A 62,568-nucleotide genomic window follows, 5' to 3' on the forward strand; every position below is an offset into this window, starting at 1 on the left:
CAAACAACAAGGGGAGAGAGGCTGCAGCATCTTCCCTGGGTGACCCCCATAGGGACTCAAAGTCGGGGTCACCCCAAACCACCAAGGGCTAAGGAAGGCGAGTCAGTAGTCACCCTCATAAAGTCAGCCTGAAGGATACCTGGTTCCCACCTGGTTCATCTCAGCTACGCCCGGGTTACTCACCCTGCCACCTGAAGTGAGTAAAAACCCTGAAAGACATCCTGCCTGTGTGGTCATTCTGCGACTTGTGGTACTACAAACCTACACAGGGCCCTGGGGCTTGCCTCACTCTCAGGAGGCTACTACATCTAACTGCACACACCATCAGCCCCAGGCGACCCTCAACCTGCAGTGGCGGTCCCTACTGGCCGCAATACTGAGAGTGGCGTCACGATCAAAACAGAAGATTTCCTACCAGTGACGGAGATCCAGCAACGTGGAGTCCCTGAAGGTAACGCACCGACACCGACACAACACTTGTGGGGCTTCACAGCCGCACTCCAGCCTCCGACAAGATCCAAGCCCCCTGGAAGGATGCAGCTCGCTGACAACCCGGAGGACGTCCCTGGATGCAGCGGAGAAGGACCAATGACTCACGGTATGGACCTCCGATTTGTTACAGGTGCAGCAAGCCCGGCCACTACTCCCGATGGTGTCCGTTAAACGAGCAACCCCTGGGGCCAAGGGCCAATCCTCAGGAGTAGAACCCAGTGGCCCCCAGACTGGCAGGACCGGTACATCGGAGCCCAGCCCATCATCCCGCTGGCAGTGGACAGCATCCCGCTGATGGCACTCCTGGACACTAGATCCCAGGTAACCACGATACCGTACACGCTGAATTAGCGCTATTGGGGGAATGATGAACTCGCCCCTCCAGACGATAGCATGACACTGGTCACAGCTAATGGACTCCCCCTAACCCAAGTGGGGTACAAACAAGTGGCCGTGACCGTAGGACGGGCTGAACTGCAACACCAGGGAATGATTGTGGTAATGAATGAACCCAGCGACCATAACCCGAAGGTAGTGCTAGGGACTAATGTGATGGAGCATTGCATGAGTGAGGTGCTGACCCTATTGCAGCAGTTGGCCGCCACCGCAGCAGGAGGCCGACAGAGGGCTGTACAGCGTGAGATCCGGGCCTTGATGTACCGGCAGCAAGTGAACTCAACAGGAGGGGAGATTGGGGGAGTGAGAGTGATGGATGCGGCCCCTTTGATTGTGCCTCCCAGGAGTGAAATGATGATTTGGTGCAGGGCAGCGGTAGGACCCCAGGGGCGTGATTACCCAGCCATGGTAGAGCCCATGCCCTCCGAGCACTGGCCCACAGTGATGGCCGCCCGAGGGGTGGTAGATGTCAAGAAAGGGAGAGTACCCGTGCGGGTGTTAAATTGCGGGGAGGAAGAGGTCAGGCTTCCCCGGTACGCTACCCTTGCCAAGCTGCTTACCCTAGATCCCCACACCATCCAGGAGGCCGTTCCCCCGGCCTCACCGCCTTCTGCCAGTCACCACACACCCCCTGAGCGGTTAGAAGAGTGGTGCCAAGAGTTACATGTAGTTTAAATCAGCAGGAGAAAAGCAGGATTAGAATACCGCGCCAAACCACAAGAGTCCAGGTGAAGTTAGTAAAACTCTTTTCTTTATTTTCACAGGTCTACGCGTTTCAAGGACATATCCGTCCTCTTCCTCAGGACAAATGTGCAGAGAATACTATTCTCTGCACATTTGTCCTGAGGAAGAGGACGGATATGTCCTTGAAAGATAGTATTCTCTGCACATTTGTCCTGAGGAAGAGGACGGATATGTCCTTGAAACGTTAGTATTCTCTGCACATTTGTCCTGAGGAAGAGGACGGATATGTCCTTGAAACGCGTAGACCTGTGAAAATAAAGAAGAGTTTTACTATCTTCACCTGGACTCTTGTGGTTTGGCGCGGTATTCTAATCCTGCTTTTCTCCTGCTGATTTAAACTACTCCTTGCTACGGGACCGCTGCCGTCCACGTTATCTACATGCTTTCAAAGGAGTTGTGACTGTCACAACCCCACCAGGTGAGTGTTTCTTTTGACATTCACCACCCTTTGTCATACCGGGTAAGACCCTATTGCGCCTTATCTCTCCACAGCTTTGCCGTGCCTTCAAGAGTTACATGTAGGCACTGATGTTACCCCCACACATCACAAAGAAGGGGTATGGTGGTACAGGAGTACGAGCAGGTTTTCAGCAAACATTCACTAGATTTTGGGAGGATTAAAGGGGTCCAACACCACATCCCCACCGGCGAGCATCCCCCCATTAAAGAGAGATACAGGCCTATCCCACCCGCACACTACCAATGCGCCAAAGACATGTTGAGGAACATGAAAGAGGCGGGGGTTATTCGGGATAGCTGCAGTCCCTGGGCCGCCCCACTGGTGCTGGTAAAGAAAAAGGATGGCACCATGAGAATGTGTGTGGATTACCGGAAGATTAACCAGATAACGCATAAAGATGCCTATCCTCTGCCCCGTATTGAAGAGTCACTAGCCACGCTGAGAACCGCTAACTACTTCTCTACCCTTGACCTCACCGTGGGTACTGGCAGGTGGCCGTGGCACCCGAAGACTGCGAGAAGACTGCCTTCGCTACACCCATGGGACTCTGTGAGTTCAACAGCATGCCGTTCGGGCTGTGCAACACCCCTGGAACTTTCCAACGGCTGATGGAATGCTGTCTGGGACATCTGAATTTTGAAACCGCCTTGCTGTACCTGGACAATGTAATTGTATACTCACAGACGTATGAGGCCCACCTGGAGCACCTGGCTGAGGTGTTTGCGTCCCTTGCCAAGTATGGGATGAAATTGAAGCCCTCCAAGTGCCATCTATTGAAGCCCAGGGTGCAATACCTTGGACATGTGGTGGGCGCAGAGGGCGTCGCCCCTGATCCCGAAAAGATCACCGCCATTCAGGACTGGCCCAAGCCAACCACGGTGAGAGAGGTGAGACAGTTCCTGGGTCTGGTGGGCTACTACCGCCGCTTCATTAAAGGGTACACGAAGATGGCTGCCCCTATGCAAGACCTCCTCGTGGGACAGACCAAAAGCGGCAGAGCTCCAGGACCCCCGTTGGTGTGGGAAGAGAAACACGAAGAGACCTTCCGCCAATTGAAGATGGCCCTGACCGGGGAAGAAATCCTGGCGGACCCGGACTACAGCCTTCCGTTCATCCTCTAAACTGATGCCAGTAATGTGGGCTTGGGAGCCGTGTTGTCCCAGGTCTAGGACGGAAGGGAGAAGGTGATCGCCTATACCAGCAGGAAACTCCGACCCACTGAAAGGAACCCTAAGAACTACAGCTCTTTCAAGCTTGAGCTCTTAGGCCTGGTGTGGGCCATCACCGAGTGATTCCGCCATTACCTAGCGGCAGCAAAGTTCACCACTTATACAGACAATAACCCGTTAACCCATCTGGATACAGCTAAGCTGGGTACGTAGAAGCAGCGGTGGGTGGCCAGGTTGGCTAACTATGACTTTACCATCAAGTACCGAGCCAGCCGCAAAAATGCTAACGCAGACGCACTCTCCCGGATGCCCCACCTGTTGGAAGGGGGGGTCGGAAGATGATGACCTCGAAGAAATCGAGTTGCCTGCGTTCCACCGGCCGCCAGCCGAGAAGTTGCATGTCCAGCAGCAACAGGTGAACTTGGACCCGCTGCCCACCCAGGGGTGACAAGAAGCCCAAGACCAGGCGCCTGCCATCCACTTGGTCAAGACCATGATGGAACAGGGTTCTGCTGGAATAGGAATGAGCACGGCTGTACCTGCACCAGGGGAAGCTGTATCGGGAATTGATCAACCCGAAGACCCATGAGAAGGTTCGCCAGCTGGTGGTTACCCAGGCTAACGTGCCCACTGTTCTGCAAGCATACCATGACGGTGCCGGGCACTTTGGGTGGAAGTAGCTGGAGATGCTGTTGAGAGAACGGTTCTATTGGAGTGGGATGCGAGAGTCGGTAGAAGCCTGGTGTCGGGAGTGTGGTCCCTGCACGCTGAGAAGAAGGGACGAAGCCAGCCAGAAGGCCCCTCTACGCCCAATAGTTACCCATCAGCCACTGGAGCTGGTCGCCCTGGACCACCTTAAGCTCACCCCTATCCGAAGTGGGTACACTTATGCCTTGACCATCGTGGACCACTATTCAAGATTCATGGTGGTTGTCCCAGTTAAAGATCTGACCGGGCGTACTGCAGCCAGGGCCTTCCAGGCCTACTTTTGCCGACCACATGGGTACCCGGAGAGAGTGCTGACCGACCAGGGTCCCGCTTTTGAAGCAGTGGTGTTTCAGGAATTCTGCCAGTTGTACGGCTGTGAAAAGATTCGGACCACACCGTACCACGCCCAGACTAATGGCATGTGTGAAAAGATGAACCATCTGGTCTTGGACCTCCTTAAGACCCTGTCGTCGGAAGAGCGGAACCTATGGCCGGAAAAGCTGCCAGATCTGGTAGACATGTACAATAACATTCCTAGCAGCTCTACCAAGTGCACGCCAGCGTGCCTAATGAGCGTCCGACCAGGCCGGTTGCCGGTGGACCTGGAAATGTATTTGGAGGCTCCAGAGGCCCTCCCTTCCACTGCTGACTGGGACGCCCGGCGGAGGGCGCAGTACCGACAGGTCCAAGAGTACGTAGAAAAGAACCTGTGTTGGAGTCGGGGACAGCAAGAACAGTGCTTCAACAGGAAGGCTCTTGCGGGTCCCTTTAAGCCTGGAGATGTAGTGCTGAAGCGGAAGAGAAGAACCCATAAGCTGGATGACCAATGGGAGAAGACCCCGTATGTTATACAACCCACTGAATGGGAGAATGAGAAGGCCTACCAGATTAGTCGTGACCAGGGGAAGACTTCGGCCACGGTTTCCAGGGACCACCTGAAGAGGTGCACACCCCCGTTGAGGGTGGCAGCTGAAGTTCCGGCTCCCAGACCAGCCGGGGAGAAAGAAAAGGAGGTAATCCACACAGTGATGGGCGATTTCCCAGCAGACTGGCCTATGCAGAACGGCACAGTGATTCTTCCAGTGATAATGTTCCCACAACCCGTGGAGGAAAAAGAGATGGAAGTAGCCGCCGGTGAACCAGTGCCCAGGGATGAAGTGTACCCAGTCCCCCTATGTCTCCGCCTGCCCCACACGATCCTCTGCCCCACTGCCTGTCACCACTGATATTGGGCCCTGGAGGTCCACACGCTCCAACCTAGGTAGACCTCCGCTTAGGTATAGGGAAACTGACATTTAGGGGAGTAGCCTGTTGATTGTGTAAATAAGTGAATGAAAGACTGAAAGTAAATCAAACCGTACAAATTACCTGATTGTCCGAAGAAGAGAGCCGTCCCAGTTGGGACTGGAGTTGTTGTCCCCCGTTATACCGTTAACCCCGTACCGCATGAGGAACTGCTCATAGACAAGCCCGAGAACTTGCAGGGCACCCACAAACTTGTGGGCTTGTACATAATTGAGGGGTTGTTACCGTTGCTGCCTCCGGAGAGGCAGATTTGGAGGATGGGCCTGGAGGAAAGGGATGGCCCAGGCCCGCCACTACCGTAACCGGTGGTGATCCTCCGGGGGTTAGGGGGCCCCCTGAAGTGACAGCCGGGTGCGAGATACCGTACCCGTTCCCGCTCGGGCAGCCTGGATCTGGACTGGGGTAAAGGGGTGCTGCCCATTTCTTAGAGGCAGCATCAGGGCTTGGTTGCTTGGGTGGGAGAGCGGAAGCCGTCCGTCCGGTGTTAATAAAAATGTTTTTATATATGTTTGCAACGTTCAAGATGACCTGAAGTATGCTTAATGTTTACCGTTAATGTTATTTAATCTTTTTCAGTTTAAAAAAAGAAAATAAAACCGGTGATGGACGGCCAGCCCGCGGACGGTCTGCATTTAACCAAGGGGGAATGTGGCGCCCTGGACTAGCCAGGTCGTCACAAGTACTGCAACACACACACCCCCACCCCGAGGCAGGCAAAATAGCCAAACACAAAACCCTTGTTGCCTCCCTCCAGGGTCTGATGTCCACACCAGGTGGGGCGGAGCCAGGCGGTTGGCCCCGCCCACCGAGGAGTTCACAGGCCTGGAGGCGGGAAAGGCAGTGAGTTAGAGTTTGGAGGTGAAAGTGGAGAGAACTGCGAGTGTCTGGGTGCGTGGCCCAGGCACTGACAGCAAGGTTGGCAGACAGTGGTGGCAGTCTGCAGGAGAGGCGAATCAACGTGGAACCGTAGGACCGGGGTCGGGCGGTGGCCCGCCGGTACCGAATCGGGGAGCGAAGTGAAGCCAGCACACACAGGCAGGGCCTGCGGACCCCGACCAGGCTTGGAGCCGCCGAAAAAGGTCAAATCCGTTAGTGACCGGAACCCCAGGGGTTTCCTAGCAGCCAAGACCCGATAGAAGGCAACCGTCCGACCAGTAAAAGGAAATACAGCTACCGCCAAGCTAGGATTCCAAGGGCCTGAGTCTGCGGGCAAAAGGGCTCCTCCGGCACATATACGCTGGGGAGCGGGTTACCAGTGGGAAGCCACCGGAGCCGAACATACATTAAGGTGCAGGGAAAGGCAGCCACCGCCAACCGTCCGGGAGAAGCCACAGCAGCCGGCTGCGGGACCCGTCCATCCAGCCGTTTGGTTTACCAGAGACTTTGCGTATATTTGTGGCTGAGTGAGTACAACCGTGCCATCCGGCACCGCGCTGCGCAGTCCCTGCACCTCGCCAACCCTGCCTCCCCGTCACCTCACCGGGCCCCGGGACCACCAACCCCTACCCACGGAGGGGGAAAACAACATCCCAGCTGCTCCCTACCATCGCTCCCGGGATCCCCGTCACCAGCAGCGGTGGTGCCCACCTTCACCACAACCCGTGGGTGGCGTCACGGACTAAATCCCCAAACCAAACCACCCCTTTCACTCACGGGCGAGGAGCGCTGCTCGAGTCCCCGGATCCGGCCTACCGCTCGAGCCACCGAGCAGCAGAAGCAGCAGCGCCGGACCCGAGCGTTAGCGAACGCAGCGCCCCGCCTCCCGTGACAATAGCATTTCCATCCATGTTGTTCTCCATTTAATGTATCCTTAGGTGTGGACATATGCATTTTTTCCATAGTGGGAATTATGCATTTTCATCCTATGGCTAATGTTTCATATGTTTTTGTCTAAATGGATTTCTTGCCTTTATCCGTGTAAAGCTCACGGCCAGTGTTGGGGCAGCGAGACGGGTTAGTGGACCCATTGGACCACAGGGGGAACCTGGGCTTACCCTTTAGTAGGAGGGGTTTAACTAAGTGCCTACCGCGAGGTGGACGCCAGGTACCACTCCCAGTGTAATGACCGGGACTGTGGCAGCTGACCCCCAGGGCAGGTACAGATACTGGTACAGACAAAGGTATAGGCAGGCAGACAGGCAGGTATGGATAGGTATGGTGGGCACGGCAGGGAGAGAGGGGTATGGGAAGACAGGTACAGGTGACGGACACAGGGATAACAGGACAGGAGCATGGAACCTGACAACTAACTAGCTAGCAGACTAAATACTGACTAACTGAAAGCATTGCGCAGGCACCTCCCTAATGGGAGGGTGCCATACATAGTGCCTCTCAGCTGCAGGCCGAGAGACCTTTCCTGGAGATAGCGCGCCAGCCCTTTAAGAGTGTGGCGCCCTGGACAAGCCAGGGGCCACAGGTAACAACACACACACACACCCACCCTCAGCAGTTCGCAGCAGACATCCCCAGTGAGACCTGATTCCTTCCCTCGGGTTCAAACAGACACACTAGGTGGGCGGAGTCAAGCAGATAGGCACGCCCACCGAAGAGTCTGGCTGGCCTGAGGCAGGAAGCAGGTCCAGACAAGTCCAGGCAGAGGAGGAGAGAAGAGGTCTGCAGGGAGACAGAAGCAGACAGGGGCCTAGGTTGGAGCCTAGGACCCTTGGGTAGAGAGTGAGGCAGATGGTAGTGGCCGTCTGTGGGAGCCGGGAAGACAGTTGGTGGAACCGTAGGTAGCCGGGGCTGGGCGGTGGCCCACCGGTACCGAACCGGGGAGCCAGCTGGAAACCGGAGCGCAGGAGGAGCGTGCGAAAGAAAGGACTTACATTACCAACCTGGGGTCAGGGGAAAAACACAGCAGCCGTCTGTGGGACCCGTCCATCCAGCCGTTTGTTTCATCAGAGACTCTGTGTGCATCATTGGGCTGAGTGAGTACCACCGTGCCGTGCGGCACAGTGCTGCCCCCGCGACCCTGCACCTTGCCAGGCACCGTAACCCGCCTGCCAACCATCCCTACCCCATCACCGAGCCCCGGGACAACCAACCCCCTACCCATGGAGGGGAGAACTAACATCCAGGCTGCTCCCTGTCATCGCTCCCAGGATCCCCGTCCAGAGCAGCGGTGGTGTCACCAATCTCACCACAACCGTGGGTGGCGTCACGGACAATAAATCCCCAAAAACCATTCCCCCTTTCACTCACGGGCGAGGAACACTGCTCGCGTCCCCGGGATCCGGCCCACCGCTCGAGCCACCACCGAGCAGCAGCAGCAGCCGGACCCGAGCAGTGGGAGAGCGCAGCGTCCCCTCCTCCGCCCGCGACAAGAGTAGGGCCGATGCATGTGTGTACATGCTAAGCACATTCCTGGGGAGCCTGTGCAGTGTGCACAGGCGTCGTGGGAGATTGAGGCAGACAAGCACATGGGCAGACATGGAGCTGCAGGCAGAAAGCAACCCGGCGGCGGCGGTAAGTCGGCATCCCTGCAGGGACACCGGCTCTACAATCTGTTAATGGAAATATAGGGATATTCCACATTACTGGTAGTAGAAATGCTTTGGAAAATGAAATCTTATCACCCACATGTTTGTCAGTCCTACGTTTACAAGAAAAAATGGACTTACCAGGCTAAATATATTTGGCCTGGTAACTCAATTTTTTCTTGTTGCAAACGTAGCCCTTTTTGGAGTGGTCTACAATGTTTTGTGATATCCCGTTGTAGGAACTGTGGAAATGTTTGCATTAATGTTTGTCAGTCCTGTAGCGAGGAGATTCTACTTTATTTTGTGCAAGTTTGCAGACGCAAGAGCTGAACACAATGTACGGGTACTACAATGTATTGGGCATTACAATTCATGGGCAATATAATGTACGGGCACTACAAGATACTGGGCACTACATTGGAATATCTGCAATTTTCTATCTGCACATTCCCTACTCATTTCTGGAAAAGATTCATGGAATCAAATTCATCACTACACCTGTAGACGAATTCCCAGAGGGGATTAATTTCCAAACTGGGGTCACTTGAGGGGGAATTCTCTTGTTCTGGCACTTAGAGGCTCAGTAAATGGTCCTCAAACTATTCTAGAAAAATCTGCACTGCAAAAGTCAACTCTGAGCTCCTTCCCTCCGAGCCCTGTGGTGCGGCCAAAGAGAACTGTACAGTCACAGTTGGGGTATTTTCACGTTCAGCAGAACTTCTGTAACAAACTATAAAGTCAATTTTAGCTTATTACTCATGTAAAAATAAAAAATCTGGGGCTAAAATAACTTATTTGTGGTGAAATGTAATTATTTTTCATTACGGCCCAATGTTATAAAATTCTGTGAACACCTGTGCTGTCAATATGCTTACTGCACTTCTGGCACCCCAGTGGTCCGGTTGCCACAGTAACATTGCCCTCCTCACAGGGTTAGATGCTATGCATGGAAGCAAGGGGGGAGGGGTCTTCCATGCTAAATAAACTAGCACTCAACACTTCCTACTCCGGACCAGAAGGGGGAGCTCAAGAATCCGGTTTGAGTGGAGCTTCCCTATGCATTCTGGCCTGGAGGAGGAGTTAGGAACAGACAACTAAGACAGAAATGGAAACTAATCAGAACAAGTCAGGAGTGGAGAGAAGACGGTCGCTGAGAAAAGAGCTGCGCCATAACTTCCTCAGGACCAAGCACATGGAACCGGACATTGGAGTCCGAGGCTGCGTGTGTACTGAAGTCCCTGTAGCAGAATCCGAAGGGCAGGAGACTACAGGTCTTCTGGCCCACAGAGTGCCCAGAGCACAGCAGCATACTAGAGCCAGGAACTGTGATAGAAGCGGCACCAGTAAAGGACTCGTGCTGTCTGCCATACGGGTGAGAACCAGAACCAACATAAGGAAGAGGGTGTCAAGCCGCAGGGATGCACACATTACAACGCAAGCAGGAAGGCCTACAACCCACCTGGCTAGGTGGATCCCCTCAATTGCTTCCAGGCTGACCGGACCTCTGCTACCTGCTGGACCAGTCTCCTGGGCCATCAACTACCAAGTAAAAGGTAAAGGAAACTACGGCCCTTGTGTTGTCCAGTTATTACCGGCGTCCTCAGTCCTGCACCCCAATGTTAAGTCCCTCCATCAATCACCTACTACTACCCCCATCCGCCTTGGAGCCCAGCTCTACCTGTGGGGAGCTATAGCAACCAAGCTGCATCACCATCTGCCCCAGAGGTCCCCATCCAGCAGCAGTGGCACCTAACTTGCCGCATACCACAGGTGGCATCATGAACTACCATCTCCATCATCATCCCTACTTGTACTGACACCACCGGGGTCACGGAGCCGGGCCTTGCCACTGCAGCGTCCCAGAAATGGAACCACACCCCAGTAACGAGTAACCCCCAGGCCCCGGCGCGGGTGTGTCACACCCCTACATGGATTAATTGAGGAGTGTAGTGTATTGCCCTTACTGGCATCCCCACACTGTCCTGCCCCCCCTCCTCAGCAGGAACGCCGGCACACTTACCCTTCCAGCCACACAGGCTCTGTTTCCAGTCCCTGTTGCTGGCTCCCATGGCTTGCGTAATCTGCACAGGTCTCCTATCAGCATACTTAGAGTGCGTGAGCACCTATTCTTAAACAGACAGTGTGCCCTAACTTGGAAGTGCCTATGGCTGAGAGGCACTAGGTATTTAGGGCACCCTCCCATTATGGGAGGTGTCTGGGCAACATGGCCTATCATTTAGCGACGCGTTGCGAGTTGTTAGGTTCCTTGTGCCACTGCTGCTGTATCACTAACACCCATCTGTGTTCTAGTATCTGACTTATCCGTTGCTGCACCTATCTGTACCAGCTGTATCTGCCATATCCGCTACAACACCAATCTGTGTCAGTTGTATCTGCCGTACCTGCTGCTGCACGTATCCTTACCAACTATATCTGCCATATCAGCTACTTCATCGATCTATACCAGCCGTGTCTGCCACATCAGCCGTCCTGACTGAACCAGCCTTATCAGAGACTGTCAGTATTTATACCCTGGGGCCAGTTGTCACAGCACCAAGTCTCCCTGAATGGCACCCTATTGCTTCCTGCAGCCCAGTCCATACTCATTATGACAGGCTCTGGTCAAAACCCGGTGTGTGCCTAAGTAACTCTCCTCAGGTGTACAGTGTGCTGCGGCCCAATGGGTCCAATCCTGCTTGCACCCGCAAGCATTATATGTAGTTTCTACCATGAAGTAATCTGTGGTGGGTTTCTGCTGTTTTTTTGCACCCTCGGGACTCTTCAAATGCATCATGGGTCGACAACCTATTTTAACCAAACTTACGCTCCTCTTCTTAGGGGTACTTTGCACGCTGCAACATTGCAAGCCGATGCTGCGATGTTGAGCGCGATAGTCCCCGCCCTGTCGCAGCTGCGATATCATTGTGATAGCTGCCGTAGCGAATATTATCGCTACGGCAGCTTCACATGCACTCACCTGTTGTGCGACGTCGCTCTGGCCGGCGAACCGCCTCCTTATTAAGGGGGCGGGTCGTGCGGCGTCACTGCGACGTCACACGGCAGGCGGCCAATAGGAGTGGAGGGGCGGATATGAGCGGGATGTAAACATCCCGCCCACCTCCTTCCTTCCGCATAGCCGACGGGAGCCGCGGTGACGCAGGTAGGAGATGTTCCTCGCTCCTGCGACTTCACACACAGCGATGTGTGCTGCCGCAGGAGCGAGGAACAACATCGTACCGTTGCGTCAGCATAATTATGGAATTTGCCGACGCTACACCGATGATACGATTACGACGTTTTTGCGCTCGTTAATCGTATCATCTAGGCTTTACACAGTACGATGTCGAGAGCGCCTGCGATGTCATAGTGTGCAAAGCCCGCCTTATCCCTGTCATGTGTCCAAACGGTAGTTTCTTACCACATTTGGGGTATTGGCATACTCAGGAGAAACTGCACAACAAATTGTGAATTCCAGAAAAAAATTGGAGGTTTTTTTAGTATTTTTTTTTTATTTTTCAATTTTTTCCCACATTGTTAATTTTTGTGACACACATGAGGGGTTTACAAACTTCCTTACAGTTGTTTTCAACACCTTGCGGAACACACTTTTTAAAGTGGGGTCTTGTGTGGGTGTCTTCAAATGTCTAAACCCCTCAAAGTTGCTTCAAAAGTGATGTGGTCCCTAAAAACAGTTACCACCAATATAAAGTACAATGTGTCATGAAAAAAAAACATTTTCTGAATCAGTGGGATATGTAAAAGTATTCTAGAGTTAATACCACATAAAATGACTCATGTCAGATTTGAAAAACCACAATACTGATCATTCACAAACACTACAGTACTTATAGTAATATAACCACCAGTGACATTATACATAGTGTAAGCATGCAGTTAATACAATGATTATCAGTGACATTATTATACACAGTACCTCTGCAGAAAGTGTAAGTGTACAGGTAGTGCAGTGACCAGTAGTGACATTATACACAGGAGCTCTGTATGTAGTATAAAGTGTAAGCATACAGTTAATACAGTGATCACCAGTGACATTATACACAGGAGCTCTGTATGTAGTATACTGTATAGTGTAAGCATGCAGTTAATACAATGATTGTCAGTGGCATTATTATACACATGACCTTTGCATTAAGTGTAAGTGTACAGGTAATGGAGGGACCAGTGGTGACATTATAGACAGGAGCTCTGTATGTAGTGTATAGTGTAAGCATACAGTTAATACAGTGATCACCAGTGACATTATTATACACAGGAACTCTTCATAAAGTGTAAATGTGCAGGTAATACAGTGATCACTGATGACATTATACAGAGAAACTCTGTACACAGTGTGTAGGCAACAGGTGATACAGTGATCTCAGATGAGATTATACACATGAGCTCTGTATATAGTGTACAGTATATAGTGTAAGTGTACAAGAAATACAGTGATCACCAGTGACATTATACACAGCAGCTTTGTACATAATATATAGCATACAATGTAAGCATACAGATAATACCGTAATCACCCTGGTGCCCTGCACAGAAATATTATCTGAAAAAATGAAATATGATATAGTAGTGATGTCTTGTATTAATGTGACCCTCTCAAAGTAGGTGTCACCCTGGGGACAAGAAGACTCCCGGCAAGCAACGCAGCACAAAAAGGGAAAACCTGGGAAGCAATACAATGAAAAATCCTGGCGCTAGTGAAAGGAGAGTGGGATATCCTCCTAACACTCACCTCAGGCTGATCCCTTCACTCCCTAACGTCCCTAGATGGGTCCTTCCCCCTGTGCGCCGTCATGTCCCTAGCTAGCCCTGAACTCACCCTGCCTAGTGTGAAGGCCAGTGAGACGCTACTCTCACTACTGCAATAAGACAACACAAAGGAGGTAAGACAAACATGTGGGGAAAGACACAACAAATAGCACTCAATGGCTTCTTCAGCAGGAAACTTCTCAGCTGCAACAGAAACAAACACCTAAGCTTCTCCATAGACAGGCTCCTACAAAGTGGATAGTATAGAATGAACTATAGCTGACATAGGGAAGAGTGAGGAGTGGATATTTATAGCAGAAGGGAGTGGCTGCAGCTGAGGTTGAGCTTACAACTACCTGTTAGAGAACAGTAGGATAGAAAGGAACCTTAACCCTTTTAGCACCAGAGGGTATTAAATAAACTCAGGGTAAAAAACAAGCGGGCACTAAAGAAAATCTGTGATTTACTATATGCTGTGACCTTCAGATCCCAGATTCCCCTGAGGTCACTTCAGGCCATGACACACTCTTGACAGTACTCCCCCCTTTTATGAGGGGCCTCCAGACCCTCAGGGCCAGGTTTGTCTGGTGAGACACATGGAAGGAATGCACAAACCTATTGGCATTAACTTCTGATGCTGGTGCCCACATCCTTCCGGACCATAACACTTCCAGTTTACCAAATATTTCTTGAGCAATGGCCTGTTAAAAACATTATGGATTTTAAGTGCTTGACATAGCTCAAGAGGAAAGGCCACAGGGCACCTTATATGGGCCAATTAACATAGGACCTAGTTTTCAAGAAGGAATCTTCAAATTAATATTTGTGGTGGACAGCCGTACATAATCATTCACACACAAGTCTGGACTTGATGAACGTCTTTTATCAGCCATGCATTTGTATTGCCCCACATAACCTTTAGGTTATTCCGTACCCCTTTCCATACAGAAGAGAGCAACAACGCAAATCGTTCCTCCCCAGGAACTCCCAAACACGCATCTCTACTGAAAGCACAGAACTGAGGGTGAAAGCTGCATGCAGAAAAAAAAGTTAACCTACCTGTAGACTCATTGCGATGAGTGTTTAACGCAAACTCAGTCAAGGGTAAGTAAGATGCCCAATCTTCCTGATTATCAGACACAAAATACCTAAGGCACGTCTCTAGGTTTTGATTCAGACGTTCCATCTGACCATTAGATTGAGGCTGGAAAACCATAGAAAAGGCAAGGTGTTCCCCTATACGAGAACAAAATGCTTTCCAAAATTTAGAAAGAAACACTGGGTCCCCTGATGTGACACCAGACCGGCAGGAACCCCGCAAAGCTTCACGATCTCAGTGACAAATACTTGAGCTAAAGTTTGAGCGTTAGGAAGAGCGGGTAAGACAATGAAGTGCGGAAGTTTACTAAACCTATCACTACTAAAATTTCAGTTTTTCCATTGGATGAAGGAAGGGAGTAATAAAATCCATGGATAAATGTGTCCATGGTCTGTCAGGTAAAGCCAATGGTAGGAAAGACCTGGACGGACAAGTATGCAGGGTGTTAGAATGCGCACAAACATTACAGGAAGACACAAAATCAACCACATCTCGATGCAACCTTGACCACCAAAATTGTTGAGAAAGGAGGTCCATGGTCGCTTTACTACCTGGGTGACTCACAAGAACCAAGTTATGGTGCTCCCCTAAAATTTTGAGGCATAAATGTAATGGAACAAATAATTTCCCTGAAGGACAAGCAGCAGGGATAGACCCCCTGAGCATTCAACACCTCACCCTCAAGATCAGAGCACACGGTGGAGATGGTAGAAAAATGAGTGTTCAGACAGTTTTCGTTACACAAATCACTCCATCTAATAATCTCCATGGACTGCCAGTCAACCACCAGATTGTGCCTAACCAGCCAGGGGAGACCGAGTACTATAGGGGTAGGATGGCCTTCAAGAACATGACACGAAATAAGTTCATTGTGAGGGACCCCTATGCGATGGTTCAAGTTCTTCACAACTTTGGTCAAACACCCATGTTCTAGAGGCGCAGAGTCGCTATCAAATATTGAGATAGGTTTCGCCAGAATACAAGAGAGACCAAGAGAGACAAGAGAGACCATGCATCTGGGCAAACCGAGCATCCACCATGTTGGCCTTTGTCCTACTAGCCAAAAGAACAGAAATAATTTCAGCTTTCGTACTTCTAACAATCCCTGCAGGTAGGACAAACTGAGATGCACATATGGAGGAAATATATACCCCCAGGTTGTAATCCTCCACACAGCCTGGGGTCACAAGTTTGTCAGACAGATTTGTTCAAGTACCGAAGGACAGGTATCCATAAAATTACCCTTTTGACCACAAAAGAATCAAATCTCTACCTAGTGGTGAACCGCAGGAGGCCAAGAGCGAAGAGAGGCTCCCCCTAACTGCATTGGTTCATCTGGAACCATGAGAGAGCTTTCACCCCCAGGGAGATCTATAGAAGAAGGGGTCAACACAGATCTATCCCATAGGAGTATATTAATCCAGATAGCTAAAATGATGTCTAAAGACTCAGGCGCTTCATACATAGCCAGGGCAGACAGACCCTGATAAAAATGACTTTTAAGGACAGGGTCATTCCACCCAGTGTCTATCAATCCAGATGGCTAAAGCGGTGTCAAAAGACTCAGGCGCTTCATACATAGCCAGGGCAGACCCTGATAAAAATGACTTTTAAGGACAGGGTCATTCCACCTGGTGTAAGTGGCCCATCTGCGGAATTCTGAACAAAACTCCTCTACTAACAAACGTCCCTGTTGAAGCCTACACAGCTTGGACTCAGCAAGGGAGACTCTGTCCGGGTCATCATAAGTAAGGCGCAGGGCCACAAAAAGCATGTGTACCGACCAAAAGGACTAAGACTCAGTTGGAAGGGAGAAGGCCCAGGACTGGGGAGCCTCTTGCAGGAGTGAGACAATCCCCACCTGCTGTTCCTCACTCCCTGAGGAGCGAGGGCAAAGCTTGAAATAAAGTTTACAAGCTTCTCTGAAAACCATAAATTTATCCCTGCAACCAAAAACCTTTCTGGGAGGGGTACCTTGGGTTCTGGTTGAGAATGGCTGTGAGCCGAGACCAGCAGATCCTCAATATACTGCAGATGCTGTGCAAGGGCCGCGACTGGATTTGTGATGCCCTGGCCTATCAGGTCGTCACAGGGTATTGTGCAATCTGCCCTTCTATACAATATCCATCTCCTCCTTGGTTACGGGTCCCTGACCTTTGGTGTAGCTAAGAACAAACTAATCAAAATCCTAGGAACACTGTGCACCACACCCACCAGACACACCAGTGGCTAGCCTGAAGGGAATAGGGTTGGTTAAGGGGAGGACAGGAGTGTCAGGAGACAGAGAGTTGTGGAGTGACTCTCATGAGGAGAGGTCAGGAGCTGGGCTCCTCGTATACTAGGTGGCAGACGTTGGTCTGGGCCTGGTAGAAGCTGGACCCCGGTCACAGGGGATCGTGACAAGGGGCACAGACTGTCGAGGAGGACAGCCGGCGGCCTTGTGCCATCACCGGGCAGGGGCCAGGGCACGAGGACCCTAGGCCAGGAAGGAGCTTCAGGCGTCCTGGCAATTTACTCGACGAGGACGGAGCCTTCAATATCCGTTCTCCACCCGCTCCAAAATCGGGGTACTAGCGCAACGAGGGGGATAGGACTTTCCCAATACATAGTCCAGAAAATCCCAAGCGTGAACCCTGAGAGCAATCTCGCCCAGTTAGCCATACTGGTGAGCAGGACCCGACTAATTTTAGGCTAAAGGGACCAACCAAAAAACACAAGGTGCCACGGAAAAGGCCACAGGCTAACAAGCAACACCAAGAGGGCATGGGATCCAGGCGTGCTCCCTCCCTGCTGCAGCGATATCAAGAACTTTGGTTTACCATGGGTGTCAGTGTCAGCGTTATTAGACTGAGTACTTAAGTGATCCCTGACCGTCCCAACGGCACCTCCCCGTCACCTACACCGAGTCCCGGGGCATTCCCCCTACCCGTGGAGGGGCTAAACATCTGGCTGTCCACACCATCGCCACCGGGTACTCCCCATTGCAGTGGTGGTACGCCATCTTACCACGCACCACGGGTGGCGTCACGAACTGTCCATACAATCCCCTGTAAATAACTCCCTTTATTCCGGAGACCTCTCGAGCCACCGCGGATCCGGATCCGAGCAGCAGCGGCAGGCTGCTGACGCGGGAGCGGTACAGATTCATATTAGAATCCTGGCAACAATTGGGTCTACTATATGGTCATGCCTGGGGCGAGAGGACTTCTAGCAAGCGATGCAACTCAAAAAGGGAAAACTGGGGAAGCAATTCAACGGAAGGCCCTGGATCTAGGGAGAGGGGAGCAGGGTCACCTCCTAACACTCACCTGAGGTTGTTACCTGTACTCCCAAACATCCCTAGATGGGTCCTTCACCCCATGCGCCGTCACGTGTCCATCCCTCACCCTATCTCGTGTGAAGGCCAGCAAGACGCTACTCTCGTCACTGCAATAAGACAACACGGGAAAGGTAAGAGAAACGGAAAGTCACAATTCGCACTCCACAGCGTCTCCAGCAGGAAACTTCTCCACACACTCCTGACAGTAGAAATGCATTTTTCCCCTTTGTGACCTCAATACAATAGTAAAATTAGTTTGTGCCCCATACAGTAATAATGTCCTTCTTTATGCTCAAATACAACAGTAATGCCACGCTCCCCAGTGACATCCAAACAGTAATAGCATTCACCTCTTACACCTTCATACAGCTGGAGCATCGGAAAGTGTGGAACTGTTAATTGATTAAGTATGAGGCCACAAGAGGGCACTGTTAATGTACTGCGCATGCTAGAGAAGGATACAGGTCTGATAAATGAGGTGAGGGCGGGGTACTGTGCATGCAGTAGTATATTTATATTACATATGATGGGAAGGGTACTGTGAATGCTGCAGTAGTATACAGGCATTTTATATGATAGCAGGGGTACTGTGTATGCTGTGGGAGGATACATGTACTATAAATGATAGGAGGGGGTACTGTGCATGTAGTAGTATACATGTATCATATATGATGGGAAGGGTACTGTGCATGTAGTAGTATACATGTGTTATATATGATGGGAGGGGTACTGTGCATGTAGTAGTATACATGTATCATATATGATGGGAAGGGTACTGTGCATGTAATAGTATACATATGTTATATATTATGGGAGGGGTACTGTGCATGTAGTAGTATACATGTATTATATATGATGGGAGGGGTACTGTGCATGTAATAGTATACATGTATTATATATGATTGGAGGGGTACTGTGCATGTAGTAGTATACATGTATTATATATGATGGGAGGGGTACTGCGCATGTAGTAGTATACATGTATTATATATGATGGGAGGGGTACTGTGCATGTAGCGGTATACATGTATTATATATGAGAGGAGGGGTACTGTGCATGTAGTAGTATACATGTATTATATATGATGGGAGGGGTACTGTGCATGTAGTAGTATACATGTATCATATATGATGGGAGGGGTACTGTGCATGTAGTAGTATACATGTATTATATATGATGGGAGGGGTACTGTGCATGTAGTAGTATACATGTATCATATATGATGGGAGGGGTACTGTGCATGTAGTAGTATACATGTATTATATATGATGGGAGGGGTACTGTGCATGTAGTAGTATACATGTATTATATATGATGGGAGGGGTACTGTGCATGTAATAGTATACATGTATTATATATGATGGGAGGGGTACTGTGCATGTAGTACTATACATGTATCATATATGATGGGAGGGGTACTGTGCATGTAGTAGTATACATGTATTATATATGATGGGAGGGGTACTGTGCATGTAATAGTATACATGTATTATATATGATGGGAGGGGTACTGTGCATGTAGTACTATACATGTATCATATATGATGGGAGGGGTACTGTGCATGTAGTAGTATACATGTATTATATATGATGGGAGGGGTACTGTGCATGTAATAGTATACATGTATCATATATGATGGGAGGGGTACTGTGCATGTAGTAGTATACATGTATCATATATGATGGGAGGGGTACTGTGCATGGGGAGGAGGATACGTGCATTATATATGAGGAGGGGTACTGTGCATGGGGAGGAGGATACGTGCATTATATATGAGGAGGGGTACTGTGCATGGGGAGAAGGATACGTGCATTATATATGAGGAGGGGTACTGTGCATGGGGAGGAGGATACGTGCATTATATATGAGAGGAGGGGGGTACTGTGCATGGGGAGGAGGATACGTGCATTATATATGAGGATGGGTACTGTACATGGGGAGGAGGATACGTGCATTATATATGAGGAGGGGTACTGTGCATGGGGAGGAGGATACGTGCATTATATATGAGAGGAGGGGGGTACTGTGCATGGGGAGGAGGATACGTGCATTATATATGAGGATGGGTACTGTACATGGGGAGGAGGATACGTGCATTATATATGAGGAGGGGTACTGTGCATGGGGAGGAGGATACGTGCATTATATATGAGAGGAGGGGGGTACTGTGCATGGGGAGGAGGATACGTGCATTATATATGAGGATGGGTACTGTGCATGGGGAGGAGGATACGTGCATTATATATGATGGGAGGGGTACTGTGCATGGGGAGGAGGATACGTGCATTATATATGAGGAGGGGTACTGTGCATGGGGAGGAGGATACGTGCATTATATATGAGGAGGGGTACTGTGCATGGGGAGGAGGATACGTGCATTATATATGAGGATGGGTACTGTGCATGGGGAGGAGGATACGTGCATTATATATGAGGATGGGTACTGTGCATGGGGAGGAGGATACGTGCATTATATATGAGAGGAGGGGGGTACTGTGCATGGGGAGGAGGATACGTGCATTATATATGAGGATGGGTACTGTGCATGGGGAGGAGGATACGTGCATTATATATGAGAGGAGGGGGGTACTGTGCATGGGGAGGAGGATACGTGCATTATATATGAGGATGGGTACTGTGCATGGGGAGGAGGATACGTGCATTATATATGAGGATGGGTACTGTGCATGGGGAGGAGGATACGTGCATTATATATGAGAGGAGGGGGGTACTGTGCATGGGGAGGAGGATACGTGCATTATATATGAGGATGGGTACTGTGCATGGGGAGGAGGATACGTGCATTATATATGAGAGGAGGGGGGTACTGTGCATGGGGAGGAGGATACGTGCATTATATATGAGGATGGGTACTGTGCATGGGGAGGAGGATACGTGCATTATATATGAGGAGGGGTACTGTGCATGGGGAGGAGGATACGTGCATTATATATGAGGATGGGTACTGTGCATGGGGAGGAGGATACGTGCATTATATATGAGGAGGGGTACTGTGCATGGGGAGGAGGATACGTGCATTATATATGAGGATGGGTACTGTGCATGGGGAGGAGGATACGTGCATTATATATGAGGATGGGTACTGTGCATGGGGAGGAGGATACGTGCATTATATATGAGGATGGGTACTGTGCATGGGGAGGAGGATACGTGCATTATATATGAGGAGGGGTACTGTGCATGGGGAGGAGGATACGTGCATTATATATGAGGAGGGGTACTGTGCATGGGGAGGAGGATACGTGCATAATCAGATGAGGGGTATTATGCACGGGGAGGATACTAGATATATATATGAGGATATGAGGGGAGGGGTATGTGTATGAGGAGGTACATGCATTATATATGAGGGGAGGCACTGTGCACGGGGAGGAGGATAGTTGTGGGTCAGGGGGAGGGTTTTGCAGGCTGATAAACAGAGCCTGGGCTGCTCCATGCAGTGATAGTGCTGGAGTGCTGAGCACTGAGCAGGACAAAGACTCTGCAGCCACAGGAGAGGCAGCCAGGAACAGAGGAGGAAGGTACAGCTGTGTGTGTGTGGCTCTATGTGTGCTGCCTGCCTGTGTGTGTGTGCTGTCTGCCTGTGTGTGTGTGTGTGTCTGTGTGTGCTGTCTGCCTGTGTGTATCTCCTGGACTAGCTGCATTCATGTAGTGGAGCCCTGATCCTGCAGTCCTCTCCCCTCCCCCTCATTGTGCTGTTACAGCCTGATACATTGTATCCATGTTCCGTACTGCTGTGTGTTCTGCCACCCTGTGCCCCTACTGTGCTGCCCCCAGGGTACCAGTGCCACCCCCCCCCCTCCTCCCCTCCTGATCCTGTACTTGCCCTGCTCTGTCTGTGAGCCCATCCCCCATATTTATAGCCACACTCTGGGGTGTGCATGTCCCCCTGGTTGTAAAGTGCTGTGGAATATTTTGACCCTATATAAATATTATGGCATACAATATTGGGGGTCGCTTCACGGTCGCTGGTGTCGCTGCGCCTGTAGTAAACAGTAATGAGAGCCGATCGGGTGGGGGGGGAGATCAGGTCCATTACTGAAGGACAAGGGGCTGGTGTAAAAATGGGGTCTATTGTCGCCTCCCTTCTTCCGACTGAAGGATTTCATTCTTTCCGAATCCTGGTGACCTCATTTTCTGAATGTGCAGTTGTGTGTACCCCCCCCCCCCCCGTCTTTTGTCAGTGATGTCTCCAGCCATCTAGATGGATCTTTTTGATATTTATTTATTTATTTTTCATATAATAAATATATAGATTTATTTACCCCCCCCCCCCCCTTTTTGATAATTTTGCACGTATCATGATTATCTTCTAGTCTATGGTTTCTTCTTCTTCTTCTCCCTGAAGCTCACCATCTACCGGGTGAAAGAACCTAGCACATGGGTCTCATGGCTGCCATTAAATCTCTAGAAATCCGGCGTGGTAGTATCACGTAGCGTGAGGGCTACCGGCTGACAATGCCAAGGCTTAACGTCTGATCGCTACAGTTTGCACACAATGGATGGAGCCCAGACGCTTATTTGACAATTGTGTATCTTCTCTTCACCAAAATTTTATAGTCTACGCATATTTTATTATTTTTCTATGCAGTTGTAAAGTGACACATTTCTCCCAATTTTTTTTTTTTTTTTTTTTTTTTTCCCCTCTGTATTGTCATCCATTTTTATACGTCGGCGGTGAATAACAACATTTTCTAGACCCAAATAAGTTTCTGGCAGCAATGTGTCTAACTTGCAGATGCTATGTGGTTGATCATATAGGATCCAATATTTTTCACGTAGACATGGAATCTGTGTAAAGACAAAGTCCTCTGAGTAGCCCTACTGGGTAATAGTGGTCCAAATGCTGGCAGTTATTTCCACGAACAGCAATTTAGTCCATAACCTAGCCTAAAATAGTAGGCATGGGGTGCTAGGATATAGTATGTAATATGGTGGGAAATATATCTGCAGCATAACTTGACAAGCATGGTGGGTTTCAGATCTGCAGCCTGTGAATTCCACTCTTTTGAAGTGAAAGGGTCAAGTGTTTGACTTCCCTGTTAATTCTTCGGTTGTGCGTGTTGGGGGATATTAAAAACAACCAACTGGGGCGTAGTAAGATTGCCTGATAGTTTGAGGAACTGTTGGGCAAGAGTTGAGCTTCACAGTTGAGGAACTCTACGATGCTGGCCACTGTCGGGCAGGAGTTGATCCTCACGGTTGAGGAACTCTAAGATGCTGGCCACTGTGTGGCAGGAGTTGAGCCTCACGTATGAGGAAATCTACGATGATGGCCACCATCGGGCAGGAGTTGAGCCTCACGTATGAGGAACTCTACGATGATGGCCACCATCGGGCAAGAGTTGAGCCTCACGTATGAGGAACTCTACGATGATGGCCACCATCGGGCAGGAGTTGAGCCTCACGTATGAGGAACTCTACGATGATGGCCACCATCGGGCAGGAGTTGAGCCTCACGTATGAGGAACTCTACGATGATGGCCACCATCGGGTAGGAGTTGAGCCTCACGTATGAGGAACTCTACGATGATGGCCACTGTGTGGCAAGAGTTGAACCACACGTATGAGGAAATCTACGATGATGGCCACTGGGTTGCAAGAGTTGAACCACACGTATGAGGACATTCTACCATGATGGCCACTGTCGGGAAGGAGTTGAGGCTCATGGTTGAGAAACTCTATGATGATTGCCACTGTTGGGCAAGAATTGAGCCACATGTTGCACCATAATGTTTTCCAAAATAAAGCATTGGTCTTTCCTGGCATTTTTGAATCGGTGTCCTCTCAATCAGTGCCTGTTTTTTATTCTGCTTTAACGAAGATCTGCAAGAAAAGTTACGACTTGTGTTTTATTACTAAGGTGGCTCTGGTATCTGTGCTGGAGGCAGTGGACCCTGCAATTTAATTCTTAAGGCGTATGTGGTTTTTGGGTTTGGCTATTTCATATAACCAATGAAACGTCTAATTTTGAAGTCTTTCGGTCATGACCTACTCACTATAACAGCAGGTGGAACCTGAAAGATGACTAGGGCAGTTCCTAGCATGTGTCGGTCAGCGTGAAATCCTGTTTAGTGGCTCGGCCACCTGCCCAGTGCCAGCCCCAGTAATGTATTGGGAGTTTCTTGTTCCATCTGATGAACCTGGTTTATAGAAGTCTTGGTGCCACTTTTGGGATTTCTCAGACTAGCCGGGTGCAACTGGCTTAGACTGGAGGTTGTATTTTGTTGTCATGCCATGCTCCTCCTTGCTCCTCCTCGCTCTTCCTTAAAAGCTTTTTATATAAGCCCTACTTGAGTTACTCTAAATGTATCTGACAGTAGTTGTAACAAAGGTTGGGATGCGTGACGACACCAGTGCAGAGTCAGGCGTACTAGCCCTATATTTTCTACTTCCCCAGTGAGAAAGTGCAGTACGTGGCGTTTTGTCCTTGTATGACTCTACTTCTGTAGACCAAAGGCCGGAAGAGGTGGGGGTTTACTGGAAGATTACATGTGGCAAGTTATGTCATAATGTTCAATATGGACAAGTAGCAGAACGGTCATTAAGCAATGTACAGGAACTTTCCTAATCTCCATACATGAGAAGCTATCTTTATTCCACCAAATGCTATTTTTTTTTTTTTTAGGAACTTCCTCTAGATCTTGTATTCAAAGTTTCTCCTTGGATTTAATCCAATAATTGGTGGCATTCCATTAGAGTTGAGGTGGCTCCTTGTTAGGTTTTTTTCCCCAATTTTTCACCAAGGACGCCTGCTGGACACACTTTCTAAGGCCGGCTTCACACTTGCGATTAACTCGCACGAGTGCAATGCGAGAATCTCGCATTGCACTCGGACCAATGTTAATCAATGAGGCAGCTCCGAACTGGTATCTTTTTTTCAGTCCAAATTGGACTGAGAAAAAAAAATCGCAGCCTGCTGCATTTTGGTGACTTTCACGTGCGAGTCCATCCAATGCAAGTCTATGGGAGCGTGAAAAAAAAAAAAAAAACGGATGTCACACGGACAGCACACACCATCCTAGTGACGTGCGTTTTTCTGAATACATTTATCGCATCTTGCAGAAAACACTGGGAATGAGTGAGGTCCCTCTCTTCGGTCCCTCTCTTCGGTCCCTCTCTTCGGTCCCTCTCTTCGGTCCCTCTCTTCGGTCCCTCTCTTCGGTCCCTCTCTTCGGTCCCTCTCTTCGGTCCCTCTCACCGATGCGGCGCTGTACAGCTGTCACAAAGCTCTGGCGGCTTTTCCTCTTTTGAAAAAGCCGGCCGCTCATTATTCAATCTGGTATTCCCTGCTTTCCCCGCCCACCGGCGCCTATGATTGGTTGCAGTCAGACACGCCCCCCCACGCTGAGTGACAGCTGTCTCACTGAAAGCAATCACAGCTGCCGGGGGGCAGGTCTATATCGTGCAGTAAATTAAATAAAACATTTTAAAAAAAGGCGTGCTGTCCGCCCACCCCCCCCCCCCCCCCAATTTTCATACCAGCCAGGGTAAAGCCATAGAGCAGGAGGCTTTTATTGTCAGGATGGGGAGCCCCCACCCTAACAATATCAGCCAGCAGCCGCCCGGAATTGCCGCATCCATTAGATGCGACAGTCCCGGAACTGTACCCGGCTCATCCCGAATTGCCCTGGTGCGGTGGCAATCGGGGTAATAAGGAGTTAATGGCAGCAGCCCATAGCTGCCACCAAGTCCTAGGTTAATCATGGCAGGCGTCTCCCCGAGATACTTTCCATGATTAACCTGTAAGTTAAAGAAAATAAAGACATACACCCGAAAATCCTGTATTTGAAATAAATGACAAAAAACACCCTCTTTCACCACTTTATTCAAGTCCCCAAATACCCCTCCAGGTCCAACGTAATCCACAGAGGTCCCACGACGCTCTTAGCTCTGCTACATCAGAAGCTGACAGAGAGCCGCCCCAGACCACGACCGCTCTCTGTGAGCTCCCTGCAGCGACTGAAGTAAGTCGCGCTATCAGCAATGATGTCACTCAGGTTACCCGCGGCCACAGATCTCAGCGGGAGGACTTCTGCTGTGGCTCTGGGTAACCTGAGTAACTGCACTGCTGATAGCGCAGATCACTGTCACTCAGGGGTTTTGCATTCACCGGTGAGTCCTTCACCGGTGACCGAAAATCAGGCCATGACACACAGACAGAGCCGCGGGATAACCATGAAGTCTGGTGAAGCTCATCCGATTTTCGTTCTATTGACTACTGTCTTTAGGTGTCTCAGATTTAGATGTTGGCCACCACTTGTACCTATTGGGCACTTCTTGGATGGACTTTATTTGGTCCTTTTCAATTTTATGGATCCCTTTTTGATGCTTTTGACCCATGAAAGAGGAAAATTAGGCTTATCTAGTAAGATTAAAAAAAATAAGGCTTCGTCATCCAGAACTCACGCGTTGGCCACTTAGAACTTTCTAGTTCTCCTTTTTCAGAACCACGCAGCATTTTGTCATGGTTGTTCCCGCTAGGTGACTCCTGTTTAGTTTGAATAGACAGGTATCCGAAAGTTATCACCTCCAGTACCTCCTGTGTTCTGGTATTATGGGTGTTCTTCACAGCTAGAATATAATCCCACCGGGACTGAACGAAGCCTACAGTCTACCACCAAATATTCCGTTTGAGGGCACAAAGATTCTTTTATTGGTGTACACCAGTTTTTTTTTTTTTTTTGAGAATATTCTGGTGTTTGTCAGGCTATGTTCGCACGTTGCGTTTTTTACCGCGTTTCTGCAGCGTTTTTGGCAGCAGCGTTTTTGGGCAAAAATGCATGCATTTTTGATTTCCAGCAAAGTCTATGGGAAAAGCAGAAATCCTGTCTGCACTTTGCTTTTTGTTCAGCAGCGTTTAATTTGCATATTTGTGGTCAAAAACCATGCTGAAAAAGAAGCAGCATGTCAGTTGTTTTTGCCATTTCTGCAGCGTTTCCTTAACATTGGAGTCAATGAGAAATGTCAAAAAGCAACCAAAATCACAATTCCTGCGTTTTTCATGCTTTTCACCTGCTTTTCAACTGCGTTTTTGGCTCCAAAAACGCATGCTTTTCTGGCATAAAATTAATGGGTTCTAATGTTCCTTTACACACACACAATAACCGAAAATTTAAATGCTAAAAAATAATAAACTTTAGCTCTTTTTCTGTTAAAATTTGCATAACCACTATTATTACATTTAAATTGATAATTTCCCATTTAATTTTATTAAAAGTTAATTTTATAATTTTTTTTCTCTTTTTTCAATCTTTTTGACTATTTCAACTTTATTTCTCAGTGTCTTGATCTCAAAAACGCATCTGCAGAAACGCAGGTGAAAACGCAGGTAAAACGCACTAAAAACGCGGTAAAAACGCATGCGTTTTTAGCGCTAAAAAATTGTCAAAAGCCATTTGGTCAAAAACCAAGGGAAGGAAAACGTGCAGAATAAACTGCAGGTACTCCGACGCAACGTGCGCACATAGCCTAACAGAGGTTTGGTAATAACATACAGTTGTCCTCAGATATTGTTTGTCTGGTGGCTCCTAATTTTCTGTCCTGTTCGTGGCAGTTCTATACGCGTTGGATTCTATAAAGACGTTGACTCCTCTTGGTGTTGCGTCATGTACCTGCATCACATCCTCTGTACAGTCATCCTTCATAAAGCCTTACATAATGCTCTTGTAAAAGTCTTGGGAGTGGCTGTCCTCTTTTTGGGTAGGTCTACTGTACAGCTGCAAGCTCTCGTGAAACTACTTATGGTGTCATTAATGGTTGGCAAATGACCAGCAACATACTGTATCTGTTCATTCCCAACCCCCCCCACACTCCCAGGGTGTCATTGGGCCAAACCAATAGTAGCTTGCGAGATGCGCAAAACTTGATTTTGGGCAGATTTGATTAAATTGGCTAGCAGATTCAATTTGGTCTAAATCTAAAGTGATCTGATTGCTCCTTTTTATTCTAGGAGGCCTCTCCAGATCCCGGAGGGTAATTCCGGGTTTCACACAGTGTCCCAATTATAACTTTTTTGTTTTTGAAGGCTTTTGTTGTTTACAGGGAACTGGTCACCAGATTTGGAGACCATAAGCTGTGGCCACCACCAGTGAGCTCTTATATACACTATTCTGGAATGCTGAATAGAAGAGCCTAGGCTGCTCTGTATAACGTAAAAAAAAACACTTAAGGTCTAGACCGATGGGTGTTGCTGCTCTCCTATGCGGCGATCACCACACTCCTTCTTCTGAGGTGTGTGTGTCGCGGGCGGGGAGGAGGGTGTCAGCACTGCGCTCACCCCTCTGCTCGGGTCCGGCTTCTGCTGCTCAGTGGTGGCTCGAGCGGTGGGCCGGATCCCGGGGGTTCTCGAGCGGCACTCCTCGCCCGTGAGTGAAAGGGGATTTTGGGTTTTGGGATATAGTCTATTGTCCGTGACGCCACCCACGGTTGTGGTGATTTGTTAGCACCACCGCTGCTCGGTGTGGGGATCCCGGGAGTGATGGTGTGAAGCAGCAAGTCGTTGTGTTGCCCCTCCGTGGGTAGGGGTTGGTGATCCCGGGGCCCAGTGATGAGGTGGGAGATGCAGGGCTTAGTGGGTGCAGGGACGCGGGGGCAGCGCTGTGCCTTGCGGCACTGTGGTACTCACTCAGCCTAAGACGTTGACACAGTTCTTGGCAAAACACACGGCTGGAAAGACTGTTCCCACGGACGGCTGCACTTGCTTTCCCCAGTAGGTGACGGTGATGTCCCTTTTCCTGCACCTAATGTTGTTGATGGTCTCGATGGGTTCCCACCGGTAACCCGCTCCCCGGCTTCAAGCTGGACCGGAGGAGCGCTCTTTGCCTGCAGGCGCTGGCCCTTAGAAACTGGTGCCGTGGCGGTGTCTCTACTTTAATGGTTGGACTGTTGCCTTCAATCGGGACTTGGTTGTTGGGAGACAGACGTCCCCTTCACTGACGGATTTGGCAAATTATGGCGACTCCTAGCCTTGCCGGGGTCCGAGAGGTCCCTGCCCTGGTGCTGACTGTTCTTTGCACGCTGCTCCAGACCGCCGGGTCACCACCCGTCCGCGGTCCTTCCAGGAACTCCCGAGCAGTCACCCCTGCGGACAATCACCGCCGTCTGCTGACCTTGCTGTCTCAGTCCGGGGCACACAGCCGGACCAGCTTCAGGCTTTTACTGTCACTTTTACTCCTTTACTCCAGTTTTCTCCTTTGCTCCTCTACCACTTCACTTCCTTCTACTTTCACTTCCTTAACTGTTCTGCTTGTTTTCTCCTCACTCAAGCCCTGCCTGGGCTAAACTGCCTGGTTCCTCCCGCCTCCAGGGCTGTGAACTCCTCGGTGGGCGGAGCCAACCGCCTGGCCCACCCCCTGGTGTGAACACCAGCTCCTGGAGGAAGGCAACAAGGATTTTGGGTTAGCTTTGGTGTTCCTAACTGGGGTGCAGGGTGTGATGACCTGTGACCCCTGGCTTGCCCAGGGCGTCACATCTGCATGATGTGTCTTGCGTCACGCACATTGGCCGGCATTGAGGTCCTGCACAGGCGGACTTTGATCTGCCCTGCTCAGGGCAGATCAAAGTATTGTAGTGCGCATGCGTGGGCAGTCTTTCACTTTTCCTCTCACCTGCGCATTACAGTACTTTGATGTGCCATGCTGAGGGCAGATTAAAGTGCGCCTGCGCAGGAACCGCAATGTCGACCTGTGATGCCGTAGAGGCGTGATCCACACTGGGCTGGGAAGAAGGACTGAGATTGCAGGAGAGTAGGCCCAGATTGGAGAGCAGCAACACATTCATACAACATTCTAGAATACTGTATATAGGAATAGGAGCTCAGTGGTGGTGGGCGCAGCTTAGACACCAAATTTGATGACCGGTTCCCCCTAAACAACAAAAAGCTTCAAAACCAAAAGTTATAATTGAGGCAGGGTCTGAAACCAGAAACCTTCCCAAATCTTTTTCCTATGCAGGTAATTGGAGCACAACTGCATTCTAGTGGAAGTGGCTTTATTTTTTTTTTTTTTTTTTTCAAGCGCCGTTTCGTGCTGGTTCCCAGTGATCACTCGTGAACTGACACGTTATGGCTGCAGTCCAGGATAGACCGGTTTTAGTAATAGGAAATCTGCCGCATGGGTTTGTGAAAAGGAGTTTGCTTACTTTTTAAATCGCTATCTGCACTTATGGATGAAAAATGTGCCACATTTTCTGTCCTGTATGAACCTTTTTAAAGGGCATCCTTCCTCTCACTTTTTGTTCTGTATGGAGGACTACCATCTCTCCGACACTCTGGTTGTCTTGGAGAAACCCTCTCAACGCTCAAGATAAAAGGGAATATAGTCCTAGGTTTTACTTAGCTTACTGTCACTAAAAAATTTGGAATTTTTTTTTTTTTCATATCACGAGCCTCAAAACCCAGAATCTTAGTTGTTTTCCTGTCCTTCGTTCTCTACGTTCCCATAAGCCATGTGTTTCTCTGGAATTTGTGTGCTCCTCTTGAACCTCCTGGTTCACATGCAGAAAGGCCTGAAATACCCTGCAGACATGAGGAGAAGCCGGTTAGTGTGGATTGAAGCTCCTGATGTGGTGGCTCTTTTTGCTCTTTGGCCTCCTTCGTGACGCTCATCCCTGGATGTGATTCAGAGAGTGCGTCATCCCAGATTGTTTGCTTTGGAGGTAATCGCTCCACATTGTGATGTGGCAATATTTCCTGGTTCAGGTTTGTGCTGTTAACTGCTAGTGTTCTGGTTTCTAGGCCTTGGCTTTAAAGAAGCTGTTCGGAAGTGATGTCAATAATAAAATATATAGCTAGTGTTTGCCAACTTTTGAATGCCAGGTGGAAGAGGGCAGCCATCTGAGGTTTCTCAGGCTTTTGGCTTGCTGGGTCTATATTAAGAGGCAGAACCTGGTAAACTTGGAGAAATTCCAGGGCCCTCTGTCCAATGGGGTCCACCTGACACTCATAGCTCCCAACAGTCCCGGATTCAGCAGGACTGTCCTGATTTGTGGGCTCAGTTGCGGTTGCTCTGACTTCGTGACTCCTTCTCGTCTCTACTCGGTAGTCCTTCTTCCTTAGGGGTGAGAGCGGTATCTTATTGAATGACCATAAATGAACAATTCTCCTCTCCCCTGGCCTTCCCAAGACTCGAACCCCTTCCCCCTTCCCCGGTTCATAGACTGCGGCTCTACCAATAAGCCACAGCCCAATTTGAGAGACCTAGAACTTGGTAATCTTATGCTAGGCTACAAGCAGTGAACCAGAAGCAGATTATTCAGGTACATAGAAACACTGCTCTGTACAGATGTATTTCTATGTCCCTGTATCCTAGAGGTGAAGTCACAGATATATTAATCTTTTTTATTATATAAAATTAATTATTATAATTTGTATTCTTTTTTTTTTTTCTCCCTATATAACTTGCCCGTGGATTGCATTGTTATTAAAGGACTGGCCCGGCAACTCTCCTTGCCCGAGTGTTTCTAATTTCTATGCAGCTGACTTGCTCGGATCAGGAGATTTGCCAGGCCAGTCCAAGAATTACACTGCAATCCATGGATGTGTCATGCAGCCGTGTGACTGCACCCTAAAACTACTATAAAATAAAGTACCACCATTACAAAAATGCAGATTGATTGGCACATGGTGATGCAGTGTATTTCTATGTCCCTGTATTCTAGAGGGAGAATAAAAGTTGTTTTTTTGTTTTTGGTTTTTTTGCCCTCCTATAAAATTAAGAAATATATATAAAAAAAAAAAAAAAAAATCAAATGTCCCTTTTTTTTAAAAAAAAACAAAATGAAAAAAACGCCGTCAAATTTGCAAGTTACACTTATTTGGTCTCATTGTATATGTAACTATCCAAACCGATAACGTAATTATTATTGGTAAATGGTGTGATTGATTTATCTGTAATAAATCCAAAGAGTAGTTAAAAAAAAAAAAAAACGTTTGCGGCTGTGTTCAGATGTAGTGTTAATGCTGTGTTTTGTGTGTTTTTTTTTTTTTTTTTTTTTAATTCCCCCTCTGCCCCCATTTTTTGGTGCAGATGTGAATATGGGTTTTTAATGTGTTAAAAAAAAAAAAAAATCTACAAAAAAATTGTGTGAATATGCAGTGAAAAATGTAACTGTGCTTTTTATGGAAATCTATATTTACTCCAGAAGACTACATTAAAAAATGCAGCTACACAGACATGGAAGAAAATAAATGAGCAATAATCAGCAGATTGTGTAGTTTGGTGCAGACACCTGTAGAAAACAAAAAACGTATTTATGTAACGTGAACACGGGCTAAGGCTATGTATGCTCACAGCATTTTTTTTTTTTTTTTTTTTTTTTTTTATTTTACGCTGCGTTTTTGTGCGGTTTTTGGTCGCAAAAAACGCACCGGTAAAAATAAAAGCATGCGTTTTTACCACGTTTCGGTGCATTTCTTGCTGCGTTTTTCCATTGCATTGCATGGTGAAAAACGCAGAAAAGAATTGACATGTCCTGTTTTTTTTTTTTTTTTTTGTTTTGCTCAAACGTAGCTAAATAAAAATGTGTGCGGTCAGCAAAAATAAAATAAAATCCTAGACTTTTCTGGGGAAGCAAAGTCATGCAGTTTTGAGCCCAAACAAACGACAGGAAAAACGCTCAGTGCGCACATGGTCTTACAGACGCACAAAAAAGCAACTTGTAGTATAATGAATCTACATAAGGCCGGAGGCACACTTGCACGTATCTCGCATTGCATCTCCTGGCGCGGCCGCACACTCTTCCGACAGGAGCGGGTCGGCTGCATGTATTTTTATGCGGCTGCACGCTCATGTCCAGACTCCGGAGAGTGTACGGCCGCGCCGGGAGATGCAATGCGAGATTTGTGCAAGTGTGCCTCCGGCCTAAAGAAGAGAAGGTTCTGGAGGTCAGAAAGTGGTATGGTAACAAGGATGGGGCTACATGGTGACTTTGGTCACGACACGGATCACATGGCCAAAATTTATGGATGTTTCTGCTGCAGACCACTATGGAAAGCAAGTTGGAACATATCGGACCCGGTTGAACTATTGACAACTTGCTTTTATGGTATGGAGTCACAATGCGCCTTCATTTACTTGTACTGTGCGGCAATGAAGCAGCGACATCTTTCCATCTTTATCCACGTGACCTGTCATGGCGATGGTCTGTGTATAGCGCCTGCCTAAAAATACTGCTTGTACCGCAATACAATGCCATCCGCCACAAAAATAAAATCTAATCAAATATGTAGTGGGGCTCACTGTCGGCCACGTGGACCTGGAGCCGGCCTTGAGACCACTGTATGGTGCACTGGCGCCCCCTTTCCAAAGGGAGGCCATTTACAGGGGGCAGTTTGTCAGCGTCATGGCAACTGAAACATTGGGTATGGAGAGCAGCTTTGCTGAAGGCCTTTACAGCAGCATGGAGAGCTGGGTGCCTCCGGGAGAGTTGGCATCTGCCCATCATTGTCCATGTTCCGGGCCTGGTGTGTCAGTACTTCCTGTTCCCCGGTAGCTCACTGTTGCCATAGCAACAAATGGCCTCCTGATGGATTTCAATTGTTTTCTTGGCCCCCTGATAACGCTGTGCACGTGCCGCTGGTCATTTGGGCTCTGGATTTAATATTGTTTCTTAAGAATTCTCCCTTAAATGTTTTCCACACGGAGAAAAAGCTGTGGAAAAACAAGCGCATAGGGTCTTACCCCAATATGTGAGGGGTGGGGGTGGGGGAGTGAAACTACTCACCAGATGTAGTTGTGAGAAGCCACAACTACTGTAATCGCATGTATCACACAATCCAAGGCTGCAGCCACCAAAACGGTAGATAACAGAGAGCACAAGAGAGTGGTGTTTTAATGCCGCGCCAATAGATCACTTCAGATGATGTTCAGACCAGTGTTACTTTATTGTTTTCCAGGTCAACGCGTTTCTGGGGCATCTGCCCCCTTCATCAGGACCACCAAAGAAACAGATAACATCCAATTGGATTGGAGATTGGATGTTATCTGTTTCTTTGGTGGTCCTGATGAAGGGGGCAGATGCCCCAGAAACGCGTTGACCTGGAAAACAATAAAGTAACACTGGTCTGAACATCATCTGAAGTGATCTATTGGCGCGGCATTAAAACACCACTCTCTTGTGCTCTCTGTTAAATGTTTTCCAAGCGTCTACGTTACCCGACAATGAAATACTGTAAACGCAGAGTTACGAGACAAGAAAATAAGCCATTTTATTCCTGTCGGGGTAATTGATAGCAATTTAGTAAAACCTCTCCTGGCGCCACTTTACGGTGGCACAAACTGTTCTCGGACGCGGTAAAAGCTTTTTTTCTTTCTTGACTTGTCGTTCTGCTCTCATGCCCCAATAATTCCTTTTGAGGAGCCGGTATCTAAGGTTTCCAGCAGAGTCTCCAGTTTGCTCCCTCCTCGGGGGCTCAGTGCCAGGATTGTGTATAGTCAGCGGCGGTCTCTAAGCACGATTATTTGGGGACGGAAGAATTCAAGCCTGGGCTTCTCTTCTCCGCCTCAAAGAACAGGCCGGATGGATCCTTCACAACAAAATTAATTTGTTTCCTTTCTCTGAAACACTTGGTGCGTGCTGTTTTCTTCCTCCTTGTCAGGGAGGCAGATGTTCCTTGGCAAGCAGGGTTCATTTATTGTAGTCACTCTTCTTTGTTTTGTGGTGTTACTTAACCATTTTTTGCAACAAATTCTTAAAATACATTTTTTTTTTTTTTTTTTTTTTTGCTCAAGGTGGTGAGTGTGGGGAGGGGGGGGGGGGTGTGAACTAGTGCGCCATACTTACTGAGCCACCGTCACAGCTCTAACTGCTCCCGCAGATGCTCATTACCTTCATTGCATATGCACTCCTTTCCCTGCGCACCGGTGTCTGTGACGGGTTGCAGCCTCCCCAATTTTGATGCCTGACAGCTGGGGGCTGGCATTCTCAGGCAGGGGAGACCCAGGTTTATTGGACCACCTGATGCGCCCACAGGGTTTCGAGGGGGTTATTAATCACCAGGCCGGTGTCAATTCGGGTTGTCACAGCGGCCTGGCCTGGTTCCGTGACCCCAGCGGTGTCAAAGATGGGGATGATGGGAGTAGTTATTCGTGACGCCACCTATGGTATGCGGCCAGTTATTAGTCGCCGCTGCGGGTGCTTTCTCTTCTGGAGCAGATGGTGACACAGCTCGGATGTTGCAGCTCTCCACAGGTAGAGCTAGGCTCCAGGGAGGATAGTGGTGGTAGTAGTTGCCTATGGTGCAGGGGCGCTCTGATGGGAGCGTTGACAATGATGGGACGACACAGAGGGTGCAGTTCAAGTTCTTTACTCCACTGACGTCACACCGCCTTTAGAGTGCAGAGTCCCGCTGTGATGGGCCTCAGGGGATCCCGGATAGTTCGGAGGTCAACGCCGTTTTTTTTTTCCCTTTTGTATGTCCTTTCCGTTGGTCTCCCTCCACCCCAGCTCTTAGGCCGTGGAATGGGTCGTGGGTGCCTGCTGCACTCCCTGCAAGCCGTGGGATCCCCCTTCTTCCTAAGAACCCGGGTCGATCCTCTAGCTCTAGACCACGGGCCCCTTTCTGTCTTTGTCACTTCTCACTGACGTCTGTCTTCTGAGTCCCACCTGGCGCGGACCGCTGCCTGGTGCTAACTGGGGGAGATGGCTCCTATCTTCCCCTGCAGGTGCCCTGCCTCCCGGGTTGCTGAACTAGTGGGCAAGAGGTCCCATACCTCGAGATGGCCATCCCCTGGCACCTACCCTGGCCCAGTCCCAGTGACAGAGCTTCCGTGTTGTGTTTGGATGTGTTTACCGGTGATGACCTCCTCCTTATCCAAGATGAATACTGCACCTCGGGTGAGATGGCAGTACCCTGTGGAGCCTGAAGCTGCAGGAGCGCCACACCACCCCCGGCCTCAAAATAGCAGCCTTCATTAGATAAGACAATCCCCAGCATTTTACCCAGCACTTCCCGATTTTAACCTGGTATGGGGGTAATAAGGGGGTTAATCACAGCTCACAGATGCCACTAAACCATAAATTAGTAATGGAGGGGGTCTGAGAACCTCATGCCCTGCCCCCCCCCCCCCCCACCCATTACTAATTTACTAATCCGTGAAAGTAAATAAGCACCAAAAAAAAAATCCTTTATGTGAAATCAGACAAAGCGCCCTCTTTCACCACTTTATGACCAGACTACATCACATCTACATCTAGCATTTACAGGCTTTTTGTTTTGCTGCAAAATTTGTACTATAAATATATGGAGTAATTAATTATTTTTTTTTTTTTTTCTTGTTCCTCTGCTAGGTCAACTAAAAGGAGAGCTTGGACGGCATGCAAAGTTGTGACATATCTTCAGACAGCACTGATGATCCTCTTAGTAGTGGCCCACGGAGAAACCGACCGCCGCGAATAGTGATTATTGGGGCGGGTCTTGCGGGCCTCTCAGCTGCAAAATTTCTCCTTGAGAAAGGATTCTCGAATGTTACGATCCTTGAGGCATCTGATCGCATTGGAGGCAGAGTTCAAAGTTTTAAACTTGGTAAGTGTTCATTACATTAGATTGTCCCTTGGATAGTTCTATATGATGACTGACTGTCGAGTCCCTCGTACCTTCTCACTGTGTGGCTACCGTGAGGAACCAGCTAAGGCCTATATTTAGCCATCTCCAGAAGTTCTGATCTGCGGAGGTCTGTGGAGAGGCCACCACTAGATACTATTGTGGCGGAAACACTGGGAGGGGGGGGGGGTCTTGGCTCCTGAATTGGCAGTAATCGGTAGATGTCCAACGCACTCCTACCCCAAAACCCTCCTTATCTCTTGAGTTGGGATCACTGTATATAATCCCATAGATTAAAAAGATGTAGATGGAACATCTTACCTTTTTAGAGTTAGATTCCCAGCTGCACTGCTCAGTACTTCTGGACAATGTCCTCCATGCTTCTGCTGATCCTGGACATGCGCGATAGACAGGAGAGCAGGAATCTCTCATCAGTGTATGGTAGACAGCGGGTAGTCTCCATCCACTAGCTCAGAGACAAGTGAGGGGGAGCTCATAAAGGGTTGCAATGCAAGATACAATCATATAATGGCTTTATTCCTAGAGATATTCTTCGCATCTTCTGATCTTCCACCACTTGTGCTCACCTTATTGGGGCTACCCTGCCCATTTCAGCATGAGCGGAGAGGATCAGAAGATGCAGAGGGGCTGGAGAGGCATATTAAATATAAGGATGACTATTTTATTTATGTTCTTGGTTCCTTTTTATTGTTTAGAACACGCTACTTTTGAACTGGGAGCTACCTGGATCCATGGCTCAAACGGCAACCCCATATATCATCTAGCAGAAGACAATGGCCTACTGGAGGAAACCACAGATGGAGAGAGAAGTGTTGGTCGCATCAGTCTTTACTCCAAGAATGGAGTGGCTCACTACCTCACCAGCAACGGACAGCGGATCCCGAAAGATGTGGTTGAAGAATTCAGTGATGTTTATAACGAGGTGAGGCTCTCACATCTCCTGGCTCACAATCTGTCGAAATTTTGACAACTGGTCGCGATCTTTCCATGTTCTTTGGATGGATAGTCCAGCCGACTGGAGTCAAGGGCTCTGATTTCTTCAGACTTGATGAAGTAAGATGTGCCAACTTAAGAGTTGTAGGCCACCACTGGAAAACTATGCCAGGCCATTCCTGGTTCTCATTTTTTTTATTCCTTTTGTGGCGTCCATCTTGATGAATTTGTTGGGTTTGCTTGGCCACATCTGGTCCTGCCTGAGCTCCACTGACTTCTCAGTTGGCGGAGGAGGCCAGGACTAGTGTCCTAGCGGCAGAAGTTGCCACTTTTTTAAGGGGGGGAAAAAAAACCCAAATTCAAACATTACTCCAGAATTTTGCCAAAAAATGGTTTGGTAAGGCCCGTTTCACACGTCGGTGAATAACAGTGACGTTTTTCACTAGCGTGTAAAACACGCACATGTCCCTGCGTGTGCCGTGATTCACGGCACACGTGGGTTGTCTAAGTGCAATCTGGGCTCCGTTCTCCGTGGCCCGTGATTGCACTTAGAAAACAACTCACCTGTGCGCGCTCCCGCTGTCCATGGTGCTGATCGCTCCCGCGGCGCAGCATCCGGCCGGCGGTGATCCCCGCAGCAGCTGCTTCCGGGTCGGCTGTGTCGCGCATAATGAATATGCGCGACAATAATGAGCCGGCTCAGAAGCAGCAGGGAGAACGGGCTGCAGAGGACATCGCTGGACGCCGGGTGAGTAAAAATGATTTTTATTTTAAAAGCACGTGTTTTTTTTTTTTTTCCTGGCACGTGTTTCACGGACCACACCACTGCGTGGTCCGTGGAACATCAGTGATGCCAGAAAAAAATGGACATGTCTCCGTGCGGCAATCACGCACACGCGGGTACGCTGCACGGAGACACGTGCAGTGAAAAATCACTGACGTGTGAACAGACCCATTCATTATAATGGGTCTGCGTATGTCAGTGATTCTGGTACGTTTAAAAAAAAAAAAGCACAAGCGTACCAGAATCACTGACGTGTGAAAGGGGCCTAAGACAGACTTTTGGGGGGTTGTCTCAAGCCTTAAGCTGAAGTCCAAAAAAAACCCTCACATTAGCTTCATATACCGTACAGTAAGCCCCAACAAGTCCAGATGACACATCCATATGACGCCTGTGTCATCATACACCAGATCGGAAAGTGGCTCCATATCCAGTACTCCTGGGCAACATTTTCATCAGGGAGAGATCTGTCAGCATGTCTGGAAACTTCAGAATGAATATATGACTTAACACTAGAAGTCCCAGAGAGGGGACATTTTAACATTTCTACCATTGAAACCCTATGGAGCTCGAAATTCCTGGGACTTCTAGTGTTAACTGGGTATTCCCCCTCTCCAAGATCCTATCCCAATATGCAGTAGGCATAATATTAGTAAATGCCTCCAATTAGAAATGTAATATAGTTCTCCTGATTATAGCTTGTCCCTTACCTCATGTGCAGGGCATTACAGCTTTGGCTGTAACCATGGATACCCAAGCTGTAATACCCTGCACATGAGGTAAGTGACATGGCTATAATCAGAACTATGCTACATGTCACTTACCTCATGTGCAGGGCATTACAGCTTAGATATCCATTACAGCCAAAGCTGCAATGCCCTGCACATGAGGTAAGGGATGAGCTATATCGGGAGAACTATACGAAATTTCTAATTGGAAGCATTTGTTAATAATATACCTACTCCTTATTGGGATAGGATCTTGGAGATGGGGAATACCCCTTTAAGGATTGAGGTGAGAAGTAAATGATTATGGCCATCAGGTGTTGAGTGACTCGACAAATTCTCCGGAATGTTCATTCATGGAAATCGCTTCCGTCCTGTTTTCTCTTTGGCTGCTGAAGAACGCCGTGCCTCGTCCTTCTATTATGAGCTGTCAGGACATGTTTGTCATCGCTGATACACCCGCATAACCTCATATTAATGAGGCTGAACGTCTCCTCCTCGTCAGGCTGCTCCGCTCCTGCATCTGTGTGACCTTTACATGCTATCTAGAAAAGCCATGTATTAAGAGATATATATATATATATATATATATATATATAATATATATATATTGCCCCTTGCTGCATTTTTCTTAAAGCATGAACTGCTTTGTACTCTTCCTTCCACCATGAAGACTCCACCACTGCTCCCGGTTTTGGCGTCGGCTATGGTGTTGACGTCATGATTACAAATGTCTTGTGACATTGATTATTGCTTCGTCTCTGGATTGAGCCGTGTCTTACGCACGAACATACATGTTGGCAATGTCTTTGTACAGAAGGAGTTCTCTAGCCCGGGTCCTCTTGGCATACATGGGGCCTCGGTCTACTCCACAGACTCTGTGACTGACGGTAACGCAATGGAGATAACTGATGTTGGCTCTTGTGTCAGAGGCGGTCCGCACGCACACCGCTTTTTCTTGCCATCCCACTGAGACGCGTCTATTTCCAATCTGACCTAATCATCTATGCAGAATCTATTTTCCTAGTGACGTTTCGGAGGCTGTGACCAGAATGTCAATCTTAGATCTGTCTGTGAGAACCCTGCCTTTACAGGAATTTTGAGTCCTTTCTTCAGGATCCTGTTATAGTGTTCTTCTCTGGAGGTCTTGACCTTGCCCTACATTACATGAGACAGTGTAATGCTTGTATTCTCCTGTGGGGGTGCTATAGGGAAATTAAACACTTACTGTCTGGTTTCTCCTCCCATTATCTCATTGCTGGGGGTCTCTTGGATCTGCTTATGATGTAACCCTTCTTGCGTTGCCCGTACTCCTTTAATAGTTAGAGTGCTCAACTATGTAAATTATTCTCTGTACCGAGAATTGGCCTTTAGGCACGACACATATGGGGAAGAAAAATTCAAGAGTTTTTGGGCCATTTATTAAAGTGCCATGAACCTAATTTCACGGTCACCCGAATTCTCATCCTGTAAATCCCTCTTCCCCCCCCCCCCCCCCCCCCCCTGTAATCTTGCATGTGTTCTCTAATGGGAAGAGTCTTCTGGTGGTGGCTTTTTTTTTTTTGTTCTCCTGGGGAATTTAATTGGTGAGTGTGTGTCTGCCTCCACTTTGGTTGGTGTTTTGTTGCGGACACCTCTGTGTTAAGTCTAAACCTTGGCTCCACGGTACACTGGAGGCCTTGGTTAAACTTGCAATGACCTTCTTGGATGCCCACAGCTGGACTGCCAATTTTGGTGGACAAGGGTATTGGAGGGCACCAGATGGATTTTCTGTACATGACAAATTTTATAACCTCTTCCTCCACCGCACCTCTTGTAGACCCCAAAAATACCTTTTTTTTTTTTTTTTTTTTTTTTTTTTTTTTTTTTTATTATATGAAATCTCCCGTCCTGTATATAAATTGTCCGGTCCAATGGGCATCCTAATCTGCTCTTTCTGTCCCCCCCCTTTCGCCCTCCTTGTGCTGATTGATGTGGATGACTCAAGCAGGCAAAATCTTGCACCTTCGCAGACATAGATTGCTGGCTTGCGCAGGCTCACATTGCTCTGACCTATTGCGGGCAGAGCTGAAAACATAGTTGCAACTGCGTCAACTGGTGAGTTCTCTGCGCAGGGCCGACATCTTGCTCAGCGATGTGGATGTCGTCCCCGGCTTCATCCACATCGCCAGGAAAAATCTTGCGACTGCGCAGGCAATTCACTGGTTTGCACAGGCGCACCTATGATTTCGGCTTTGCCCGCAACAGGGCAGAGCGACGGGAGCCTGCGCGAGCCAGGAATATGGAGATTTTTGCCCGCCTATGTGGATGGTGTCCGAGGCATCATCCACATAAATCTGCACAGGAAGAGGGCGAAAGGAGGGACAGGATTAGGATACCCATCAGATCGGACAATTTACATATAGGGCAGGAGCTTTTATAAAGGTATTTTTGGGGTGTACAAAGTGGGTCAGGGGGTTAATGTGCACCTTTATGGAATGCAGCACAGGCGCTGCTTAAGGTGCTAGTTTTAGAAGGCCAAAATCTGGTGACAGGTTACCTGTAAAACTGGCACTGATAAAACCATGCCTGTAGTGTAATGTCCCGTTAAGATGAGCCACCAATGTCTGCATGCCATCAATTGACCCAAATCTATTGGGTGTGTGGTGTTGAGGAGGGCATTATACAGTGTGGCTATCATTGTGGGGGCCATAAGAGGGTTACTGTGTGGGCACAACAAATGGGTCTTAAAAATAAAATGTACAGTCTCAAAACACCTTTCTCAGATTTTCAGACACTCAAGACCTTCTCACTGTCTTTTAGGTTTGTTATTTTTGTTTCTGAAATTTGGAGAAACTGGAACATCTTAGACACGTTTTAGTCCATTGACACTGGTTTGATCTCTGCTGTCCCTCCGGGTTGGGCGCACCGTGTGTGACGCCCTGGGCAAGCCAGGGGTCACAGGTCACAACATCACATGCACCCCACATTCCCGGCAGGTACATCTAGGCTAACCTAAAATCCTTGTTGCCTTCCTCCAGGGGCTGATGTCCACACCAGGGGGTGGGCCAGGCGGTTGGCTCCGCCCACCGAGGAGTTCACAGCCCTGGAGGCGGGAGAACCAGGCAGTTAAGAAAAGGAAGTGAAAGTAGTAGGAAGTGAAGTGGTAGAGGAGCAAAGGAGAGAGGCTGAAGTGACAGAAAAGTGAGAGTAGTAAAGCCTGAAGTTGGTCCGGGTGTGTGCCCCGGACTGAGACAGCAAGGTCAGCAGACGGCGGTGATAGTCTGCAGGGGGACTGCTTGGAGGTTGCTGGAAGGACCGCGGACAGGTGGTGACCCAGCGGTACCGGAGAAGTATACGAAGAACAGTCAGCACCAGGGCAGGGGCCTTTCGGATCCCGGCAAGGCTAGGAGTCGCCATAATTTGCCAAATCCGTCAGTGAAGTGGTCCTCTGTCTCCTAACAACCAAGTCCCGATTGAAGGCAACAGCCCGACCGTGAAGGGGAGACACCGCCACCGCCAGGGCACCAGTTTCCCAGGGCCAGCGCCTGCGGGCAAAGTAGGGCTCCTTCGGCCCAGATTGAAGCCGAGGAGTGGGTAACCGGTGGGGACCCATCGCTACAAAGAGACTTTACATAGGTGCAGGGAAGAGACCGTCACCGCTAACTGCAGGGAACCGCAGCACCGTAACCGTCCGAGGGACCCGTCCAACCAGCCGTTTGTTTACCGAGAACTGTCGTGTTTACTGGCTAAGTGAGTACCTCCGTGCCGTGCGGCACAGCGCTGCCCCTGCACCTCCACAGGCCCCATACCTGCCTGTCCACCATACCAACCCCATCACTGGGCCCCGGGATCACCAAAACCCCTACCCACGGAGGGGCAAATCAACAACTGGCTGCTCCGTACCATCACTCCCGGGCTCCCCAGACAGAGCAGCGGTGGTGTCCACTTAATCACCACAACCGTGGGTGGCGTCACGGACAATAGACTATCCCAAAACCCAATCCCCTTTCACTCACGGGCGAGGAGCGCCGCTCGAGTCCCCGGGATCCGGCCCATCGCTCGAGCCACCGAGCAGGCCGCAGCAGCCGCGGCAGCCGGACCCGAGCAGTGGGAGAGCACGGCGTCCCCTCCTCCGCCCGCGACACGTGTGCTGGTAGCTTTCGAGCTCGGTTGCTGTCATTCTTGATGTCTAATGACCTCTGACTGCTTCTGCTTCATCGGGTCCGTAGGGAATAGTAAAACGAAATGAGAAGTGAAGATCAGCGGATAGCCTGATTTTTATTAATGAAATTCCTGTGATTTAATGGGAGATCACAAAACGGTGGTGACGGTGCAGCAGAAGATTCCTAATTGGTAGGCGTGCACGCATACTATGGGTACGAGCAATATATTGGTATTCAAGGCACGAGCTGCAGGAAATGCAGAAATACATCGGGATTCCTCCCTTTTGGGGGGGGTCTGTCACTAATCAGGCCTTCTACGAAGCCCCAGATTGAAGGGCATGTTGGGAACTGCAAGTAAATGGAGCGGTTCTTGTAGCTTTCTGCACTGCAGGTAGCGGGGGCTGTCGCATTGTGGGCCATCTGACCACGATTGATCAGTAAGTGATGCACGTTCTAGATATATACGTCAATGACGTTAAGAGAACTTGAAATGTATAAGGTTTACCTTGAAGTAAAAAATTGGATTTGGTCCATAGAGACTTTCTACAAACCGATTTCTGGTCATGTTGAAAGACTTTCCAAGATGTTGGTCCATGGTGGGTATAAACTGTAGGGGTTTCCAGAACATGTCTCTGCAATTCAATTTGTAGCACTAGACTGTTGATGAAATACCCTTAGTTCTCAATATGAAACTATTGGGTCTTATATTTGACGCAACCTCCCTCATCAACTCGGGCAGCAATCGGATGTAAGAGAAACAAAATGGCAGCCCAATTAATAGTTTAAATGTGGTGCCAAACCAGCCTTGTCAAGACTGAACAGGAGGACTAGTGTATTTATAGGGCCTGTCACAAAGTATCCCTTTTGTCGTGCGTTGTAGAGGCTTCCATTGTTGCCCCTTCTGCTAGGCATACAGTGGGAGAAATGTGATGTGAGGTGTACCAAGAGATTTTGGGCCTCTGCTTGTTTCCACATTGGGAGGTGATGTCAAGTCTACTGACAAATGCTAGGTCTCTCAAGGGATTTAGGGATGAGATGTAACCTTATTGACTCCACTTCCTACCCAATGTGGAAGTGAGTGTAGCTGGAATCTTCCCCCACTTGTTTTTAGACTGGAAAGGTGGCACTCAAGATCAATGTGAATAGTAGCTTTATTGTGGAGCACTTGTAGGACCAGCACAACCACAGACGTTTCAGTCAAAAGACCTTCATTAGTGTGCGTGCAGAGGTTCCTCAAAGTATAGTAGTGTGGCAAGGTATGAGCAACTTAGACAGCGGTGGACACCGCGTCATATCCAGCAACAAAGTTTGCCACGCTACTATACTTTGAGGACCCTCTGAACACACACTGATGATGGCTTTTTGACCAAAACGTCTGTGCTTGTGCTGGTCCTACAAGTTCTTCACAATTGAAAACCACTATTCACATTGATCTTGAGTGCCAAGTTTCTAGATCTACTTGAGGCCTCCTTCACACGTTCGTGTCTCCGGTATGAGTTTGATCAATCTCATCACGTGCCGGAGACATGGGCACACGTAGACCCATTAAAATCAATGTGTCTGCGCTCACGTTCGTGTTTTGCCATGGACAGTGTGTGGAGTTGCGGTAACCAAAAAGACTGAAGATTGTCAGTGTTGTTGTGCCTCACATACTCCGTGATGGATATGACGGGGTTAAATGTAACATCCTGGAGGTGTGGGTAGTGTTTGTTCTTACAAACTTGTTTCAGGCTCTGAGAACGCTTGCCATTGTAGATTCTGATGAGATGTTCAACAAATGTACTTTCCTGTTGATTGAACTGATAGGGCCCTTAGGGTACTGAGGTGAGATTGTAACCTTCACTAACCTCGCCAAGGTTTTTCTGACTGAAAACTCACATTTTTCTTTATCATCTTTGGCTAAATCTACTGTTTTTACTTACACTGGAGATCAAAATTAGACAAGAACACACAATTTCTTATATGATTATATCCTAACATGAGGAAACTCGCAGGATTTTCCGCTTATTTCGTATACTGAATTTATTGTAAACGCATAATAAAAATGTAAATGAGAGAAATGAAAAACCCTGATCAAAATTAGAGAAGGCTGTCAGATACCTGCAAGCTATTGGTGTTCATCTGGCAGCTGGTGCTAATTTCCTTAATTATTTGACACACCTTTTTGTAACTGTCAGCCTAAGCTTCCAGTTCACACCGACTTTGCAAAAATGGTGTGTCAGTCCAAAGAGACAGCCTCCGGCAGCAGGTTGTCCAGATGAAGAGTCCCCCGTTCCCCCTCCCTTTTGGCCTATCAACCATAGCAAGAGAAGTTGGCCGTTCAAAGTCTGATTTCGAGAATATTGCATCTTTACAACATCACGTCCCCCAGGAAGGCTGGTCACCCTCAAAAGACAAATTCAGGAGAGGACCGGATAATGCGGAGAATCTCCATGAGTAATTTGTTTCAACACTGCAGCTGGAATTGCTCTCCAGTTCAGCACTGAACAGAAAAGGATCTGCCTTGTCAAACAGTGTCACAACGTTTAACAGCATTTGGACTGAAATGCACACTGCAGTGACCAAGCCTCTCATTAACCGAAAGAATCACAAGGCTAGGCTCGCCTTTTTTTTTTTTTTTTTTTTTGAGGAGCATGTTGTGTGAATAGAAGTGGTCCACAGTTAATTTTAGTGATTGAAAGTTTAAATTTATTGGGGTTGGATGGGGGAAACCTTTTTGTTCGTTGACAAAATGGGGAAAGACTGAACCCAAAGTGTGTTAAGAAGTCAGTGAAAGGTGGTGGAGGAAGTGTCATGGTTTGGAGAATGTTTTCTGCAGGAGGAGTTGGACCTCTCATACAGCTACATGGCAGAGTGAATGCAAATATGGATCAGAACCTTCTTCACAACACGTGGTTCCTCACTTGCGTTCCTCACTCAGCCAGCAATTTTCATGCAGGACAATGCCCCCTGTCACACAACAAAACGGTGAAAGCAGTTCTTTGACATAGAAAACATTAAAACAATGAAATGGCCAGAGTCCTGATCTAAACCCAATAGAAAACCTCTGGAAAATCCTTGGTGACAAAGTTATGGCGAAGAAACCCACAACAGTCAAAGAACTGTGGAAGAGACTGGAAGAAGAGTGGGCCAAAATCCCACCAGAGCAGTGTGAGGGAATAGTAATGTCATGTGGCCATAGATGTGCTAAAGTCCTTCACAATGATGGCCGGTGTACGTCCTACTGATTGGTGAATGTTGTTACCTTCAGAAAATTTACTGATAATCTCACTCTGTGCTACAGTCATTGCTGTTCTCTAATTATCATCATCACGTTTTGGGCAAAATAAAAGGTTTTATGTTGATAAACATTTTGGCGATCTCTAGTAAAACCCTCTTCTAGTGGCATTGTGCACCACTTGCAAAAAACCTGCAAATGTTGATTACGGTAGATTATACCATTTCTGAAAAAAGCAAGTGATCATACATTGTTCTCTAAATTTTGATTTCCAGTAGAGAAATATATATTAACTGAGCATTAAATTGTAAGATGTCAACAATGCCCATATTGTGGCAACGTGATCAGCGTATGCCGGTTGGTCCCTGTTTTGATCATTTCCATGCTGTCGTTTCTTCTATTCCAGGTCTATAACCTGACTCAGGAATTCTTTCAGAATGGAAAACCAGTTAATGCGGAAAGTCAAAATAGCGTTGGCGTTTTTACCCGGGATGTGGTACGGAAACGCATTAAAGATGATCCTGATGATTCGGAGACGACAAAGAGGCTGAAACTGGCTATGATTCAGCAATACTTAAAGGTAAATGAGCCAAACCGTGTTATTCAGGGCCTCCATCGTGAATTTGTCTTAACTGTTCTCAGCTCATTGACCACCACTGGTATTGTCACATGGCGTTGGGCTCAAAACTCGCCAAGTGTCATGGTGGTATTTAGAGCTTTTCACCCCACAGACTCTGACACTCCACTCTGCGGTTTCTCTAGGGCTTCTGAGGTTCACAGGCAGTCTTTGGCATTGACCAGCTGTGTGATCATTAGTGATCAGGCTTTCAGGGTTTAATCTCTTCTAGTCTGCTGGTTACCTCCTAGAATTACAAGTTATGAGAAACCTATCAGTTTCTCCCCACCTTCTTAAGATGGTGGAAACTGACTTCCTGTCCCAACTATAGCTTTACTTATACCAGGCTATGTGCTGTTGTGACTTCAGTTCCTGGTGAACTACTGAGTGCTGTTTTGGTGTTGTGGGAATTCTCTTGTCTGTTTATTTCCTCCTTTTATCATATGTTGTCTAATACCTCCGTGATTGCTGTGAAGTTGGCTTTGGTTTAACTACTTTTGTCTTAGCCCTCCCATGGGGTGGGGGTATTGGAGCAAGGCTAGGCTTGCGGTCCAAACCTCTTCACCATCAGAAGTACCTCTAGAATAAGGGACCAATTAGGACCCCTATCTTGAGGGCCAGTCTAGGAGCCCTGATTCTCCCCCCTCCCCTCCAAGTAATACCCTTTTTATACTTCATGACAGGTACTTTTCAGTGACTTATCCAAACTACCTGCCAGGTAGTACAGTTCTTTGCCATGGATAAACCCACATTGTCTAAGCTAATGGCTTAGATTATCAGCCAGACTTCATCTGGCCATTGTAATTTTAATGCAGCCATACAGAGTCCATGGGCTTTCCCTGACATTTGAACCCACAACCTCTCGTATCCCAAGCGAGAAGCCTACCACTAGACCAATCGTGGGAAGTACTTCCCATCATTGGTCTAGTTCATCCTGCCATTGTAGACATGTCTAAATCTTGAGAAAACTCAATGTTTCTTCCAGGAAGACAGATGTTTAGATGTGACTTCTCTTACGTCTGTTTTTTTACCAGGTGGAAAGCTGTGAGAGTAGTTCACACAGTATGGATGAAGTTTCCCTCAGTGAATTTGGGGAATGGACCGAAATCCCTGGTGCCCATCATGTAATTCCTTGTGGCTTCATTAAGATCGTAGAGCTGCTTTCAGCCTCTATCCCAAAGTCTATCATCCAACTGTGTAAGCCGATCAAGTGCATCCACTGGAACAGGTCCATCCGTAAGCAGATTGAAGGAATGGCTGACCACAACAATGACCAGATGGAGGACAAGGGTTATCCTGTGTTTGTGGAGTGTGAAGATTATGAGTTCATCCCTGCAGATCATGTGATCGTCACGGTTTCTCTGGGCGTCCTTAAGAAATGTCATGAGACTTTATTCCATCCTTGCCTTCCCGAAGACAAAGTTATGGCTATCGAAAAACTAGGGATTAGCACCACTGACAAAATCTTTTTGGAATTCGAAGAACCGTTCTGGAGTCCTGAGTGTAACAGCATCCAGTTTGTGTGGGAAGATGATGCAGAATGCGAAAGTTTAACCTATACCGAGGAGATGTGGTACAAGAAAATCTGCAGCTTCGATGTGCTCTACCCTCCAGAGCGGTACGGTTATGTGCTGAGTGGATGGATCTGTGGTGAGGAAGCCTTGATCATGGAGAAGTACGATGATGAAACTGTGGCCGAAACCTGCACTGAGCTGCTGCGCAAATTTACAGGTTGGTATGAGACTCTTGTGCCAAAACCTAGCCCTGGCTTTCTGAAAAGGCCTCCTTTGCATCTCTTGAAGTGGTTGTTCACCCCTTTTCATTACTGACCACATTGATATTATGTTGAGAAACAAGGTTTGGCACCACCAGGTATTTGAGAGAATACGGTCTGTGAGCGGTGCTATTGTGGTCCGCTCACCCCCTTTGCATGACCCCCGGGCTCCGTGACCTGTGATGTCACATCAACTGAGGCGGGCCGCAGTCTTCCTGAGTAACTGGGCTGTGGGCGGCGTTTCACCGCTCATCACAGCACAGCATCTTCCCTGCTCCCTCCATTTCAGAGCACCGGAAGCAGGAGCGATGCTGGGCAGTGACGAGCGATGAAACGCTGCCCACAGACCACTGTTCCATGGAGACAGGGGCTTGCTGCGGTGATGTCGGGTCAACAAAAAGTTGACGTAACCTCACCGGATCCCAGAGGTCATGGAGCCCAGGGGTCATGTGAAGGGTGTGAGCTGACTGCAGTAGCGCCGTTCACAGGTACTATTGGCAACACAAGGTTTTTGAGAGAAACCTTGTTTTACAACATATCGATGTGGCCAATAATGAAAAGGTGTGAACCACCTCTTTAAAGTCCCATACTTAGAGCGCTCTGCTTGAGTTGGAAATCTCTTATATCAATTTGAAAGTCCTATGCACGCCACTACCCATTTGACCTCTGTTGGATAGCAGAGTGCTGTAATCGACAGTCTTTGGCTACCCCATAGACCAGGGGTGGGGAACCTGCGGCCCACCATGACCTTTTATGCCGTCCCCGGGCAGATTCCCGGGGGAGGCAGTGCTTGTGCAGTCACCGCAGTTTTGCAGGCCACCGGCTCTTTAAATCCACACATTGCTGCTTGTGTGCACCAATGTGTTCTCCCATCGGCCAGTGCCAACGTGATCAGGACTTACAGCTTCCAGCGTTGTGTGCCCGCCCCCCTGCCCTCCGGAGCTGGGTATCCGCCTTCTCCTTCTGATGCTGAATGACTGCCCCCTGCCCTCCGGAGCTCTGTGCCCACCTTCTCCTTCTGATGCGGTCTGGCGCCTGCACTCCGGTGATATGAGTGCGATTGCTGCTGTGAGTCCAGCGCCGGCCCTCTGCTGCTATGTGCCCTGCCCAATGCTTTGGGCCTCCCCACCCCAGTTCTGTAAACCCTCTCCCCCAGAGTTGCATTCAACTCTCAGCACAGTGTGCCCCCCTCAGTCCTGTGTGCAGCCCATCCGTGATGTCTGTGCGTGCCCCCCAGCCCCTCGTGTGGTGTGCATGTCCCCAGTTAACTAATTATTTCACCAAATATAGCAGGGTCATTTAAACATTGATAATTTTGTGCGGCCCCCGAAGGTTGGTAGAAAATTCCAAATGGCCCCAGGCAGAAAAAAGGTTCCCCACCCCTGCCATAGACTATGCTCTGGCACAGATGAGTGGGCAGTGATGCGCATGCGCTGTACATTATCCAAAGCAGTCCTATAGGCAATAAATGCATATGCTGTACTTGGATATCTCTGCCGTTTCAGACGGTGGAAAATGTGGGGTGTGCATACTTGGCCACCGCTCCAAGTCATCACCTATTTTGCCAAAATGGGACCTCTTTCTAAAAAAAAAAAAGAAAAAAATAATGGTAAGGGGGGGTGGGGTCCGTTGCTCAATTTTTGTTCTTTATGTCTAGAAGTATTGCTTGTAGAGGTCCACACCATGCCTGATCCGTGTACATTGCCTGCTCTTCGGTAGTATGGAACCATAGAGATTTTGGGTATTCATACTTGGCACGGCATGTCAAAAAGATGGTGGCTTGACTTTTTGCCCAGTGCCTGGAGCAGATCGATATGCACATGCTGTATGACTGAGATTCCTTGGATGGACATCAACCTCTTGACTTCTCAAGCGCTAGAAATCAGTGATGTTAATCTTTGTTGCTCACACATTCATCGCACACTTGTCATTCATGCCAATCCGATGTGACGTATCTGTCAAGACTTTGAAGTATCCACTTCAATCATGATGACTGGAACCGGCAAATAATTTCATCACACTTTTGAAGCTTTCCTGCGGGAGGATGGCGTGGCCGCACTTGCCGTCAAGTCTTCTAGTGTTGGACTGCGTCTCTTACATTATTGAAGACCATTGTCTGAAGTGGCAGCGTGATGGCTCTACGTCTTTAGTTATGTAACGAGTCCGAACTCTACTGTGCTGTTTTTAACTCGAGAGGCCTCATCTTGAGTTTACCCAGCCTGTAGCGTAGCCTGTTGAGGAGTAAAGTACAACTCCAATTTTTACATCGTGAGACCGGTGATGCTCTTGCATTATACCACATTTTGACCAGGCTTTTTGGATAGACTTTTCGGACTTTCATTAATCCTGTGAATGAAAGTCTGAAATATCCCACTTATAGTGTGGTGGACAATCATGGTTTTAAAGTCTCACAATTGGCACATATCAGAGCCCTGCCTTATACTAAAAATGGCTCAAATTGTAGATGAACAACATCTCCAGATTCTCGCCCTAAACTGGCTCTTTCATTAGTTCCTCACTCCCAATTGCAATGTAGTCAGTCTTCTTCTTTCTTTAGGGGAATTTATGACTGTGTGGCCGATACGGTCGCAGAGGTAATCTCCTTGTGTAACCCAGGGTAAAACACCACTTAAAATGTGCCCTTTTCCTACCTGCTGTCCTCTAATACTGGCCCAAAATTAAAGGAAGGTGGCTCTTAATTAGTCTCGCCCCTCTGCCTCACTTGGGTCTCTTGGACAACAGACTTGATGCCAACTGTGCTGCTGAGGTCTGCACAACTTGTCATTCTTACACATAGCACTATCTTGAAAAATTAAGACCATCCAAACCTAGAAGTCATGCAGTGACTACCAGGGTTCTACCAGGTCCACTGGAACCCCGTGAGTGGGTACACATTACAACAGTGGGCCCTTGTGCTAGGGAAAAGGGGAGGAGGGTCACCTCCTAAACTCACCTGAGGCCGATCCTGCACTCCCTAACATTGCTATACGGGTTCCTTCACTCAATTTCCGATCACGTGAATAACACGGTCTTTCCCTGGACTCAACCCTGTATAGTAAAGACAAAAATGGGTGATTTATAAATATCAATCCTTCAAAGCACTCCAAACTAGAGGTTATATTAAGGAACGGACCAGAGGAGAAAAACCAAAGAGGACTAAGGAAGGGAAAACACACCTTTCACACAGAAAATGTTCTCTGAATGGCTTCCTGGTCCACAGCTCACAGGTTCCCTCTAGAGGCAAGAATAGCAGAAACTATCACCAGCAATTACCTGGACTAGGAGAGAAGTCTTTATAGCTGACTATTGCTCACACTCAGAGTTTCAGGAGACCAGAGGATCTACTTAACCCTAGCAGCGCTGGATAAAAAAGGAATCTGCACAACCAGCAGTATTATCCTGAGCAAGTGTGTGTGTGTGAAGCCCTGTGCTGTGATCTCCTGACACCAGAAATATGAGCGACCAGTGTCCGTCATGGTACCCTCATGACTCTATATTAACGCTGCAAACATAAAATCAGAAATTCTCAACTTAAAATGCCAGCGTTAACATAAGTCATTTTTAACCCTTCTGCAAAACAATCTGATTTGGCATAAGAACATATCATCATTACAAATATTTTTTTTTTTTTTTGCTAAATTGGGGAATTTTTAGTAAATGGTCCAAAATCCAGATAAGTAATTGACCTATTTCCAAATGCTGCCTCTTGCTGGAGGACATTGGTCCATATAATGTGGGGTTTTGTGAATGGTAATTCTTCTTCTGTCCTGAGGTGGTGCTGCAAGGAAATTGCCAGGCTCCTTAGAGGGGGGAAGGAGAACGATTTGTTGGGACTCTGTTCTCAAACACCCTTTTTAAAATATTCATAACAAATGAAAAGCCAATTAACTGTATGTGTTTCTACTTGAGCTCAAGATTAGAGGACACTTAGGACTTGGCATAGCGCCTCCTGTCCGACATGCGAGTTCCCCCACGTCATACGATCTGTCTGGGCTCGCAGTGTTTACTAGTCTGCACTTTCCAAATGAAGGTCAGGAAGATGTTGATTAGAATAACTGGGATGTTAATGGTTAATTATGTGTACAGCAGAATATTAAGATTGAGTTACTTTACAATATTTTTCGGCACCAATTTATTGATCTGAATTTTGCACATCTGGAACATGAATTCAAGAGTGTATAAAAGATGGTCATGCATGTGACGGGTAACACTGTTAGAACTTTTAACGACCAGCTGTCAGTGGTATATCGGTTGGATAGAGAATTTCCGCTGTGACTTTGAAACACTTTTCATTAAATTCTTCTTGCCACTAGGAAATCCAAACATTCCAAAACCTCGGCGCATCCTGAGGTCCTCCTGGGGCAGTAATCCATACGTCCTCGGATCTTATTCCTACACTCAAGTTGGCTCCAGTGGAGCAGATGTCGAGAAGCTCATGAAGCCACTGCCTTATACTGAGAGCTCAAAAACTGCAGTAAGTAGAAACCAAGATATTTTTTATTTTTTCTTCTTTTTATACTATACCGTGCATCATGATGGGTTTTTAAGAACCATGCCATACCGTGCTTCATGATGGGTTTTGAAGAACCAAACCATATCCTAACATTCTTGATGGGTTTTGGTTCTTCAAAACGCATCCTTATGCACGGTATGGTTCTTCAAAAAACATCCTGATGCACGGTATATGGTTCTTCAAAACCCATCATAATGCACGCTATGGTATGGTTCTTCAAAACACATTATGATGTATGGTTCTTCAAAACCCATTATGATGCATGGTGTGGTTCTTCAAAACCCATTATGATGCACGGTATGGTATGAAGATCCAAACCATACCATTTTTCATGATTGTTTTGAAGAACCATACTATACTGTGCTTCACAATGGTTTTGAAGAACTGAACCACACCATACCATGCTTTATGATGGTTTTGAAGAACCATTCCATACTATATTGTGCTTCATGATTGTTTTGGAAACCAAGAATGAGAAAATGGGTGGAGGTTGTACCTACAGGAAACTTAATATTATGAGGTTGTTTCCAGCTGGACCAGATCTTTTTAAATTTTGAGTTACGATTTTGGGTCTGAAAACTTATTTCTGGCCTACTCTGGTAACTTGGTCCTCCAGCCCTATTTAAACGAGAGCCTTCCATGTTTTGTCTCCTGAACTTCTTAGGAGCTCTCTTGGCCCTACCAGTTACCACTGTATAGATTATGCCTTCTGAGGTCTTCAGTTGCAGGTGCTACTTTGGTGGGCTGATTAGCTTCTGCCCTGAATGTCATGGGGAAGTCTGGCTGGTGACAAATGCCCTTTGTGCCTATGGTAACAGGGTCTGGGGGTTAATGCTGAATATTGTAATTTTTCCAATGTTTGGAGATCAACGCTCTAAATGAATGGACATTGTCACTCTTCACCATGCCCACTGACAGGCAGGACGGAAGAACCAGGATTATTGTCTTTGTACTTTGTTTTTGCTATAGGTATTCTGTGTGCTCTCTAACAATGGCCCTTTTTCTTGTAGCCCATGCAGGTGATGTTCTCCGGAGAGGCCACTCACAGAAAGTATTATTCCACAACCCATGGTGCTTTGCTGTCTGGCCAGAGAGAGGCGATTCACCTCGCCGATATGTACCAAGACTTCTTACAATGCAACAACTGAGCGTCTCCGCTCTACGTTCTCGGACTCTCGGCCCGTGACTACCAGTGTGTGTTCATATTGCAATTCATTTTCTTCTTCTCTAATGTTAAAAGTAGAAATGGTTTTTATCCTTTTTAATAAAAAAAACTAAATATTTCAAAATGGATAAACTAAGAAAAAAAAAAACTTGTCTGTAGCAAATTCATGTACTGTAATGGTAGTAGGGAAGGGTCCTCCTGGCCTTCCTTTTTTTTTTTTTTTTTTTTATCTTCTTTTTTTCTCCCTTCCCCCTTCTATGTCTTTTTTTACATCTTGCACACCTGGTGCCTTTTTTTTTTTTTTTTTTTGGGAATTCTTCTTCCCCCCCCCCCCCCCCCCCCCTTTTTTTTTTTTCTGTATTGTAAGTGCCTTCGATTAATAATAAATACTACAAAAAACAATAAAAGAACCATCAGGTGGGAAAGTTCCTCTGCCTTTTTTAAATACAGCTATGTGGTTTTGTATTTTTGGTACCAATTTTTTTTTTTTCCAAAAATTTGCTTTTTCTTGTCTTTACTGTTAATATAGCAATTTTTGGCTGATAGTTGGGGAAATGACCTGATGGAGTTGTCTGTTTTTTTTTTTGGTTTTGTTTCGTGTTGGGTTTTTTTTTTTTTCTCTTTCGTATTCCGACGTCCAACTGATGGAAATCTGATCCACAACTGAATGTCACAGAAAAGGGACGGAGGTGGACACAGCCATGCCAAGCTTCTCTGTATTGTGTAATTACATGGTAAATAAAGCATGAATGTTATAGGTTTTTGGACATGCGCTATTTTTCTGGGTTGGGGACAACAAAGAAAATTCTGGAGTAGGTAGGTGCTAACTGTCAAGTCATCAGGGCAAGACAAATGTCAGTCTATCACTTCACATGTTCTGATTCTTTCTTTAACACTAGAAGTCCCAGAGAGGGGTCATTTGACATTTCTACCATTGGAACCCTATGGAGCTCGAAATTCCTGGGACTTCTAGTGTTAAAAAACAAATAAACAAAAGAACCTCATTGCCCTCCCTTGCTGTGATCTGCACTGCACCTCTGCAGAGGATTTAGTTATGCCAGAAAAATGTTTTTTTTTTTTTTTTTTTTTAATGGTCACTTGTGCCACCCCATGCAGCTTGCCGCCCAAGGTATTGGAAATTTATGTATACCTCCTTGTTGGCGTCCCCCGTTTTGCATTTCCTACTCCCTTTCCGGTACTTAAAGCTGCTATACAGAATGGTGCAAAAACTCAATCTCCTACCAGCGTTCAGTAAAGTATTTTGATGACACACCGTGGTCATTAGTTGACCCCTGGATGTCATGACAAGCCATTGGCGGCCCACAATAACATCACTAGGCCGCTAATTGGAGTAGGGAATGATGCACTCCCCGCCAGCGCATGTTAAATCTCACTGTCATTGATTTAACAGTAGGGATTTAACTGGTTGCCAGCCATGGGCGCATCTCCGATCCACTCGCTTATGATGATCAGGTCAGCTGACGTCTGGAGTCAGTGTGTGAAACTGCATCAAAGGCAGGGACACTACCTTAGATGTACCAATAAATCATAGATCGAGAAGGGGTTAGAGCGTGGCCCACCAAAAAAGATGAAACGCCACAGTCAAAAAAAAAAAAAAAAAAAAAAAAAAAATCCAACTTTTTATAGAAAAATGAAATGAGAAAAAAGTAACCCAATTTAAATAGGTGCAACATCAAAAGCTCACCGTTAGACCTTTTTAGCCTCAGGAAATGACTGATAGGTGTCACTAGAGGGACAGTTTCTTCTTCCCTTCTGGAGGAGAGCAATTTTCCCTATTTGGCACACTTTTTCGAGGGCTTTTAACTGCAAGGAGCAGATTATAGAGTTAATATGTCATTACTGCTTTTCATAATGATAGTGATAAATAGATCGGCTGATGGCTTGAATTAAACCGTCCGGGAGGTCCTGACCCTTCATAGTCAAGGTGAAGGGCTGCAAATTGACATAATGGAATGTATTTGTTCAAATACAAAGTTTAAAATTCTATTAGCGTTAATTTGTCATTAATATGCATAATATACCTTTTTAGATATAAATTATTCTGCCCTAATATGACCAATTTTAAATACTGCTTTAATATGATCAGTTATGAATGTTACTGCCCTAAAATGGTTAATTACAAATCATACCGCCCTCATATGACCAGTTATACATATCACTGTCTTATATTGATCATATATTTACCTTTTTTAATATAGCTGAATGTTACTGCCCTCATGGCCTATTAGGAGTATTAACGCCCTAATATAATTCTAAATCCTTTGCTCCATTATAAATGAGACCTAATGTTTAATTATAAATATTACTGCCCTAATACGATTTATAAATAATTGTACCCGCATTTTGACAAATCGTCAATATAACTGACCTAATATGATCATAAATAATACCGCCCTCCGCTTTGATCTCATATATATATATAATTTATATTTACAGCATCCGAACACCCTTGTTTTTAACCCCCCCCCCCTAGACTGCAAGCGGGGCTCACTGGGGGGGACCGGCTCCCATCATTCACTGAAGGTAGCCATACATAAATGACACATCTGAGCGTTAACGATACTTGGTCGAGTACCGAGCATACCCAAGCACCGTGATGCTCTATCATATATCAAACAGTGGTGAGCACGCTCGGTCATCATTGGTGAGGAGAGCGTGTTCCCCACAGCTTGATATTCAATTATCGGTGTGCTCTGAGCTTGCCCGAGTATTGCAGGTACTCGGTCTGTTGCGAACAATTTGATAGAGACTTGGCTCCATTCAGTGAATGGTGCGAGCTGGGACCCCAGTGAGAGCCGCTTGTAGTATATGAATGTCTCTCATTGGGGGTAAAAACAATGTATTCAGATCTCGTATGTATAAAAAGCATGTAACTCAGGATGAGCACAGGAGCAGTAATGTAATGTGTGTACACAGTGACTGCTCCAGCAGAATAGTGAGTGCAGCTCTGGAGTATAATACAGGAGGTAACTCGGGATCAGTAATGTAATGTATGTACACAGTGACTGCACCAGCAGAATAGTGAGTGCAGCTCTGGAGTATAATACAGGAGGTAACTCAGAATCAGTACAGGATAAGTAATGTATGTACACAGTGAGTGTACCCCAGTGGCATCATGTTTTATATCTTGTACAGAATGGCCCATTGTCTCGAGTGTAACATCATTGTTACTGGTGCCAAGGTTATGATGACATGCAAATATCTTTTTATGCCTTTAGTATTAGATCAGGACCATAATCCATAAAGGGGTCATGTTATTTGCTCAAAAATGATTGATTCAGAAATCCAATATAAAATCGTAACGATACATACATTGAGTGGGCAGATCTGTTCCTAACTTTTTTTGAGACTCATCAGCACAAATCACGATTTTGGAATGGATACAACAGATGTACAGTTATGTGCAAAATAATAGCTGTGTGTTTAAAACAACTAAGGGAAAAAAACCCTCACTCCTCCATAATAGCATGTATTTCCATACACAGTCTCTGGGAGCTGCGCATCCAGTTCTGAATGAAAACAAGCAAAATAGAAAGTTTTAAACTGAAAATGAAGAGAGAGAGGAATAATGGACTGTTGAATGAAAAAAAAAAGTTAATTTTCATTTACAAACTCTATTATTTACAGTATAACCTTTTAATTGGTTTACCGACCTAGCTTTACTGCAATATTTAGTTGTATCTACTAATATTTGGTTGTATAAACCTTTTATTTCTGATAAGTGCTTTACATCTGTGTAGAATGGAATCCTCTAACATCTGACACCTGTTGGCCGATATTTCAGCCGCAGCTGCCAGGACTACATTCCACAGTTCTTTTGCATTCTTGGTTTTGAGTCAAAAACAGCATTTTGGATTTCCCATCACAAATTCGCAATCAGATTGAGAGGTCTGGGGATTGGTCTAGATCATAATATCAATCTTGATGGTCTAGAAGTAGGATGTTTATCTCTTGCCGGAGTGTTTGGGTTCCTTGTCCATTTCGAGGGCATTTGTTCTTTGGAATAAGGCAACTTGACCTCTTCTAGAATTTTGATATATTCAATCTGGTCCATGGAGCCTGGTATGTGATAAATAGGCCCAATGCCAGAGTATGAGAAACATCCCCAAACCATTCAGCTTGTGTCTCCATGTTTTACAAAACTTCACAATATACTGTGGCCGAATTTACTGTTTTTTTGGGTTTTCTTAGAAAAAAAACAATCTTGCTCTTAACTGTCCATAGCATGTGGCACCACTTCTCTTTAGGACCACTCTTCTTTTTAGACTACTCTTCTATTTAGGACTACTCTTATCTTTGAACGACTTTTCTATTTAGCACCACTCTTCACTTTAGACCACTCTTCTTTTTAGGACCAGTCTTCTCGTCTCTTTAGACTAGACTACTCTCTTTAGGACCACTTTTCTCGTCTCTGTAAACTAGTGTTCTCTTTAGGACCACGCTTCTCTTTAGACCACTCTTCTCTTTAGGGTAGGATTCCACTTGCGAGAGAATCACGCGCATCTCCTGGGATGGCTTGCCTCTCTCCTGACAGGAGCAGGTCAGCTGCATCTATTTCTATGCAGCTGAGATGCTCTCATCGGAAAAGAGGTAGGCCATCCCAGGCGATGCGATGTGAGAAACAATCGAGCATCTCGAAAGTGGAAACTTACCCTTAGGACCACTCTTCTCTCCAGGACCACTAGTCTCTTTAGACTACTCTTCCCGTTTCTGTACATTACTCTCTTCTCTTTACGACCATTCTTCTCTGTAGGGTCACTATTGACACCTGTCTTTCACAGAATATGGGATCTGACTAATTGAACTCTACACTGATTTTAATTAGAACACCACCTGTTATTAAATTGATTATACCCAATTAGAAGCATGTATGTCATGACTGTTAATTCTGGTGGTTGCCCATTACTTGCTACACCTCGTCATGAATTTCAACCCCCCCCCCCATCTTGGTTCTCCGAAAAACAGTAATTAAACACATTAGTAAAGTTAGACTTAATTTGCACATAACTGTTACTCAAGGTTTTGGACCCCAATTACAATTCTATGACTGGTCCCCTACCATTCATCTCAGATTTAAAACACTGGTATCTTTTTATGTGGAAAAGTAATAGGCGGCAAGACCTGATTATGACTTCTACCTATCAACCCCTTATGGCCTTTGGGTAATAACGAAGTGGAGATGACCATCCATTTTCTCCTATTACGCTAAACAATCAGCTCAACCAATCACTTTCTCCCTTCACCTTTACTTGCCAGTCTACAGATGTTTGACTTGCTGTGGAGACCCCCCCCCATTCTATACTGTATGCTATTCATTCAAGAAGCTTGGAGGGGTGAGGGTTCCAGCTCTTGGATATCTCCATGATTAAAGTGTGAAAAAGAGACCCTTATCTTTACCAGGAGATATGTAGAGTCACATTGCTCCTTATCCACTTGACATGGTGTTCTTTAGCTCTGAAGAACTCAATGATGATTTTTGTCTGCAGCCTGATGTAAGGACCAGCTCCTCCAGAATCCCAATTCCTTGAGGATCCAAGCTCTTTCAATATCGAAGCTCCAGCAGGATTCCACCTCCTGTGAGGATCCCAGGTCCTATAGAATCCTTGCTCCTTTATCATTCCAACTCCTCTAGGATGCCTGTTCCTCCATTTTTCCAGCTCCTCCAAAATGCCTGCTTTTCTAGTTTTCCAGTTCCTCTAGGATTCTTCTTTTACTCTCATTTATTAGAAACTTGATATAAATTCCTGCCTCTCCATGATCAATGCTCTTCCATGATCCTTGCTCCATCAGCATCTTAGCTCCTCCAGGATTCTGGCTCCTCCCTGATCCTAGATCCACCAAAAATCCCAGTTCCTCCAGGTTCCAAGCACCTCCAAGATCCCAACTCCATCAGGATCCTAGCTTTTTCAAGATCTCAGCTCTTCTAGGAACTCAGCTCCTCCATGATCCTAACTCCACCAGGATGCCAGTTCTTCCAGGGTCACTGCTCCTGCAGGGTTTCAGCTCCTCGATTCCAGCTCCTCTAGGATACTATCTTCACCAGAATCCCTGTTCTTCCAAGATCCCTTCTCCTGCATGATACCAGCTCCGCCAGGATCTCTGCTTCTCTAGGAATCCTGTTCCTCCATGATCCTGACTACTTCAGGACCCCAGCTCTTCTAAGACCCCAGCTCCTCCATGATCTCCGCTCCACCAGGATCACTGCTCCTCCCTGATCCCTGCTTCTCCATGATGCCAGCTCCACCAGTATGACAGCTGCACCAGGATCCCTGCTTCTCCATGATGCCAGCTGCACTAAGATCCCAGCTCCTCTAGTTTCCCAGTTCCTCTAGGATTCTTCCTTCGCACTTAGTTATTATAAATTTGATAATAAGAAAATCCATTTCCGCTGATCTTCGCCCTCTCAATACGGAGAGAAACGCTAGAAACTTTCTATCAAAGATTTCAGAACCATTGATGTTGTCGGCGGCCATTAAATTCCATTCCAGTGACTCACATCATCAAATGTTAAGACTTGAAAGAAGACTTTTGATTGAGAAATGAAGGAAGACAGGCGCTGACATCGAACAACGCTATTAAAAATTCTTTTAAGTATTTTCTACCAAGAGAAACAGAAAAAGGGATCATTCAAGCAAAGCGACGGTGCAACAAATAATGTCCTGTGCCCTAAATCAGACAGATAGTGGGTCTGGATGGGAATTTATCTTATTTTCTGATGATTAAGACAAATTGTAAAATATTTATATTAATCCCGGTGCCCCGATCCATCAGTTACTCTGCGGCACTGTCTCTTGCTTTTGAACAATGTTTTCTGAGTTTTTCTTGAAGTTAGTACAAGGCCGGAACCCCACTCCCGGTGTGGGTGGAGTCTAGCATGACTTGGTTAGGAGGATGTGACCCCCAAAAGGAGGAGGGTGGGGTGGGGATTATGGGTACGTTGGAGCATATTTAGGCCAGCCTGGGGATGTAGGATCCCTTTGGCTTGCGCTCCCCTGGGATTGTCCCACCCTCCCTCCCTAATTTTAGTTATTGCAGGGTCATTGCGGCTATTGGCGGTTAGGGTGGGTTCTCGAACTTGGTGTAAATTGTTACCGGGGAGGTTCATGAAAATCTGGATCACTTTCATTGGCCGGTTTGGATGGTGGTCTGGTGATTTGGGGAACCACCGGCAATGGAATGTCGGGTCCCAGGTTTGGTAGTTATCCCTTCCACCCCTTTTATTGGTGCTCCCGAGTTGGTCGTTACGGCTGGGAGTAAGTGTGCTTCAGGGGGAAGGTAATGTTAAACAGATACTAGTTAATCACCAGATTTTATGAGCTTCGAGGACCACACTCTATTTAAGTTCATTTCCTGTGTGTATACAGTGCCTACAAGTAGTATTCAACCCCCTGCAGATTTAGCAGGTTTACACATTCGGAATTAACTTGGCATTGTGACATTTGGACTGTAGATCAGCCTGGAAGTGTGAAATGCAGCAAAAAAGAATGTTATTTGTTTTTTTTGTTTGTTTTTTTTAAATTGTGAAAAGTTTATTCAGAAGGTCATTTATTATGCAACCCCTCAAACCACCAGAATTCTGTTTGGTTCCCCTAAAGTACTAAGAAGTATTTCAGGCACAAAGAACAATGAGCTTCACATGTTTGGATTAATTATCTCTTTTTCCAGCCTTTTCTGACTAATTAGACCCTCCCCAAACTTGTGAACAGCACTCATACTCGGTCAACATGGGAAAGACAAAGGAGCATTCCAAGGCCATCAGAGACAAGATCGTGGAGGGTCACAAGGCTGGCAAGGGGTACAAAACCCTTTCCAAGGAGTTGGGCCTACCTGTCTCCACTGTTGGGAGCATCATCCGGAAGTGGAAGGCTTATGGAACTACTGTTAGCCTTCCCCGGCCTGGACAGCCTTTGAAAGATTCCTCCCGTGCCGAGGCCAGGCTTGTCCGAAGAGTCAAGGCTAACCCAAGGACAACAAGGAAGGAGCTCCGGGAAGATCTCATGGCAGTGGGGACATTGGTTTCAGTCAATACCATAAGTAACGTACTCCACCGCAATGATCTCCGTTCCAGACGAGCCCGTAAGGTACCTTTACTTTCAAAGCGTCATGTCAAGGCTCGTCTACAGTTTGCTCATGATCACTTGGAGGACTCTGAGACAGA

At 47.2% G+C, this 62,568-nt stretch overlaps 1 protein-coding gene across 1 annotated transcript; it reads left to right on the plus strand.

Moving 5' to 3' along the window:
• The first annotated feature begins 21,374 nt into the window (after positions 1 to 21,374).
• Positions 21,375 to 55,146, plus strand: SMOX (spermine oxidase). The gene is made up of 7 exons (XM_075346542.1): positions 21,375 to 21,479; positions 36,247 to 36,481; positions 37,216 to 37,442; positions 46,728 to 46,901; positions 47,972 to 48,668; positions 53,025 to 53,185; positions 54,235 to 55,146. The coding sequence occupies exons 2-7, from the start codon at positions 36,274 to 36,276 to the stop codon at positions 54,370 to 54,372; spliced, it is 1,605 nt and encodes a 534-aa protein (XP_075202657.1). The 5' UTR covers positions 21,375 to 21,479; positions 36,247 to 36,273; the 3' UTR covers positions 54,373 to 55,146.
• Positions 55,147 to 62,568: the final 7,422 nt, after the last annotated feature.

This window comes from Anomaloglossus baeobatrachus, chromosome 1 (genome assembly GCF_048569485.1).
Source record: "Anomaloglossus baeobatrachus isolate aAnoBae1 chromosome 1, aAnoBae1.hap1, whole genome shotgun sequence".
NCBI classification, from domain to species: Eukaryota; Metazoa; Chordata; class Amphibia; order Anura; family Aromobatidae; genus Anomaloglossus; species Anomaloglossus baeobatrachus.

Excerpts from the sequence above, each read along its gene's own strand:
- SMOX (XM_075346542.1), top strand. The coding sequence starts at position 36,274 with ATGCAAAGTTGTGACATATCTTCAGACAGCACTGATGATCCTCTTAGT. Across the intron at positions 46,902-47,971 it reads TGATTCAGCAATACTTAAAG|GTGGAAAGCTGTGAGAGTAG; the intron begins GTAAATGAGCCA and ends TTTTTTTACCAG. Across the intron at positions 48,669-53,024 it reads GCTGCTGCGCAAATTTACAG|GAAATCCAAACATTCCAAAA; the intron begins GTTGGTATGAGA and ends TCTTGCCACTAG.